The sequence below is a fragment of the Dufourea novaeangliae genome, unplaced genomic scaffold (genome assembly GCF_001272555.1).
Source record: "Dufourea novaeangliae isolate 0120121106 unplaced genomic scaffold, ASM127255v1 scaffold144, whole genome shotgun sequence".
NCBI classification, from domain to species: domain Eukaryota; kingdom Metazoa; phylum Arthropoda; class Insecta; order Hymenoptera; family Halictidae; genus Dufourea; species Dufourea novaeangliae.
Genome location: NW_015374021.1, coordinates 817,762 through 878,709, shown reverse-complemented (window position 1 = coordinate 878,709; position 60,948 = coordinate 817,762). Strand labels below are relative to the sequence as shown.

The following is a 60,948-nucleotide window of genomic DNA, read 5'->3' as shown; positions in this document are numbered from 1 at the left end:
TCCAGTGCCTTATTGTGGCTGCTATTTTTCTATATTTTTGGATTACTTGCCAAGTGTTTGCGTACTGAAGAGAATATTTATATTACAAAAAGGAACGTTCCATTTGGTTACAATAATAGTTATTCTTTTCTGATTTCTTGAATTATTAATGTCGAATGAAGATTTGATTAATTACTTACATGTGACGCGATAATAATGAAAACTAAAGTGAACTTGCGACTAAAGTTTAATCATGGTCTTTGAAAGTAGGTATGACTATTTGTTGTTAAAGTTGTTAGTGGATTGATTGTTATATCGTAATACGCTACGTGCATAAAACATTCATATCAAAATAGTGCAAAGGTTTGTACATTATTGGAATGTCTCTGCAACTTCTGTTTCGAGAATCGCTGTCTCATCAAATTTCAAATGTATCAAATCAAAGTATCCATAAAAATGTGACATTATAATTTCTATTCACAGTACATGTATATTATTATTGCGTTCCTTTGACTGTCTGTTTCAAAAATCAAGATTCTTATGTGAGTTTTTGTTTCAGGGATCATCGTGGATTCAAACTTCAGTACGAAGTATCCACAAACAATAATAATGTCTCGTTCCAATCCTTCCAGGTTCTGTCTCAGAAATCATCATACGAAGACATCTCTTCATCTAATGATAACACATGTTGAGTTCACACTTCACGTGAACTTCATACAAAGATTTTTTGATGTAATTGTGAAGTTCATGTGAAATGTTTTCTTCATATGAAGATCATCATGGAGGCTGCTTCGATTAAAACAACAACTAGATTCGTTAGGGAAAATGTTGCAAAAAGCACAGATGGAGGGCCAGTGTAGGCGGAAAGCAGGGTGGGTCTACGTTCGCAACAACCTCTACGTCGTGAGACCTGGGCAATCATTATTAGTTGGTATATAATTGACAATCGTGATCACCTTCAAGTCCACGAATTATATAACATCACAAATAATATGAGCTACATAATTGGCTGCGACTCTGTTGATTTTGATCAATTGATTCTTGTTGTTAGCTTCTTTACTGGCTAGCTGTAAGCGGGTAGAATCTCTTGTTCACTATACAGGGTGTAACAAAAATGTTGTCCCACCCGGAAATGGGGCACTCGGGGGGTGAATTGGAACAAGTTTTTCCTTAGCAACAATATTCTCTGAGGCTTTGTTAACGAGATATTAACGAAAAAACCCAACCAATCAGAGCGCGAGTCTGCCAGCCGAATTCTCGCGGTAACGCTGCCTACCAGTCGCAGCGCGTGGCCACCGCTGGCGCGGGAACTCGGCTGGCAAACTCCCGCTCTGATTGGTCGGAGTTTTTCATTAATATCTCGGTAACGAAGCCCCGGATTACATTGTTGCTAAGGAAAAACTTGTTCCAATTCACCCCCCGAGTACCCCATTTCCGAGTCGGACAACATTTTTGTTACACTCTGTATAATCTCTTCGTACCACCACAGACGAGGTATAATAGATAAAAAAAATCATGTTCGAAGATCTGTATTTTGTAGAGGAAATAGGAAACTTTAAGGATTTTTAACCGACAGACCTCGATATTTAGTTTTCAGAATATAAATATCTTCCTGTTTAGTCTCAGATCCTTAGAAACAACCAATTATGTATAGTTTACGTTCGAAGCAAACCGTCACTTTGTGGTATTTTTAACAACGCTATGACTCTAGAAGTGAATTTCTTGAAAATTTGTGCACAATTTTCAAAGATAAAAGTTTTAAAGGAACCAGCAACAAGGTAGCACAACGAGTCGATTTGTGTAAATACTAAATGCACAAATACGTAAATCTAAACTTTATTTCGTTGAGCTCTGAAAATTAACACAAATGACAAATATTGTCACTTTTGTAAGTACAATTTGACTCTTTGTCTTATGAAAATAATGCAACATTAATTCTACACCAGTGTATAAAAATTGAATAAGTCAGTGCAACAAATTTAGTAATTTTGTTGCTTATGAGCATGTCTCCTTTTTTCTTGTAATTATCGTCGATATAAAAGAAAATGTTTCTTTTGGTTCGTTTAAGGATCAAAATAATATGGTAGATCGCTTTGTTGTTCCATTAAGGTTTCCAGAGCTTCTTCTATGCTTTCCGGCAGATGATCCAACAGCATCCGTGGCATTACAATCAATTCCGAAAATTCTTCCGGTTGTGCCCATCGCATTTCGTATTTCGTGTCCTTTCCGCGTTCTTTTTTGCTGGGGGAAGAATGGGCGATATATACAATTTGTTTAATGCTCGGTAATTACAAAATAATTGACAACAAGTTCACAAGAATTTCAAGGCAGCTGGTCTATTCAGTTATTATTAGACTGCCGATTTTTGTTGAAAATGACATTTGCTAAGGTAATTCATGAAGACAAGAGAGAATGTAGGAATTGATCACTTCTCTTAAGCATCTTATTGGGTTCAACATCATGCAAAAAATCCATTACAACCGATGGAAGTTTTGTCTTTTCCTGTATTTCACAGAGCCCAATAGGCTACAAATGACTAAAATCGGCAGTTTAGTCATTATTAAGCGAAAAGTAAATGAACGAAATTTAGAAAAATATTACGATGACGAACCTTTTTACTTCAGTCTGTTTTCCATCAGGTTTGATTCTTGTTATGTGAAGTATCTTTCCTCCTGTATACAATTTCACTTTCGAGTACCGTCTTTTCGTAATGTCTCGCTCGTATTTATTATTTTCCTGCGGTACAATAAAAGTATTGGTTTCACTATTGCGCATACAAGGGTTTCTCGGGTGGGGTAATACAACCGGGCAGGAGGTGATTCAATAAGAAAATTTAAGTCGAAGGGAAGGAATAACATTTTTTTGGGTGATGCTTCGTTTTTGAGATAATCGAATTTGAAAACTTGTTGGACATACGGGCAATAGAATCGATCTTGGCTAATGCGTCTGCAGGCCGTTTCTACTTATTGCCAGCATAAATACATATACTGGATTTAGATGAATATTCATACTTAATTTTCTCGAAAACGAAACTGTAAACGAAAGAAATTATAATCCTTTTTCGATTTATTTTTTCTTATAGAATCACCTTCTGTCCGGTTGAACTAGCCGACGTGAAACTTTCTATACATATAACATACAAATGACATATTTTACACCCGATTTATGATTTCATGCTACTAGGTGTACTAACTAGTTAGATTCAACAATTTCTGGAAATAGTGTAAGTCCATTTTTTTTGTTTGTTTATTTCTAATTTATTCGTTTTCATTTATAATCACAGCAACCACATTACCATTTTTTACAAATTTCGACCTACACCATTTTCAAAATAAACAGCATTACAATATTGACATTAAAGTATCTGCTAAATTAATGTATTCTTGATAAAAAATACTTTTTTTATAGGGAATGATTTGACCTTTATATGTCATCCTCACGACTACCAAAACAAAACTACTTGCACCAAATTTTTTTCTTCTCTGAAATCATTCAACTGTTTTCTGAAGTATTTTGCGATCGATCAATTTAAAGGACTCACCCTGTACATTCAATGTCATCAATAACTTTATAGTGGTGCTACAAGTTTGTTTCACATTCGATAACTGTCCTAATACTTATGGTAGGGAGTGTACATGCAGATAATGGCACCTTATTCTTTTTACTCGAAAGTAGGAGACGTTAAATATTCTCTCGTTACATAGTCACCTCTAATCTCACGGCGTCTCGTTCGCTGAGCAATGGAGATTGTCCTGATGATGTGGTTATTACATTGCATGTACTCCAAGTCTTGCTGAGATCCCTTTCAGGGATACCGAACAACATATAGCCCAAACCGTTTAAAACCACTCTGTACTGGAAAAGTATAAAATTTCTCTGTTACATATCAATCGTCAGAATTTTGTATTGATTATGATGTTTAGTGCAGTCGAAGTTCAACTCTTAACTGCAGACAAGATCGTCTCAGAAACGAGACCGAATTTTTATTTCACTGTCACAACATATTGAAGAATTTTATCGTATCTGAGACAAATTTCTAATTTATCGTTTCAACATTAAACAAAATGTCCTTTTTTCCTTTATGAAAACAATAAATTGAATAATACGTTATTCGAACAAATAGGTTATCGACACGGTCACGAATAAAAATATAGTATGTAGTTTCCTTGATTCAATGCTCTTTTGGTTCTAACAAAATTTCTAAAAAATTGCAACAAAGCATAAGATTTAGTAGTTTTTTGGGGTTCAATGGTGAAACTGTGATCCTCCCCCATTACTGTCTTTATACATTTAAATTATCATCCTTTATAATTCCAAAAAATATTATGACTCGTTAAGGAGAGACAAAATGGATGTGGCCATCTGTTTAATCAAAGTTCTGGAGAGCCATTAGTTATTTCTTTTGGATTTTCTATGAAGGTATTTCTATACGTATATACGAAAGAATTTGTTTTTCACTATTACCGATCATCATTAACGTAGAAAGAGATTTCTGTTATAATCCGTGTCATCCCTTGCTATGCCCTATATTAGAAGAGTTATTACTATATAGACTGCGGATCTTTATGCAAATATAGATTTTTATTATCTATTTTACAAAAACTTGTATCAATCTTACCTTATTAAGGATATTATTAGGTTCCAAATAAAACAAGTATCTCATCAAAGTACATTAAATAGTTTTGTATATTAAGATTTAAATAATTATATTCGCTATAAATGCATAAAATCCGCAGTCTAGTTATTACAGTGGAGTCCGTTTATAGCGACATTCAAGGGACAAAGAAATTACATCGGTGTGAACGAATGTTGTTATAAGCAGAATGAATATATATACAGGGTGTAACAAAAATGTTGCCCGACTCGGAAATGGAGCACTCGGGGGGTGAATTGGAACAAGTTTTTCCTTAGCAACAATGTAATCTGAGACTGCGTTACCGAGATATTAACGAAAAACCGCGACCAATCAGAGCGCGAGTTTGCCAGCCGAGTTCCCGCGCTAGCGGTAGCTACGCGCTGCGACTGGTAGGCAGCGTTACCGCGAAAATTCGGCTGGCAGACTCGCGCTCTGATTGGTTGGGTTTTTTCGTTAATATCTCGTTAACAAAGCCTCAGAGAACATTGTTGCTAAGGAAAAACTTGTTCCAATTCACCCCCCCGAGTGCCCCATTTCCGGGTCGGACTACATTTGTGTTACACCCTGTATAAAGTAATGTACCTATATGGGAACCGAAGTTAGAGAGCAAATCGGATGCAATATGCGGTCGGCTGTTATAAGCGGTGTCGCAATAACCGGACTTCACTGTACATATCCTATGTCTGAATATTTAATTAAATTTGAAACGAATAACGCTGATAGACGAATCAGACTCTTGGGTCTTACCTTGGGCAATCGACAGGCTTGAAGCGCAATGAGTAAAGCTGTCCTTAAATTTTCTATACTGTCAACGCCGAGTCTCATCACAAAGTCATCACCTACCCCGATTGTTAAGACGAACTCTTCCGTTATTCTGGCAACGTTCCGGGAGAGGAGGCCCGCTGATTGGAAAGCATTTTTTTTCAAATGAATAATGTCTTGAAAACTATAAGAAATTTACCACGATAATTCAATTAAAGATTGTTATTGCGATAATGTTTACCTGGAGTAGCGAATGCGTAAACCTTCAGATTTGGGTATGTAGGCCGTAATAAGAACGCTAAGAGAATGCCTACACCAGCACCCAGGCTGTGACCTGCTCAGTTTGTTTATTACATAAAATATAAGAATTTATATAATAATCACGTTTAATGTTATCGGATTACTTGCAGTCGATTAAAATTCACCAATTCATTGAACTTTAACGAAAAATTTGAAGGGTACTTGTTAGTTGTGCTTAAATCTTGACGATTAGAAGCGCGAGATCGCTAATAATTACACTGTCAAGATATTTAAACTTTTTTTCGTTTGTGTAACCTCTAATAAGCGTTTCTGTTAGATCTTTATGAGCTGAATACGAATTTGCAAACCGTTTCTTTCCAGCACGTCCAGTTTTTGAAAAAATAAATTTAAAAAAAAATTGAAAACTTTCAACGTTGGAGCTGTGTTGTGGTTTCACAGTAACAGTTATTCAGTTTCTTTTGACACGAAATAGTTCTCTAGACTCTTCCGAACAAAATTATACAAATTTGTTATTGTGTTATAGTTATAGGCACCTAAATATGTTTAAATAATGTTCAAAGTGAAAAGGACAGAGAAAACGCATCACTTTTTGCTGATATTCTTTAATTTATTTCAAAAACTACAGGTCTAGGAGAAACACTGACCATAGCGCCCGATAGAGCAGACCTTGCTGCCCAGGAAAGTGTCAAGGAAAGTTACCAAATCTGTAGTGTTTTAAATAGGGAAGCGAAATAGTTCAGCAAAACACGCGACGCCGACAATGGTGGCCGTGCGCGCCTAGCGCTTCCGCTTGTTGAGCTGCAGGCAAGACAAAGGTCTGTGAAGTTAGCACCTCCAAATGTAAAATTTTATGAAAAAAAAAACAGTATTCATTTGTCCACGATTTGTCCACATTTGTCCACCCCAAATTTTCGGTTGTCGCAGTTAATATTGAATCTTATTTTTTGGGTTTTTTTTTGTTAATAATAATTCGATTCTGCTGGGTGGACAAACGAATATTTGGGGTGGACAAACATGGACATATCATGTATAATCATATCTCAGTGAGAAATGAAGGAAAAATGTTCGTGGGAGTATTTATATCATATTCTTAATTTGTTTATAACTTTTTTTTGAAGGGTGGACGAACGAAAATTTTGGGTGGATATACATGAACAAATCGCGGACAAACATATCCAACTTGAGCATTAAGGAAAAATGTTTATGGGGCTGCTGGTGATAAATTTCTTTATTTGTTTATAACTTTTTTTTGAAGGGTGGGCAAACGAACATTTTGTTTGGACAAATGTGCACAAATCGCGGACAAACGATACTGTTTGATTTTAATAAAATTTTGCATTTGAGGGTGCTAACTTCACAGGCCTTCGTCTTGCCTGCAGCTCAACGTAACGGAAGCGCTAGGCGCGCACGGCCACCATTGTCGGCGTCGCGTGTTTTGCTGAACTATTTCGCTTCCCTATTTAAAACACTACAGATTTGGTAACTTTCCTTGACACTTTCCTAGGCAGCAAGGTCTGCTCTATCGAGCGCTATGGTCAGTTTTTCTCCTAGACCTTTACTTTTTGAAATAAATTGAAGAATATCAGCAAAAAGACGTGCGTTTTCGGTGTCCTTCTCACTTTGAACATTATTTAAACATATTTAGATGTCTTAATATAATAAAATTTTATACCATTTTGTTCAGGCGGGTTCAGAGAACTATGTCATTTCAAAAGAAACTAACTAACTATTACTGTAAAATCACAATACATTTCCAAAGTTGAAAATTTGGAAATTTTTTAAAACTTGATTTTTACACGGTTTGTAGATTCGTATTCAGCTACATACAGATCTATCAGAGACGCTTATTAAAAGTGCCAAAAATTTTTTACGTGTTGAACAATGTTGTCTGTGTGTAATATAAGATTAGAAGAGAAATATTATATAAAAATAAACAAGAGTTTATTCAAATCCATAGTATGATACTTTAAATAGATAGCACTACTATTAATTAAGAGGAGAATGGTCATAGTTTAACTGGTTTCTAGTAAATGCTGATGTTTCCATGAAATAGAGAACAATGATATTAAGTGTGACAAACTTTCGAGTCGACATTGAAAATACTAGTTATTAAACGGATTTAGTGTGATGTGTTATGAAGTGTTATGTAAATTGTTACAACAAACTACGCAATTATAATTCTTCATATACTTGTTCATTGATAAAACAGCTGACTAGTTGTGTATGAATTTATGGCATGACGAAAGTATATGATGTAAATTGCATTTGTCTGTCTAATGTAGTTGACAAATTAGCAATGTAGAAAAGCATTTTGCATAAACTTAATCTGTACTTTTTCATGAATCGTTGCTGCAGGGGTCATGGTATTACAACTTGAATCCAGACAGAATAAATTTCAAATTTATAAATATGGGAATACTAAGGTACAAAAACACTATTTAAATTCATTAAATATATTGCATGATTTTTTTAAAATAAAATAAAATATTGAAATACGTCTACATAAAAATAAAATTTAATGTCTTGTATTACAATTTGTAAAGCCTTTGCATAAAGGAATCCTACAGGATTCGCATAAAAGATACGTCATTTGTACTTTGAAAATAAGAGGAGAGCAATTGATGAACATAAAAGCAATCAATAATTATATAACTGCTGCAATCATAAACACGGATTATAAAGTTATTTGGCTTCTTATAAATATAAAATGACAACCGGTTATAAATTAAGATGCTAACCAGCTATGGACTTTTAATTTCAAATGATGTCAATTGTGATCAGTTATAGATTTTAAAATTATGTCAAACAACGTGAGCGGTTGTGGAATTGTTAATAACATGTGTTATGGAATTATTAAACTTACCAGTAATTACTAAATTATACTGAGGATACGTATTGAACGCTTGTTCTAAAATCTTATTTTCCTTTAACTGTCCCAAAATTACTCTTGCCCCTATTATCATGCTTCTGTGAGCCTGTATGTAAGAAAATTTATTGACATGAGTAATAATACATATAAAAGATCGATAGAGTAGCACACAAAATTTTTTCATGGAATTAGATAATTAATTATATCATGCGTACCAATCAAACAATCCACTGTTCTTTCAGTAAGGTGACAACGTAAGTTCAAATTCTAAATATCCTTAGTGTATTAACGTGGATTTTCATCCCTTACACTGTTTAATAATCTTTTCTTGTAACAATTTTGAATCTTTTAATGATGCTAAAAGATTAACATTTTTTCTGGAATCTTTCAAGTAAAGAAAGTAGTGGATTACACATTGGTGAACCTAATACTATTATGTTTGTGACATATCTTCCTCTTTTTATGCATTGTAAGGCGTTAATGTAATTTACGGAAGAATTTCAAGAAAAGTCTTAAAATTTCGTGGCGGCACTTACGCGGGACAACATGTATATGTATAATGTGGTGCTTATTTAATAAAAAATTATTTTGTATTTTTTCGTGGGGTACCCTATCACCCTATCTAGTAATAATTATTGTTGGCATTTTGATAGGCCTTTGGTGCAGTATTGGTTGGCCAACAGTTAGAATTGTCACCCTTTTTTGCAACTGGGCCAACGATCATATCCAACGTAGGGCCACGTCACTATAATACAAAGGACCAATTTTTTTTCTGTAAGGCCAATTGTTGAGTATCTACAATAAACAAATAATATGAAGACAGTTGGCTATACTACACTTCCATAAAATTCTTTAAAAATATTTGAAGGATTATAAGACTGGAAATAATATTTATAATAATTGCTTGTTATAATAATTATATACTTGTATAAATTGTATACTTATATTAAACAAGTAAACAAGTGTTTTACCAACAAAGTTACCTTTACAATTTATTATGTACAATTTATACATTTAGCTAGTTATTACAAATAATTATTATAAGTTATTTCCAATCTTCTGTCCCCTGATACTATTTTCACAAAATTTCAAATGTCAAATGTGTTGCGCGACAGTCACAAAGTGCGAGTATATTCATAAATAAGAAAACAAAATAATCAATTTGAAATATAATAACAAGTTTTTGGTTGTAGCAACTTTTCTGATGTCTTGAAGGTTATATTTATATGTTGGCAAACTTTGGGTGGGCCAATGTTGTTTATTAACCAACTATAATAATTGTAGGCCAAACATTGGATATTCGTTGACAAATTATCCTAACTTTTTCATCGTGAGCCCTATTTTGGGAATTTGTAGGCAAAAACACTAACTATATCCCAACTAACTCCCAACTGTTGAATACCGTTGGCCAACCATTAATGCTACTAAGGCCATGTGTTTACCCTTACGAGTAAGTAACATGGTATTTTAAAAATTTTCTTTCAGTTAAATTATAGGGGTTGATACCAGCCATTGAATTTTGCGTTCCTTAAGAGAAAGAATGCAGTTTTGTTTTCGATGTATTATGACTTTTTAACCCATTTAGTTAACATTGGAATATTATTACAAAGGAAAGTTATGAACTAACAATTTTTAGGAATAGTTAATTCACATTTATAAAAATCTATTTCAAAAATAATACCATTAGGCTAATAAGATCGACTTCTTAATTTGAGGATAATTGTGTTGGAATTGCTTGACTAAAAGCAATAGATACTGTTATAAATACTCTCTGAATCCAACTCTCAGATTTACAGGGAGCCTGTTGTATGGACACTCGTCAATCAAAATATTGATAAGCGGGTAGCAACCTATAAAATATTATGAAATGTGATAAAACGTTACCCGGGCCCGTTTCTCAGCATACAGAACAAAATGGTAACAAATGGTGCTGAATCAATATTTTAAAAGTTGAATTTCAAGTACTAACCTAATATATATGTTACTAATATATTAAATACAATATTTACATTAAATGTATGTTAAAAAGATTCTATGTACTAGAACAGATAAATTAAACTCGCATATAGGGGAAAGGTGTCTAAAACGATCCCCCGGGGTAAAATAATTCCTAGCTACCCTGTGGTTATTAGTGGTGCTATATCACAATGTCGTTCTACAATAGTTCTCCCCGCACGTCACTAGTCGTTGCTCGAAATGCCATGTGAATATCAATGCTCTGTGTGTTGTCCACTAGAAAAATTAAAAATTACTGCAATTTATCTAAGATAAGGTCTTTTTCAATGTTGTGTAACTTTTGTCGTAAACGGTTTAATGTGACAGGTACTTCTTGCGCGGATTTAACCACAATTCCATAATAAGTTAATTAATGTTTCGTTACCGCATGTATTAAGTTGATGTTATGAGTTGCGTGTTTGGGGTCACATGATCCCTCTAGTAGGATAAAATGATCCCAGGAATCATTTTACCCATATGCTATATTATTGTTTGTTGTTTTAGTTACAACAATGCGCCAGCAGTATAAAAGAAAAGCAACGCGTCAAAGCTGTTATTATTTAAATAAAATATAATAACTGAAATGCTTTTTAATGTTCGTCGTATTTACTATCAGTAGGTAAATGATCCTCGAGGATCATTTTATACATATACATTACAAAATGATCCTTAAGTATGCCTTCAAAGAAATGTGAATAAAAAATATAATTGATCAAGTAGCTAAATTTTATTTAAGCCAATGATAAGATAGATAGACTAAATGACAAAGACTACTTTACTTTAATTTAAGTAATGAGCATTTGTATTTTTTATATAAATCTCGCCTTAAAGGGATCGTTTTAGACACCTTTCCCCTAATTTGTTTATATCAGTTCTTACCATTGATCCCGGTGGGAGGCCTTCGCATTCAAAAATGTCGGAATCCGCGGCAAAGTCCGTGAATATATCACGTAACGATAGAGAGCCCCTTGCAATAATGACGATACTGCTAGTTTTGTGGTCGACGACGACACAGAAAGGGATCTGGAAATCGGAAAGATTCCGTGAGGATAGACGATGTCGTTCGGAAATCATTAATTACCAAGAATTGAACTCACGAACCTCGCATAGATGATTCTTAAATGACGCGTATAAAATATCGTCCACGGATACATCTGACAGAAATTTCACGCCGGCCAAATAGCAGTAACAACAATTGTCGCCATTAATTGCGGTCCTTTTTCTCCTGTAATTCAAACGCTTTAATTAATACAGGAACTTTCTAGTACTGGGAAACCTTTAATTCAGGTTACACTATTTGCTTTTCATCGAGTACGCGTAACGTACTTCGTGTATAATATTCCAATGACCACATTTAATTCTGTTCTTATAGGTAATTGTTTAAATGTTTACAGAAAGTTGTTAGTCAAGTTTATGACATTTTTAGTACTGCAAAAATCGTGTTTTCGAAAAATGGCTACTTGACGCAGTGATTCGTAACTTTAATCTAAATTGTACAGAATCTTATAGAAAAGGAGTTCGTAGTAAAAAAAGGCTATTTAAAGACCAGTACTTAATTCGAAGAGATGAATATCCATGTAATATGAATATTTTGTTAACATACATAGTGTTAAAAATGTGGGACACTTTTACACAGTGGATTCTACATGTCGAAGTAAGACGAAAATGAAGAATAACGACATTGTGTTCCAAGCTGTGTTTTCGAGTTATCAATTGTTGAAAATATGGCCGAAATATACGTAATATACGTCTCACACGACGGGATATTCTATTTGAGAGGCGCCCTCTTCACCTGTTTCACGAGTTGGTTTCATTCATTTCATTTTATTTCACTGGGAATTTTCACGCGTATTGTGCATATATATTCAACAATAAATAACCCAGAAACGAAGTCTCCAACGCAAATTTGTCATTATTAATTTGGCACTCTATGGAAGTGTCTAAAATTTTTATTAACACCCTGTCGAATGTAAGCACAAGTGTATTCAAGACAATTGTCAATTGCATCAGACACTGTGACAGGATAGTCTGGGGCTGTGAGAAATCTAATTTCTTATATTTACCGAAAACAGGAACAACAGGTTAAGTTCTGGATAATATGAAAACATCCTGTGCACAGGTGCTTGTAAAGGACGAACAACCATCCGTAACAAGCTGTTGAAAGTTTTATGTAATGAAACGCAGTTTCCAAGGTCATCCAACTCGGTGTATCAGAGAATATGACGGACGCATCTAAAATAATAATAAAATATATATATACATATCAAGTACGATCATTACTCCATACAAAATTCACATATTGTACTACAACTTTCTGAAAAATAGTCCCTTTTTTCGTGCTATTTCATTTTACTTCTCCATATTAGAGTTTAGTTTAAATTTATTTTCATAGGATGATGGCATAATTTAAATTCAATATGTACATCTCTCAGCGTGATATTTGATAGAGATGGCGCAGAATATTAGAGAGCAATCATAAACATTACAATGGGATCGTGTGTCTACAATTTTTTTTCGGGACCCAGTATTGAATTTGGAAAAATATAGCGAATCACTCGTCGAATACATCGCACGAAGGATAGGATATTTAACGATTGTTAGTGGTTTTTAATATCTAACATACCTGTTGTACATGCTGGACGAACAAGGAGATTGAGACGACGTAATTCATGAGTTTCACGTTTCTGTCGTATCCTTAACAAGATGCAGCCAGCGACCACGTCAGAGGGAACCAAGTCCGTTCCTCGGAACAGGGAGCTGATTAATCCTAGAAGAATGAAAAATAAACGTTGAAGCTCTAAACGTCATTCATTTTCCCAACGAGACACAAATTCTAAGGTGGAAGCATAAACAGTATTCAAGCTCCCAGTCTACACTTTTATTTCGCTTAAATGCTAAAGAAACTACAATGATGTAATGACAGGACATCATACGCCTTTGTACATCGAGAAAAGAATTCTATTAGTGCTCTACTAATGAATGTGTTAAATGGTACAAGGTGGATTTTACTACGAATTTACCCGGTAAAAGAAGTCCTGCCTACCACGGCTATTCGAACACAGATAAAGAAAGAGCGGCACGAGTTGGACGGTTGACATAAAATCTCGATGAAGTCTCTGTTAGGTAGTGTATCTGTTACTATACATTGCATTGTAAATGGAAAGTATTAAGTATAATCTCATATAATTATCAAGGAGAAACGCGTTTCACGACGATAAATACTGTATTCAAAAATCAAAAAGACAGGGTGCAACAGTCTGTAGGAGACCACATAAATATGTAAATTTTAAAAGGACTTATCACCAAGCAACATTTCTGGAAAATTTCATTTATGGTGGTGGCTCTTCATGCTCTATAAAACTATACAATGAAATTGTTAAGAACTTCTTTATTTATCTATTCATTTATCCCTCAGAAATCACACCCCACCCCAGTATACGTAAACACCACACTATTGCGAATTGGGATGTTTAATTTTTTACGATTAAGAAGTTGAGGTGAATAAAGGCAAATTGTATTCGTAACATAATTTCTTAGCGGTAAAATTTCCTAAGAAATTCAATGGTAATAATTGTGAAAGTGACAATAATTTTTAAATTATAAAAACTTATTATAAAGTGATGGTAAATTTCAAAACGAACAGACGAAACAATGTTTTGCTGGTGCAAATTCGTACTAGTCTGAGGGTTGAACAATAAATACTTAATAACTTTATTGCACAGTTTTATAGTGCATACTTATGGGTGAGTGTACGCATAAATGATTTCAACTCAACCAAGGGTGTATGCGACTAATGCAGCGTGAACGCAGTACAGTAAAGCTTCGATGAGTGTTCGAAGGCTCCTCGGCACTGAACATTAAATATTTAATAAACTAATGGGTTTCAACATTCCAAGTACTAATACTGTGCTAAACCTCATTAAAAAGTCAGCGTTACACCTGGGAACTTTTGCTTGTCAGTGCCGAGGAGCCTTCGAACACTCATCGAGGATTTACTGTAAAGTTACCAAAAACTTGACTAACGTTTCGTGGTGGGTAACGAAACCGTTCGAACCATTTGTTTCGCGGACCCACTACTAACCAACGACACCCTGAACCACACGAGCTCGGAGGCATTTCTCCTAGAGAGTCTACGAAGCGACATTGTTTATATTCCAATGCGGCAGGACTCTTTCCAGGCCAGCCGTACCTATGTCTCACCAGCGAAATGTTGAAAAGTCTCATTAGCGCTCTCGTCTTTTCGCATCCACCAGAGAAATTTAAATCTACGTAGCCAAATGTGGGACGCTTTGCTGTGCTCGGCCAGGCTGTCGAGATTTTTGTCGCCCATCGAGCCTAACGGGTCGAACATTAATGCCAGCCCGAAAATCGTCAGCCCAATCAGGATCCAGTCGAACAGCACCAGAGCTTGCACCACGGTGATGGTGTAATGGTCGTAACTGCATTCAACCCTACCGCCGAACATCCATATGCTTCCTAAAATGTTCCATGATATCTCGGGAAGGAGCAGCAGTATCCTGTGGAATCGTCGGAAAATAAATATCAGTGGAAGTGCGTGTCGTCTCCACCAGACGCATCGAAGCTTTTACTTATGAAGCCTTCTTTGCATAAAATTTTTAAAAAGCTAGATTATACCTATCAGAGAGACAGGCAAATGCATTATCTATAAGGTGTTTAGGAAAAATGTGAGACACTTTTACAGGATGGATGCCAAGCTACAATAATACGAAAATCTGGAATGACGAAATTTGTTGTTTAAATACAGGCGAAATAGATATGCGTGAAAAATATGTCTGACGCGATGGATTATACTACTTGAGAGTCAATTCCCTGGTTTGATGGACGAAATCGATCGGTATCGTATACAGAATCCGATACTGTGCAGCCAATTTCGTGCTAGGTGACGAATTTGTCGTACAAATGTGGCAATAGTGCGTAGACAGTACGCATATGGACTTCTTTTTTAACCCCCGACGCAAAAAAGAGCTTGTCATAAGTTTGATGCCTATGTTGTGTGATCCGATTTTGATGCGGCTTTTTTTTTGTTTTAAAGTGTATAATTCTGGGTAGGTTAATAGCCATGTTTAGTAAAAATCGGTTCAATACTTTCCAGGGTTTTTAATTTTCTACATGATTTTTGAAGGGATCTCTGCTATGGTTGTTAACCCCCGTAGCAAAACGTGTGAAATAAAATTAAATTAAAACTTTTAAAAACCCCCGACACAAAGAGAACGGTTCATTAACTGAAAAAATAAGGTACGAAAACTTTAAAAAGTATGAAAAAATAACTTATTGTATCATGTTATTTATTTCTCTGTTATAGGTAGTATAATCTCAATATATTATATTCAGTTTTCTGATCTGATATAGTAATAAATTCCTATAATTGAAACTCATCTATTTTATAATCTGTACTTTGAATTCTTATAGTATTTAAGAATGCCTCGCGGACTGCTGTAAAATGTTATAAAAAAGAATTAAGAAGATACATACGAGTACAGTAAACCACCCCTACGTTGATACTATTACTTCTTTCTTTTTCATTTTTTTCGTGTTAACATTTCACTACAGTTCCCGACGCATTCTTCAATATTGTAAGAATTCAAAATAAATATTATAGAACTCTTTGTAAATTTCATCTTCGAAAATCATGTTTCACAAACATATGTGGATCCAAAAAAACTCGGTGTGCAAAATATTTTAAGTTGGAATATCTCTCGGCTGTAATATAAGTATTGTCATTATTCAATTCTCCTACATTACTAAGTGTAAAACCGATTCTTTCAGTAACATTTGGCGTTCGTGGATATCAAACATAGAACTGGAGTTCGTAGTGGAATTTGCGCATTATAACAATGACACATGCAAATTTTCATTTATTTAATATTTTTTGTATATATACAACGAGAAACAACAGTTTCAATAGAAATATAAAATCGCCTGGCAGGCCGCACAATTTAACATGGCGGGCCGCGTGTTTGCCAGGCCTGGACTATACTATACCGGGGGAACCACGAATCGTGATCAGTAGAGATTACTCTGTTATTAGCAGTCCGATCGAAAATGTTTTTATCAGGTATAGCATGGTTTCAAGTGCAGCTATCAGTGCCGAAGTCATAGAAAGTGCTAAACACTTTTTTATTCGTCGTCCACGCGAGTGCATTGCAGCTGACGGGTACCATTTTGAACATCGCTTAAATTAAGGTAAAAGTTAGGTTATGATACTTATTGAATTCGTCTTGAAATCCTCTAACAGATAGGCATAAAAAAATTATAGTTGCATTTGCAAAAAATTGAAGGTGACCTTGAAAAATCATGAAAAACAAAGAGTTGACAAAAAATTTGCTATAATCACGTTAAAGCTCTCTTGAAACTATGATACACCTGATAAAAACATTGTCGATCGGACTGCTAATAACAGAGTAATCTCGACTGATCACAATTTGTGGTTCACCCTGTATATGAATAAAGGTGAAATAAATACTATTATATAATAAGTAATTTTTTCATACTTTTTAACGTTTCGTAACTTACTTTTTCAGTTAATAAACTGTTCTTTTTGTGTCGGGTTTTTTCCTAAATTTTTAATTTAATCTTTTTAGATTTGATGACTATTTAGAACCATTCCAAACCACAAAATTTAGTAACTGTATGCAATTATATACTTAGGTGACTTTCCTCTATCTTTTACGACTAAACTGAACAGAACAGAACAACGACTAACTTTAAAGAAACTCGTGTTTCTAAAAACTGAGAGTGATAGGGCAGTTGTGTTTCCAGATTCGTGTTTGGGACGAGGAATTCGCTAAAGATCGCTCAATGGATAATGCAGATCTAGCGGTTCATTAGGTTGCTCACGCCTCTAAAGATTTTCACCTGTATTTGGAATTTTCATTAATAAGAACAAAGGTTACAGGAACTGGGACCTACGAAGTAGAGAGACAGAGCTTACCACTGAAATCTTCTTGTCGGCATTTACACCCACCGCAATATGATAGAAGTTATTCATGCGAGAGCGTGACTGACTACCGTTGTGTATTATGCAGTTTTTCGACGTTCTACTTCCGTTAACTTTTTTTTTGTATAGCATAGAAATAAAACTGCTTACAGAACGGTGTGAGGAATGCATAGATGACAACGAAGCGTATTTTGATAATTGAAATGATGTTTTATTAAGCTTGAGATTTAAGAAATTAATTACTTGGAATATTTATAGTAGCACATTAACGTTTATTCCTCTACAAACTCGTGACACGTAAATGGGATATGTAAAATCTCATATTCAATTTAATTTTAAAACAGTAAACTGTAATCAATTACGTCAATTTTTGTTCTAAACAATAGTTTACCGTGTTACAATTGACATCGATACATAATACATTAATAGAGACTTGTATTGTTTCAACAAAACCGTGGTGATCATATCATCTACATAATATTCAACAAAATCTTTGCGCTGGCCAATACATGACAATAAAGACTATGTTCAATCCGGAAATCTGTTAAAGTCATTTTAAGGGAAAGTATAAAGTATAGTTTGAAATGAACACTAGATGGCTGGTGTTAACCAATCACCAGTGAACATCGCATTTCACATTTTCTTAGAAGCTTGACACATGTGAATGTTTGAAAGTAGACTTCTAATAAGTAGTCGCTACTGCCAATTTTTTGCTCTAAATTGGACATTGTGTACTATATGTATGCAATTTTCATAGGTAAGTGTTGCTCTACATAACGTTGAACTGCAGTTTTTACGAAACATGTTTGTTTTTCTTACACAACGAATCCAGATGAGAAGAAATGAACAATTATACACTTTGTATTTGAATTTCAAAGTATTTCCGACGCACATCAATCATTTTACGCTGTACATTACGCACGTCTAAAATGATACTTTTTTGTTCCTTTGGGTTTGCTGATTAGAAGTGAATGATGTTATTCTTATAGTGAATGATGAAATCTTACAATTTAACGTTAGAAGTGCATTTAAAAAAATATGTTTACGCTATGATATCCTTACTGGTTGAATAACAGTAAAAGAATATTTGACAACCGTTCTTTACAAGAAAATATTAATACAGTAGAATCTCGATTATCGGAGGAATAGATAATGCTGGTGTAAAACGAAAATTTAACATTAATTTTCAATTTCATAAACAATTTTGTAGCATGTTTTTCTTTACAAATGTCCACCGATCGAGGGAGTGGAGATTCACTCCCTGAAGCCATGACTATTAATTTTTCTACAACGTGTACATACTAGGTTAGCGGGTAGATATTTTCACGCGGAAAGATATTTCTTCGGGAAATTTGAATATTCCATCGTTTTTTCTTATGAATTTTCATTTGCATTATGAGCGGGTACAACAGTGGAAAAATCGATGCATTTTCATTTACATTTCCGCGATAGTGTTCACTTGTTGTCTGGAGTATTAATAATGTGCCGTGAAGATGAACATGCGTCACTAAGCGAGCAAAAACAGTTATGTGAAAAAAGTTTGATTCGAGTACGTCTTGTCGGTTACGTTGCACCGACATGAAATATTAACGATTTGCCTAAGGCTAATTAATGGACGCCTCTATTTCAAATGTATTCAGATACTCGTAGACTCGTGTATTAACGTATCCGTACTTTCAATCCGTGTAATTTATAACATACAGGCACCCGTCTATACATATAGGGGGTATCTATTTCACCTTAATTTATAAGGTTTAAATACCTTGTATTTAAACCTTAACTTGGCGAGATGAATATCTTACTACTTAACTGGACAGGTGGGCTCTAACATACCCAGTTTATTGTTTTATTTAAACGTTAAATTTTTTGTTATCCTTATTGGAAATAAAGGATTACATTTTTTAATGGGTAGGTACACATGTATTAATACAGTAGGGTGGCTCTTATTTACTCTTGATGATAATTATTGTTTAAGACTTTTTTCGTGCCATCATCAGGCTTTCTTTTATTTTTCTCGAAAAAAGTAGTGGAACATAAAAAAGGCTCTTTGTCTGGATCTGCAACTTTTGTCTGAATGTTTTTTGATAAAATCAATAACTTAGAGGATAATCCAGTAAAATCGGGTTTGTGTGCGTATAAGTAATTATTTAAATGTTTAAGGGGCCAGGGGCTCCTTTTGTCCTCATCCAGTCGAGCTGAAATTTCACACAGATTATTTTTTTATTAATTGGAACTATTTTTGGGGACACCGAAAAGAATTCGAAAGTCGACAATAAGAACCACCCTAATATATGTATAAGGTGTTAATAAAAATGTTGGACACTTTCACAAGGTGGATTCTACTACTAAACTCAACTATATATTAATACTTACAAACACTTCTAAAATCAAGATGGACAAAATGGCGTTCGAGGATTCGATTCCCAGTTATTAATTTGAGAATACAGGAAAAATATGCTTAAAATACAGTCTAACGGGATGGAGTACACTACTCGAACAGCCAATTCCCAGCTGATACACGGTCTCGATTGATGACTTACAAAGGAAGGACCCGATCTGTCCGACTCTGATTTTGACACTTTGATGTTGGATGACGTTGTAGTACGTTTTTTAAAAAACAAAAGCAGGGAGTAGTAGACGTGATAGTACGTCTATTAAAAAACAAAAAGTTAAGGGCGATTGTCATAGTAGTACATCCTTCTTAAATATGAACTAGAACATTATATGTATGTAATGTTTGACAAATAAAAGTTAAGTAGTAGTTTCTAAATATTTTTAGAACACCTGAAATGTATATTTTCAAACACGAAAACCCTCTCGCAAGCAAAGTGTTAATGGGGTTTTGTAAGATGATAGTATACAAATACTGAATGATACATGTGAAATATTAGGTGTAGATGCTCGATAAATTTAAAAATGTAAACAATCAAATTTACGTATCTCTAAGATGTACTATGAATATAGGGTAAATTGATCGAAGTATGAGGTTGTTTGGCTGGTAAATCGGAGGTCTTGGGTTCGATTCCCGCATAACGAAATATTTTTGTTTGGTTACTTTGCCAACGCAATTTTGACAACATTAACTTATATTCATAATACAGGTTGTCCCACCTAATGTGAGCACCTCCAATATCTCATCTGTTTTTGAATATACAAAAAAATGTGAGGAGGAAGTATTATTTCGTTATACTTACGAAGGAGTAAATACTATAATAAGCAACAATTTTCCGAAGGCCATATTTTTAGAAATTGTCTCGTTGGTCATCGATGTTTTCTTAAATGGGACTACATATTTTTATCAGCGTGTCATTGTAGCTGAGATGAAGAGTAAACAAATGACTTAAAATAGTGTGACTTTCATGTGACCTTAAGTACGAAAAATTCACAAATATATGAGTAGATTTAAATAATAAAATAGCTACCATAGGGGGATTAGTGCATTTATTAAAATACATTTTCTACAAATCAAAAGCAAGTGAGATACTAAAGGTGCTCACGTTAGGTGGGTCACCGTGTATATCTTGAAGGTTCCTATATATCTTTAAAATTATGAAATGTCTACACTAAATATTTCATATGCATCATTAGGAATCTGTATATTATCATCTTATAAAATCCTATTAAAATCGAAGTCTGCCAGTTGGATTCGTTCCCTTGTTAGCGGATGAATGAAACAAAATGAAATTAATGAAACCAATGCGTAAAATATCTGAATGGCGCGCCTGAAGTAGAATAATCCGTCGCGTTTCGCTTGCGTATGGTGCTATATCGTGACGAGGTTTATACAGGGTGTTCCACAATAGTTGTATTCCTTGAATGGGTGAATCCGGCGGTGATTTCCAAGGTAATTTGAAACCATTTTTTCCTTAGTGAAAAAGTTGTCAGAGGCTTTGTTAACGAGATAGTAACGAAAATATCCCGACCAATCTGAGCACGAGTCTGCCGATTGAGCTCATGCGGTAATGATGACTACGCCCTACCGCGGGAGCTCAACTGGCAGACTCGTGCTCTGATTGGTCGGGATATTTTTGTTAATATCAAGATATTAACAAAGCCTCTGACAACTTTTTTGCTAAGGAAAAAGTTGTTTCAAATCACCTCAGAAATCGCCTCTTTCAAGGACTTACACCTATTTTGGGGCACCCTGTATACATCCATTCGATCATCAAAAACGTCCGCCTTTCGAGGGTTAATAACGACGGATGGTGTGTATCTGAACATTCCAAGCGTATGTTGAAATCAATCTGAGCCGCACAATATATTTCTAGCGCGCGAAAGCCTGTATTTTGTTTAATGGAATAAGCTGCCTGTGCAATTTTCGAACGTTCACTCACTTAACTGTCAAGAGCGGCTCCACGTATTTACGAGCTTGGGTTTCCATAATAGACCCTTTTGCGCTCTGTCTGACGATGATTAGCATGAGAAGCATGGTCAGCACAAGAAACGCCACTTGTCCGAGAAGATACACGCGAACCAAATCGCCTCCTAACCGACAGTTCCATGTGTACTGATAGTATCTAACGCTGGCGGTTCCAATGAGAAGTAACCTGTGAACAGATTCGAATAGAAAATAAAAAAAGACGAAAATCCATGTATTCTGGAGTTACATCAGTATTATCTCTTATAGTATATTATGTCAGTATTATATCACTCTTCAGGGGGAAACGATATACAGGGTGTCCCATGATGGAACTGACAATTCCTTCTGGTACATTTAACCGTTTGAGGTCTCATTAAAATAACCAAATGTGTGGTTAAATAAAATATGTCGAACTTTTTTTGTGACTTAACGTTGCTCCCAATTGTAAATAATATGGAAATATACCGTTCACGAGTGTATTTTATTGTTCTAATAATTACTCCTTGTACGTTACACTTTAAAACACTCGTCGTATTAAACAATAACTACAGAATGGACTATTCGTTTTGGTAATAAAGGATACGACTCTAGTTTTCTATAAACGTAGAACATAGAATATCCGAAGGAAATAAAACTACACTTTCAATTCGTTTTACGGTCAAAGACGTACCGAATACGTGAACAGAATGCAACGAGCCGAGAATGCATTTGTTTTCAGACCTTTTGATGTGTTTATTCGTTGTGTGTCACGATGTGTAATTCTATTAAAACCTTTTGTAAAGTAAACTTGTTTATTTCAAGCGTTACGGATTGCATCCTGCATGAAATTAAAATGAATTAACAATTGCCTCGGGGAACTGTACTCTGATTCGAATTTCATTTTCTTTAAAGCAAACGAGTCGTCGAAATGTAAATATACGGGAATGTGTTTACAGATAGCGATGGTCGTTTGAATGTCAATTTCGAAGGGACTCGAAGTGCTTCAGAGCCCATCACTAAGTGCAGGTTTTCTTAAATTCGTCATACTTAAAAAGAAATCAAAACAAACTGACGTTGTGCACATGATAGTTTTGGCTCCGAATAACCTGTCAAATAAGGTGAAGAAGTTTGTCGGATTCATCGCGGATCACTCTGTAGTGTAGTTACACAACCTTGGCCAAAAGTATTAGGCACCTGTATTATTACATCTTGCTGCGAAAATTATTCCTTTGATGCCTTTCTATTGTTCATCATCCTTTGGCGGACAGTTCAATGGAATTTTAAAACAGTAGATAAGGTCTATAGTGGACCAAAAAAAGTAACTGAGCGGTCTATAGTCTATATTTTGTGTTTCTTCATAACAGTAAGAGTCTGCTGTTACTATTCACTGATAACACACATAAATTTGACTCTAGCTTTTCTGTTAATATTTATAACGTTACAAAGTTTTCCTTGAAATATGCCAAAAAAGACTGAAGTAAGTGACGATCAGCGCAAATTAATTCGTTTTTTAAAAGAACAAGGTAAAAGTCAGAAAGCGATTGTTGTGATGGGCGAAGGGTGCGCAAGGGGCCTTTGCGCAAAGGGTGGACGAACAATATCCTCCTAATAAAAAAATGTTTATAAAAGTCCATATTTTTGGGGTGCTTTACTAATATTTTTGGCAAAAGGTGTAAAGACTCATTGGTAAACAGATCCTATTGTATTTTGTACGCAACAATTCGTAAATTTTTATTTTTTTGTAATAATGTACGTAACGAGAATTTTGTCTCTATAGTACGAAAACTAATATTTGCAGTATTGAAGTTCACGTTCGCGTTTTACACAACTGAATTGAGACCCTGGTCACAACACTTTCCATATCCCATATTTCTGTAAACTTTTTTCTTCTAGTCTCCGAAACATGGGCTTTTTATTTAGTTTCTGGTCGATTTCACTATCTACACTATATTTCTTTCATCGAAAGTAATTTAATACGTACACAATTTGCATTCGACGATACACACACTTAAATAAATCCTGGCAGGATTCTCATTTGAGTAATAGTCTCTGAGACAAGTGAGCCCTAAAGCAAACAAATCAGAGTACAATGTAGTCAGATCGACAGAACAAGACTGCTTATCTGATCCTGTTCGAGACATTAAATTCTTTCTATACTTCGTTGTATCGAAATTAGGATTATTTTTAACCCTTATGGGGGAACACCACTGTGATGGCCAGGAAAATAGGCCTTTTTTAAGAATTTTTTCAGGAATAATTTACAGTTTCCACATAAAACTTTTATTACCTAGTTTTAGTATAATGTCTTAAGGGATTAAAAAAAATAGAAAGACATGCAAAAGTTTTAATATACGATTCATTAAAATGTTTTCATAAACTATGGGAGATTAGTTTCCGTTTCACGTACAGAATTTAAAAAAAAATTATTTTTGTCAAAATGGCCCGCTTTAGATAATAAAGTTTCGAAAATCCGCAAAAAAATGGACAGTTTTTCGAGTGTACTTTAAAAAATTCACTTTTGGTCACAAAATCCGTATGTGCAGGTGAAGGTAATATTGTTTTAAGAATCCTGTCAAAATTTCAAGTCGATTGAATAAAAACTGACAGCGTTAATGTCATCGCCAATTAGAAAAATATTGTTTCGAGAAAAACGCGTTTAAAGTTTGACTTGAAAGTATTTATGTAATCTAGATGCACTGCACCTTTGTCAATTCCTCGAATACCGATATGAAATTTTCAGATAGTGTTTTCGAAGAATTAAATTTTAAGGAAATGCATTTTAAGAACATCGATATTTTTTAAGTTTCACAGTGGTCTTCCCCCTTAACTGGTGAGACGGCGACCGAGAAACCCCATGAATATTTTTAGAACATTTCATTTTTATTCAACAGTTATTTAAAGAACTGCTTGTTTACTTCGACGTTTTGTTATATGAGAATGCAAGACAACTGGTGTAAAAACATCATCCGATTTGTCTAATAAGTACTAAGTAACAAGATTTCCACCTCACCAGTTAAGAGTTAATGACCTTATAAGATTTCTATGGTAAAAATTTGTTCAAATGCGACCTCAATTATGACATTATTTTGCATTCTTTTTACGTATTTCTTACGTATAGTGGATTATTTTAGGAGATTATAATTGCATAATTTCGTCTTATGATATTTTCCTGTATTTACAATAACTTTTAAGGCGTTCCTGTCCAATAGTCCAACCTGTATAGAATGTTTTTTGTTACAATAGAAATCAGTTACAGTTTCTATTAGTAAGGATACACATTCAGTATGAGGTGTCACAGTTTAAGTGTTCCGTCATTGCATTATTTCTATCTAAGTGTACACAAGAACGTCACAATTAATTCTGTCGAAATTCTGTCACAAGTCCTCTGACGTAGTTACATATGCTTGCTACTTAATTATTTACAAAAAAAGTACACAGATTACGGTATGAATATTGGGAATTATTTATTCCTGGTCTCTCGCTGAACATGATGTTTCGCAAAATTACTTAAAGATACAATCTGCACTCTGTATTAGGAGGAAAATTTATCAGCCATGTGTTCACAATTCATTTAAGATTGAGAGTGTAAATTGCTAACAAATTCCAGTAAAAAAGTTGTCAAGTAAAAACAGTTTACACAGTATATTCATCTTGTTATATAACATTACCAATTGTTCCAGGTATACTGCTTACAGATCTTCTAAATGTTAACTCAGTTAAGAGAAATACACGATGTATATTTAATGTAGGTATATATCTATATGTATAAATGATGGAAATATTTGTTTCGAAAACTGTTTACGTTTCACTTGTTCTAGTAACTACTGAAAACTAGAAGTTAACTTAGAAGTATAAAATCACTTAGAGATACATATTTCCTTTTACATCAATTACATTCCTTTCTGCCGACTTTTCAATTGGCTTCTTTCCTAATACAACTCATTCATTTTTCCTCAGAATTGCAATTTTTGGTATCTCATAATTTCACAAAACCTTATACAAAACATATGTTATTAAGTATACCAATAAGAAATCCACACGAACTCTTAAATTCAATATTTATTATTAAAGAGAACGAAACCCTGACCCACATCAGTAATATCCGTTTTCGTTCATCCATATTTATATAGAATATTAAACTAAGTTTTCGGTTTACTAAAACAACAAAATATGGCGAATACTCGTTGCTGTACCTTATTTTTATGTTTCCTAGTTTTTGGATAGTTTTACGAGCATGTTCAAACAAGAAATATTGAGATGCTGAATCATTTTATCCTTCTTTCTGACAGACGTTTCACCGATATTGTACATATTTTAATATGAGTATTATATTATATATATATATTGCTACTGTATTGTTTGGGAAGTTTCATGAACGCGTACAAAACGCAAAAGAAAAGGAAACATTGAAATATTAACAAAGGGCATCTCCATCGTTCTCGACAGACGAGAAACGGAATAAAACGTATGGTTATTCCGTTCACGTCCTTTTTCTTTTATCTTTCCGTTCTCTTTTCGGCGAAAATATTGCCGAACCGCATCGTTCATGCAAACACACACGGATATACCGCTATGATGAGTCGAAATTGTTAACGGAAGTAATAGAGAAGCTACTTACCATACGGTTCGTATGAAAATCTCGAACAAGCCCGGGTACACGAGATCATCGGTTGCGGCTAGCCATTTTCGTCCGAAAAGTTTTATCGCAGGCATTTCCCTGAAAAGCATACACCGTCAGTCAGATTCCTATAATACGTTCTCCCTGCCAATGCTGACTAAGAATAACTCGACAATATTATGAAACGCGCTGTAAAAAGGAATAAGTGTAGAAAAAAACGATACGTATTTAATAACGTTCGGAGGTAATAATCATATAACGCTGTACAGGTGAACGACTCAAACGATTTCTTTGACGTTATGTTGCAATCGTTTTCTTATATCTCGCGATATTCGATGGAAAGAATAACATTCAATGAACCAACGTGATTATTATTACATAATTCGACATTACGATAAGTTCGAAAACTCAACGATTGGATTGTGAAACGTTCATGCGAATTCCAATTTTTTGAAGATTCTTCTATGAGAATAAGAATGAAAATGAATGTATTTTCTCTATTAATGGTTTTATTGGTTAAGCAAGGAACAGAAAATTGTTTAAGTTTTGTCAAAATTCCCTTTTTATCAAGATTTAAATAATTTGCGATCTAGTAATGATAAGCAATTTATCGTAAAAATATTCGTATTACGGTATACTGAGAATAATAAGTAATAATCTTTTAAATCCAATAAATAATAATCTTTTCTCTGTATAATAAGCTAAACAGATATAAGATTCATTACAAACTGCAGTTATTGTAATTTCTGTATTTGGTATTACAGTCTGCGGTCTCTAGGGTACACCCGCAAGTATAACTATATGAATGGTCTTAATATATTAATTTGTAATATTATTGGCAATACTAAATACTTAAACTGTATTTTCCACTTTTACGAGTAATTCACCAATAAATATCCGGCATAGAGAGTAAACAGATTCTTAAAAGATAATCGATTATACGGATATAACGATTATAGTAATTATACTATTATACACGTATGTACACAAGTATGTACATATAATATGTATTCATATAAAACTGTCAATTATAAATTGTTTTTTAAAACAGAGGTAGATATATTACTATTATACAATAATAGATATTTCAATTTTTTAGAAACAGAGGCGTGCAATATTTTCACTTAGATAATAAATTCTAGAAATTATATGAAAGATAAAAAGCCTTTACCTTTATTTAGTTTCTTTTTTCAACAAAACAGGATTATATATTATTTCGAGTGATTAAAATCTTGTTTAAATAACTGCTCAACAGATTTAGTCGGTCTCCTCTTATATGGTAAATGTCAATAGCAGCAGAGACAATTATGTTGCATCGAAAGATTGTACAACAATTCTATCCTCAACGATCGAACGTTTTATTTAACACTAGAACTACCAAACCCCTCAAAATGTGGAATTACAGATTACTAATTATTTTACCATTACTGAAATTATAATGGTGCTTTTGACGGAATTTATGTTGGTTTCTAATTTGCTACAAATTTTATTTTATGGTATATTATGCTAGATTGTCTTATATATTCTGTATATTATTGTATTATACAATTTAATTTAGTATTCATTCAATGGTGGTAGTTCTAGTGTTGAACACTATTGTACACATTAACGTCACTTACCGAGTAACATTCGAATATTCATTGAAGCGTCTACGATATAGTTAACTTCCATTCCACTTCTGTCATTAATAGGAATAAATATGTTTTCGCGCGTAACGCATGTATAATGGCTGTCGTGGTGACGTCATTTCAGGATAGTCGAGGCTCTGACAGAATACGCGAATTGACTGTTCCTCTTTCTTCTGCTGTTTTCTTTTTGCGACCGCGAGATTTCCATAAGATACGAATGCCTCAGTCTCTCTGCTAATCTGCAGTTCACGTATGAGTATGTGTGTCTCTTTGATCGTGAACCACGGACCAGAGAAAGCGCCGAGAGAAAGTCTTTGTCTATCCTACATATCTCGGACTTATTGACATAACGTTCCGTCTCTCGTAACTGGACCTCAACGTTCTGAATATTCGTTTCTGCTCCGAACGTCGACAATTTCATGCGCGTGGTTGCATCAGCCATTAGCCTTAGTTACATGACAATTGCAAAAAACAAAGGACTAAAAAAATTCTTGTAGTATGTTCATCTATATCAAACTATAGAAATGATTCGAAATAACATTGTAACATATTAAAAGCTGATCCCTCTTGAAATATTCGAAAGAAATTAAGGCCTTAATAAGTAGACTAAGGATATTTATACGCAAAGATCAATTTTAATGGACTAATTAATGGAGAATAGAATCAGACAGAAGTTTCTACATTTCATCGTGACTTTTATCGGGATCTAAATTGAATAAAAAATTTGACCACACTTTATTATTACATTGCAATATATCCAGTTTCAGACAATCGTGTGTGCTATAGACGCATGAAATCCGTAGTCTGTTTACAAGTTTTTCGTATTGTATTGCTAACAATGCTGGACACTTTAGTTCCAGCAAACGAAAGGAACAAAGGACAATAATGTCTGATTTTTACCGATAAGTTCATACGATGCATATAGAAATTTTCGTCACGCTATCTGTATAAGACTAGAGGAAACGTGTTACATACTCGTGGATATGAAAAAAAAAACAATAGGATACCAATATTTTATTTCCTAATTTATAATGCGCATCCGTATGGCCATAGTGGGAACGAAAGGGTTAAGGGTATCGACATCCAATCATAGTTTACTTTTCCCGTTCCTGATTCTCCACGCTATCCGTTCCCCCGAGTCTCCTTCGTGAAACCGCCTGAACAGAGGAGTGATCATGTATCAATCATCATTACCGGTACGCCAACAATATTCCCCATTTAATCTTACGTTAGCGTTACCAGCGATTTGAATCGATTCAATTCTTACGTGGCTCGCGAACAGTGTTTTACACGGTTAACTGCATTCCCCGCGAGAAACCTTAAACCGCCGCCGTGCACAAGATCGCCTCATCAATGATTTCACAGTAGCACTTTGCCACCGTTTGCTAAGAAACACGCGCGTCGATTACTTACGCGTTTGCCTCGTTCTAGACGTTGATCGACAAAATATTAAGGGGGCATGGTAAAGAATACTGGTAAAAAATTATTGAAAAAACAATCCAACTGTAAATAAATTTTTTTCTAGAACCGCTCAATGGAATTGCAACTTCTTTTTCATTGTCTTATTCGTCAGTTTTTCCTTTACAAACTAATCGATAGTAAGTAGGAAAGTGTCTGAAAACAAAGGAAAAAACGTGTTTCTAAAATTTATACAAAAAATTGGCGAATTAATTGTACTCTTCCACGGACGATTGGAACGTTCTCAGCAACATGGCAAACACTTAAAAAATATTGTTTCGAAATATACATATGTATGTGTCCAAACCGGAGAAAAGTGTACCTAGAGTTGGGTTGTCTTTCTGATAATTTCTTGCCAGGAGTATTTTTTATCCTGCCGCCTTAAGGTTGTCTAAAAGTACGGATTTTATTCCATGATGAATTTCTTCCAATAAAAATTGCTTGTACGCGATGCCACTACATACCATTGAATAGCTTCTCCTTCCTGTACCAGAGTTGTTAAGCAATTTTTGGTATTGCGATGGTAGCAATGAAGCTTTAGTTAAAAAACTGATGGAGTCCCAAGTGAATAAAATCGAGCATCTCCAACACGTGTTGAAGGCTGTTGAGCTACTGAAGTCCAGTGAAATTTTTTGTCGTTTTGTTCGAATGTTCGATCGTCTAACGTTCAGTTATAGTAAAAAATTTCAGAAAATTTATTCAGGTTTCAATTTCGAGAATTATATCGCGATTGTTAATTTATGAATTTACTTGCTGGCAAAAAGGGGTCTTATTGAATTGATCGGTGAAAGCTTGGAGCTTTATGAAACTAGAGTCATGTACGAGTACATTTTAATGGAAGAGTTATAATACACTTAATAATTCATGAAGTGTACTCGATCTCATTAATTTGAAAGTTTATATCTGATTTTGAAGTTTAGTCCAATTTAAATTGTCTATAGGGGTAGTCAGGAGTAATTAAGTTTTTAATATATGACAAATTCTCAATTTGGTGAGTTTGAAACAGCTGTAGAAGGCTTTCCTCCTTGTACCTAAAACCGAAAACAATGTGCACGCGGCTCCATTATTGTTATTAGACATCTTATGGATTTTTGCAACAGGTATTCCACCTGTACACTGTACTTCCACGTCAGTCTCTCTTCTAATACAAAGTATTTTAAGGTTCTCTCATCAAGTGTTCCAGAAACTATGAACCGTGATCAATTTTATAAACAAGAAACACGAATAAACTTAAAAGAAACTTTAATCCAACATTTTACTCGATCAAAGTCTTAACAGAGAACAACTGTCTAATAATCTCTTGCAAACATCCCATTTAACATTAGAACTACGAAAGTAATCAAAATTTAGGTTAGCAGATTTTTTACGATATTAAATGTTAATATAATTGTAAACGATATTAATGACAAACGATGTTTAAATGTTATAACAATGGATTTTCTCAAATCTTTCATAACTTTCATTGCAGTATAAAAATGAAGATATTACTTTATTTGTAAATTTGTATAACCTCAAAAGTTTGTCATGTTTACCGATCCGATAGAAATAGATGTAACGTTTATCGTCGGAACTTCTAGTGTTAATCCCCGTCTCTCCAAATTAGTGTCTAAAAACGCGATCATTTGGTCGATCGCTTGAGACAGTTGACGCGACCAAACGAAACGATTAACCGAAATGATTTACGAAAAACAGATTCGTTATTCCTGTATACATATACAGAAAATCAGACTGCCACTATTGAGACGCGTGTGACGAAGGCTATCCTCATTGTCAATGTTTCTTTTTGTTCCAACATCAATTAAGCGAGCGTAGTGGGGATGGTCGTGTAACTACGTACATAATACTTATGAACTTTTTTCAGATGATATCGCTGATAATATCGCACCAGACTTTTTGCAATCCAGAAAGAAAATCGTAAAGTACAAGAATAATTCTTTTCGGTTTAAATTCTTCCAATTGATTATTTGATATTATGAAAGTCTCGTAGTACTCTTCGACGATGTAACTATTGGTGGCGTGCAGTGTAGCATCAGTCACTCTCATCAGAATGCAAAAGCTAAGAAATTTTCATAAAGTTACACACAGATAGTTTACGCTGCGATTACGCTTATATTGTGAAATTAGGCAAGTTATAGCGTTCAGAAGAAAAATATACTTTTCCCGGCACATAAATCGAGTTTATATTATTTAAAAAATTATAACAAATCAAAAATAAAATAAATTTCACGCACAATTCATACAGAAATTTGTAACACAGTGAATGAGCCTCGTTCGAAATCGATTAATCAATTACTTTTTCAGTTATCGTTACCTAACGCCAGTTTAAAAACGCATAGTTTCGAAGAAACACGCGTGTACAGCTTCCTCGCTTGCTGTTTCGAACTCTGGCGCGTCTCACGACACAGTCTATAATACTTCCTTATTCCTTGGAATTCGACTTTCAAATTTCGTGAGCATATTTTTGAAATGTTGCACCTTCGATTCGCACGATCAAAAATTTGTCGAACCTGTTACACGAAAATTATAATCCCCTCCTTAAGGGGTCATGCTCAGTCAGAAATTTTCAAAAAATCGATTTTTCACTTTATACATTTTCTTTAAGTACAACATCTCGAAAATATTCTGTGCAAGTTTCAAGGTAATCCAGTTAAAAATGACAGAGTGACAGGCGTTAAAAAATGAACATTTTATATAAGTGTAAGCTTGACTTGAAACTTTAAACGCGTTTTTCTCGAAACTACATTTTTCAAATCGGTGATCAATATTTCTCGAAAACTACTGTGTCCATTTACATGAAGCCTTTTGCGCCTTATTTCAAAGCAGAAAAGCTTATCTTTGAACGAAGAATTCTTTTGTTCGTTCCATACTTTTTTTTTAATTGACTAAAAACGATTGATTTTTTTAGGTGAAAATCGCACTTTTTCAGGAAAACGTTTGCAATTTTGTTCCTAATCAATATTTCGAAAAACCCCACATTCAAAGACAAGATTGGTTCTTCCATTACATAAATCTTACTGAATTTTTAATTTCAGATGAACCGTTACGAAGTTACAGTGATCACGGCAGACCACTTTTTGTGAAGAGACATCCGGAAGATCGCTCACCATTTATTTACTAATAAATATTTTCAAATAAAAAAATTACCTTATAATCTAGAAACTACAATCTTTGAAACACAAACAGATTTTTTGAAAAAGGTCTTATAGTTTTCGAGAAAAAAATTCCCAAGGAACACTCTTTTTTCGGCCTTCTGACTGAGCATGACCGCTTAATGAATGATTATTCCACGCGGCGAAATTGTCCGGTTCCGTGGCCTATTTACCTGATCGTGAGATGTGTGTCTCGGTGTGTGTACCTGATGGAACTCCGAACCATTCACCAGAGATATCCCACTTTTCAACACGCGGGCACGGATGCACCGGTGTCCAGACGATCTGGTCGCCGGGTCTGGTCAACAGCCGATGCCTCTGGGCCGCCCCTGCCCCCTCCGCCAGCCGGATACGATTCACCACTTTTGTGTGGTGGTCAGAAACCGGGGAACTCACGTTCGTTCGTCCACTGCGAGAACGTGGCGCGAATCTTCTGTATCACGGGCACACCAGAAAACACACACTCATGATCGCGTTACGATACATCGATATACGGTGGAAACACGACGTTAGAGGTAAGGTAGCACGGAGCGTAACTGTTGCCGTGGACTCGTCGTCGCGTCGGATGCGGCCAGTCTCCGCGGCCGGTTCTCTCTCTGTGTGCACACGAGGTTGCCCCGTGTCAGCACTGAAAACCGCTGAAGCAGGTTCCGCGGTGGAATGCGGCGAGTACCGGCCGATTTTTCGCGTCCACCTAGCCGTCGAGCCAACGGAGGCAGACCAGGTAGAGGAAGGCGGCGGCGGCGTCCTGCGAACGGTGGGACGGACGAAAAATTGCATCGGCTCGTGAACACAACGCGACGACGACGACAACGACGACGAGGAGGAGCACACGACACAAATGGGATCGGCAGAAATCGCGGCAGCATACGATGAATCGCGTAAAACCCGTTCACCTTGTTTCCTCGGAGGCACCCTGCGTTGTATCTTATAAGCTGGTACGCGGAGACTGTCCAGCGACACCGGCCCCGGCAGGCCAGAACTTTCCCTTCGTCGTTCCTCTCGATAACACGTTCCTACACCACTTTATGAAAGGAGAGAAAAAAGAAACAGAGAAGAAAACAGAACCAATGACTCCTCTCGCGGGGATAAAAACCTCTGATGGTAGGAGCACGGACAGGTGGCCCCCAGTGTACACGAGTGGAGTATGGAGGATGGTAGGAGTCCGGAATATTTTCGGAGTTTGAATTGTAACGTCACGCGTGGAACCATTGGTTTTGTTGTCATTGAGACAGTATTATGATATATTGTATTATTAAGCAATTGCGCTGCAAGTATTCTTCCTAGGCTCAGACAATAGTTGGCGATCTGGTATAAGCCGAGAAAAGGCTGAAGTGCAAAGTAGTGTTGTTAAAATGAGCCTCGAGTCTTGAGCTTTAACAGCTCGAGTCGCGCTTCAAACTCTAAAGGATCGAACCCTCAAAGTTCGAAGCTTGAGTCGTATAAATTGTATGTATTAGTGAAGTGATGTACAGGGCTTGAGTTTTCGAAGCCTTAAAACTTAACCTATAAGTTTCCAATTTTTAACCTAATATTATACGAATCTCAAGCTTTTAAGGCTTCAAGGGGGAATAATCCAAAAATGTGCAGAAAAGCGTGGTTTTTGTAAATTAGTTCTGCAACATCCAAACCTCATTAAACTATTACTGATAGGGTGATCAAATATATATATTTTGGACAATACGTTAAATTTTCTTTTATTACAAAATACGTATATTTGAGCAAGATATACGGAGTCATAGGATCTTACGCGTCGAACAAAATAGTTTCTCAATTTGTTCACGGTTCATTGATCTGAGAGACAAACTTGGGACATTTTTTTCGTTATTCGCGTGAATTTCGACTTAATATTTTAGTAGAATATTTTCGAAAGATTATACTTTGAAAGTATATATAAAACACTGAATTTTTTCCAATCGTCACTGTGTCATTCCACATTAAGTCTGAAGTTTTAAGGCTCAACCCTCTAGAACCCTTAAGTGTTAAATAATGGAATTAACACTAAATCTATAATATTATACTGTATACAGTTTTGAAAAAATACAGCCATGACTGCAAACACATGAGAGATTGATACCAAGAAAGGGAAATGAAAAATGAAACAAAATAATCATTGAATATTAATTGAATATTAAAAATTTGTCTGTAATGTTCAAAACATAGTATTATTGACTGAAAACATACTCGTACGCTGTAGGAGTCATAGATGACCGGCAGCAAGATTAATGTACTACGCATGATAAGTTTGCACAATACATATAATCATATTGTGTAATATATTATTATATGATTCTAATGGGCAATCACTATTTGGCGCTGAAGACAAAACCAGCAGAAATACGCTTGGCAGTGAACGTGTTAGTCTCGAGCTTCGACGACTCGAGCCTTGAGCTTCATAAAGACTGAGCCTTTAAGGCTAAGCTTTGTAGCTTCAAAGACTCGAGCTTTATACAACACTAGTGCAAAGGGTTAATATCCTGGACTCTAGAGCCTAGAGTGTATTGAGTCACGATTCTCAAACTTTAGAGGGGAGAAAATCCAACAGGTGGAAAAACCTTGTAACTTTGGGACCTTTCGGTAGGAATTCAACGAGAAAGAATCCCTAGCGTGGCACTGTTGAATGGACTTTTAAGGGGTCTTGTCATTGTGAAACCCGAAAAAATTTTCTTTTCAGTGAACGAAATGTTTAACATGAACGAAGTGCTGTCTATGTATTAATACACTTATTGAGAGTACAATTTTTTTTTAAACTTTAATAGTTTTTAAAGTTTTATATACTGGGTGGTCCACGCAATTTGTTCACCCTGAATAACTTCTAAAGTATGCATTATATGAAAAAACGTTTACAGAAATGTTGTATGGTTTGGAGGGATACATTATGTAATGTATATATTTTTTTTGTATGTGGAGGAGTTTCGGAGATTTGAAGGTCAATTTCGTTTTTTTAAATGGATTGCTATGCTTTTTATGCCAACGTATCAAAGAGCATTAAATTTTGAGTAAAAAAGTACTGACCTTTATTAACCGTAAACCTAATAATTAACGAATAATTTCACTTTGTTTCTTGAAAATGGTCTGTGCGTAATATTAAGTTAGAGATTCAATACCAGCAAAGTGACCAGCGTCAAGACGATTCCAAACTAGGTTTAGCAGATACAGTGTGTTAAGAAATGATAGATTCAGTCATAGTTGTGGTCGTAACTCATGAACAAATGTATCAATCGATCTGAAATTTTCAGCGTATTAGGCGCTTATACTAACACATTTCTATGTTAAACATTATTTAAAAATATCGCGACGAAACAAAATTAGACATTTTTTTCTGTTAAAAAAATGGTTAAGTGATGTATTAATGTGCAAAAACTTGGTATGTGTGTCATGGGAATTAGTATTATAGGCTCATTATTTTAACAGAACTATTTTCTGTGCGCCTGCTAAAAATTTGTAAATACTATTTATTGAGTTGCTGACATGTCAGCAATTTTTAAAAAAGGGGAAAAATTGAATACAAATTTTTTCCAGACTTTTATTGAGACAATTTTGAAAATTAACATAGAATTTTATAAAGGTGTACTCATAACTTGTCATAAACTATGTCCTATAAAAATCAATAATAATTATTTATTAATGAGATTTTTGCTGTTGTACATTGGATGCCAATATTTTATAATGTTTATATCCGGTTCATATTTCGTCGCCTTCAATAATACACACACTGAACTAGATTCATTAGTCATTCTAGTTCTTAAACTATATTTTATAAAATTCATTTCGGAAAATAATGACACACAAGTATACACACGGAGAGGAGAAAACTGATAATATTGCTCTCGCTAGTTTTTTTAATCAACTACAGGTTTCGGAAATTTATGTGTATATATTATAACAATTTTAAATATCACAGGTAAATGGTTCACGTGCCTGCAAGATTTTCTGGCACGCGTGCCATAGGTTTGCTATGCCTGCCTTATGTGATGGTCTTCATACTGTTTGACTCAGAACGAGATATGTACGGGACACATGTAAAATGTCATGTCTTTAAAAAATGTGGACATAATACACTCTGGTTCTAAAGTCCAGATATAAAATTAATGTTCCTAAAGGTGAGTATTCTTTCTTTTTCTCTGTGGATATTATATTAGAAAAAGGTCTATTCAGAAGTGTTTTCCGGAAATGAAGTTTAGACGTAAATAACTATTGAAGCCCGCCAATCCCCCACTTGATTTCTGATTGAATGGTATACTATGCTCTAATTAGTTGAATTGCGATCACTTCTAAATGTCCCGTTTTGCACCTGTGCGAAAATATTTATGTTCTCAGATTCTATCTGTCTAAAGAAACGAGACATGTTTGAGGATTTGATATGATAATATTTCGAACGACGACATGTGTACCTACAATGATTTGTTCTTATACAGATGAAATGTTGCAGAACAAATTGTTTGGCATCGATGAAAATCGTTTCGTTATCCAAATTCACATGCCATAGTATTGCAACAAAAGTGGTTGAAAAATGGAAAAATTCTGATCGATTTTACTTTGAATTTTTACGAAAGGAGAAAACTCGGCTAAAGACATTGAAATTCGTTTGGAAGCAAATTCGAATGCTTCAAATCAAGCTCTTGAACGCCTAACACAGCGTCCTGAACCATTCGTCGCTCTAGTTCTTAATTGTTCTATCTCCACTAGTTTCTAAACTGAGGAAATTCAGTTTAAGGTTTACGAAGTTCAATACTATAGAAGCAGAAAAGTAGTGAAATAATGGAACACGCTATAATACCATCTACAGAATAGATATTTTTTACAATATATAACAAAATTTTATTTTGCCATCAACATCAATTTTTTATTGTGGTTAGTATTTAAAGGTATAACCGTTAAGAAAAAAAGATACTTTCAAAGTTTCGCACTTAGGACTTAAAAGAATATTTGTTGTTTTCTAGGTTGAATTATCTTTACATTATGGTGAATTTGTATTCTTTGGACCAATGAGACGCACGTAGTTTAACTAAATTTTGTTGAAAAATGGAGTTAGAACAGTTAAGAACTCGGGCGACGCATTGTGTAGCGGTTGGAATCGTCGATTTAGACAAAACATTTCGGGTATACCGATTGTTCGAATATCGGGATGCGAGTCACCAGTACCTTCTAAGAAAAATCGGTTAAGTAGATTCTATTTATGCGCTGGGTGAAGCACGGGAAGACGTAGCGTCTCCGCGGTGCTCTTTAGCGAGATCCAAGTGAATTATGTAGCCTTGTAATTAAGGATAATGCGATGATGTTCGCGATGGGTTGAAAATATAGATATGTAACACCTGGATATACAGGTTATTGTCATTTAAATCGATCCTTGAGAATATCTTCCAAAAGTGTTGATGATAACCAAAAAATGTTTGAGATAAAAATCGAATGGTTTCAGGAGCGCAATTATTAATGTAGACGAGTACGGGACATACGAAGGTCAAATTTGTTTTTTCTTTTAAATGGAATCGTATATTTTAATTTTAAAATTGCGAAATGGCACTTTACTTAATGATGTATTTACTTCATTTTCTGCGCATATTTCGATAAATCTGTTGCTTTTTATTACTGCTGGTAACAGGTTCATTATAAATCCAGTTTTTTTAGGAATTTTACGATTTTATATTATAAGTTATGAACAAAGTCTGTGGCTATTTTACTGGTAGAACTATACATATTGCAACGATACATCTACCCAAACATAGTGGCGCGACACGTGGATCACTGATCTGATAGAATTTCAATCTTTATGCGACCGCTATACTTTAAACTAGTGATTTTCTAAAATATTTGGTAATAGACTTTATTCAAATCTGCTTTTGGTAAATAATAATTTGACCATTTCATACACACGTATAAACCTCTACAGTTATATGAACCGTCAGAAGGACACTGGATTCGAGTACATATTTGGTCACACAACCTTTCTTCATTTTCAAGGTGAGCGGAATGTACTTATACCGAAGGTTCGAAGACTCACAGTGGCGTGCAAAAGTTTCTGGGCGGATAAATTTTTCACTTTATTTTCTAAAAGCGATATATGAAAGAAGTTTAATAAATATTGGGTGCAAGTGCATAAGTATTTATGTGTGGTACTGTTTTCTTTCACTTGTCATGCCCATGTATTCAATATTAGTTAATATCGTTTTAGATGTCGCTTTTGAAAAATAACGTGAAAAGTCTGTCTGTCTGGAAGCTTTTGTACACCACTGTACATTCTTCTGAACCAGTCTGTCTCAAAGCTAGAAGTTCCATTCATATTTTTTGCATTCAAAAACGACAACCATACTTTTCGTCGAATAAGATACCCTGAACTTTTAAACGAAAGTACAAATATTTGTAACGTTTTGTAGCAATCTGAATTTGGATTCCTTGAATCACTGCGTTCAAATATTGCCTCCATTTATCGGTTTCCTTGACTTGTTCGCTACAGACTTAATTTTGTGGCGAAATGCAGCAAGACACAAATGTATTCGTACTACCCCTCAATCGTTGATTTCGAACAATCGACATTTCTTTACGAATTTTACATATTTTAAAGTCCTTTTTCATGGTTAATATATAATGTTTTAATTAAGCTTAGAATTACTATAAAATTTATCGAAATTGAAAATAATAGATCGCTGTAAGAGAAATAAAAATGTAAGCAAAGTATCGTAGAATTAATGTCACAAAAGTGTTCAATTATTCTGTGAAAGTATTAGTCTAATGTAAAGTAGAAAGTATTAGTAGAAAGCATTAGTAGAAAGTATTTATAAAGACTGAATAAGGTTAAAATACAGGGCATACTAAATTTTTGAATATGTTTATTATGTAAATACGGAATTTCTATAGTACCTACAAATATTTTGGCGACGACGATACTGTAAAACTTTATTTAAATTTCTGTTTTTGTTACACCGAATCTTTCTTCTTCAATAAACTTCGTATAAATGGAAAACTTAATCGGTATGGTATACATTCCCTTCGATAAAGATTTTAACACCTGCGTTCTAAAAAACTAATACTCGTTGAAAATCAACGTTGCTGGGTGTACGAATGCCTATGTGTCTCACTGTATATTTTATGAGTTTTAATAAATACGGTGTTCAAAACAATTAGAGTACTGCTATTGTAGCTGGTCCCGTTATGCGAATCCACCGAAAAGGAAGATGAAAAGAATGCAAATATTATACAACGACAATTTTTCAATACCACACTAACGCCTAGTTTCGTTTAACAAACATTTTTCCAGGAATTATATCCCACATACACGGACACAGTGGCCACAACAGAATATGGTTTTCCAATTGTTTTGAGCATTGTCCAACAACGACTGTAATTAATTTATTATTACTAGCTCTGAGTCGATACGTATCGATTGCCGATTTTATGAAAATTTGCATTAAGAAAAGTTAGATATATCCTGGTTATTCAGGCTTGAGTGACACATACCAAAATCAATTTTATTTCTAATATATTCAGATGTCCTTCGATCGGTCGGGAACAAAAACACAGAGCCGATGTTTTATGCAAATTTTGTTAATATATACATGTTCACTTTGCTGGTTTTTCAAACACAACGAGAAGATCTAAGCAAATTTTCTGAACTATCCGCACCGCGTAACTGTATATACTTATATCGACGCGTACGCGTATTTTTAAAATGAATATCCTATTTGTCCAAGAAATATGTTGTACATATGTATGTATGTTAACATTCAAGTACAAAGACGTGAAATGAAGTGATGGACACAATCTTGCATCCGTATTTAAAGGTTTCTTATATAGATAGACTCTGTAAAAAAAATGAAGCATACGTCTGGGATCCTTGTTATGTTCAATAAATTTTACACGTTTTAAACAAAAATTCGCGGTATCTCTCCGTCATATTATCGTTGAATAATGAATTTCGAGAACCTTATTATGCGTTTCAATGAAAAAATGTATAGTGTACAAACATTGATTTAGTGTTCACTGAATGATATCCGGCGTCGACAAAAACCTTTACAAAGAAATTCAGTATCGACGAGACTAAAAAAGTTTAAAGTCGAAAATATATTTCATAAAAGTATGGACAGTTAGGGGTTTTTTTAGGACATATTTTTATTTATCGCGTAAAAAAAAGAGATTAGTTTAAGAGATACTTTTATTTCAAAGTTACGACGTGTTACTAGTAATATGATATTTACCTTTTTAAAGCCCATTTTCAAAAATAGCATAATGCAGAGATTTACTCGGTCTCTAAACGATCTATCTATCCTTTCTAGAATTTTTTTCGAAATTTGTTGACATTTCATCCATACAAGCATACGACGTTCAATGTCACGCCTACTAGCTATACCGAAATTGAGTATCACTCCGCAATATTGAAATTGAAATATCTTCTAAACTAAAGGTTTGTTGGCATAAATAGTTTCATATAATACATTTTGTTATAGAGAATGACGAACTGCACAGATGGATTCATGAAGAACTGTATGACTTCGTTTGAAAGAAAAAATTTGACATTAATGTGTCTTCTAAGCAATCACCTACAGAAAGTTACTTCCATCGGATTATTTTCCCATGGAACGATTCAATTTTCATCTGAAGCAATTTTCGGTATCATTAACTGTTTCGAAGATATTCGCGGAGATTCGATTTAAATGACTGATCTTGTATAGACAATCAGTATAGGTACTCAAAGTGATGCCTGTTATACTAACGAAGGGTCGTAATGTAAGTAGTAAGACTATGAACAAACGTTCTTGCAAATATCTCGCTAATTATTATATTAACTTTCTTATAAAAAATTCACTGCTCTTTTTAATTTTGATACAGAAATTGAGTAAAAGCTATGCATTCCATTTAACAAAGTCAAGGACTTTTCGATATCTTGTAAACAAACAAGATATTAAAGAAGAACATTGCAGTATCACACGTTTCCTTCGATACCGTGTAATTTTTATATAAAACACTTTTTTCTAGAACACATACTGTAAAAATTATTCGGGGTGGACAAGTTATGTGGCTCATCCAATACTAAAGTATAAACATATTATAAATACATTAATATTTGTGGAAACATAAAAATCTCTCTAATATTCTATGTTCTGGATAAAAATATGAATCATGGAAATGAGAACAAATGAAAAGCAAATAAAACTAGAAACATAAATTCTTCGGTACTTCGTCTCCAATATATTCAGACGCTAGGAGATAATAGTAATTGCGAGAGTGCCTGTCATGAACTTAACTATGATAATACAGTAATAAGTATTATAGCAAACTATGATAATACAGTAATACACTTTTTTTCTAACAACGTAATGCTCGTAATAAAATAATGAATACTTAGAACTCTGTTGTAATTACACCATCAATACTGGCGTCGGTACATATTGACGGGAAATAGTCTGCGTCTCTTCACATTTATCTTTCGTGCGAAAGCGTATATGTACAGCTCGATGAATAATCAATTCGTTTATATTCCATTAGCATAATTTAGCGGTGCGCGAACGCGAATGAAAATATATTTCACAATACGGCATAGACTGAAATCAAAAGGAAGAAAGAAAAGATATTGTTATTGAATTATATATCGCGGGGAGAACCTTCTAACAAACTTTTCATTCGGGTTTTTTGTCCCGTAGACGACAGGGCGTCGTTATAAAATTTCCATAATTATGCATTATCATCCTGTCCCATCAGTTTGGGGGGATTGATTTACGACGTTTTGATAGTTCGAAACATGATTTGACAAAAGAAGGTATTCTTTTCTTTTTTTTCAACTTTCTCAAAACATATTTATGCTACTCTTAAGTGAATTCATCTATAATACCGAATCACTAAAAATTGGCACATGACACAAAAGGAATATAGTTATTCTTTGTCGAATCACTGTCCAATTAAACGTATTGTAACCTTCTAGTACTCGAGCTGGATTTTCAGAAATTCTATTGAATCTATTTTTCTTATTCTCCTATTCTCTGTAGTAAGAAATAAGTTCAACGTGCCTCGCTACCCTGTAATATTTATCAAGAAAATAAAAATAACGTAGTAAAAAGAGTTACCTAGAATCTTGTATATTTGTGTATAAGTAACTTATAAGTTCAGGAGCAATTTTAATTATGTTTAGCATAATGATAGAGTTTGGAATTCCGAACCCAATAATATTTTTTTCAGCTGGACATGGTCATTAGTTTATGAAATATTTAATGCCGAGGAGCCTTCGAACACTCATCGATGATTTACTATAACGTTAGACCAGTAACATTTTCCTCTACCAGCAGATTTTTTTTCAAAGTATTCTATTATTACAATATGTTTTATGTCCGTTTCGCGTACGAAAGATCTGGCAAAATAGGCGATCGCGTGCAAAGAAAAGTTAGCATTATTACGTTTTACTAAAAATTGCCTTTTGAGTCAAATGTCACGCGATCGGTATAAGTTCTTGTTTACTTTACTACATGCGTACCAGTAAGTGATTCCAATATAGTTCCAATACACTGAAAGTACAACTTAAATTCAGAATACCTTTCTGATCTTGTGTTTAGTTAAAATGGCGGAGAATGATCGAAACACACAACGAATACAGCTACGAAAAAACTAACGAATGTTCCGAAATGGACTCAAGTACGTCACACTCATCGAGACATTACTGTGCTGTTGAAATAACATAGGGTTTTTAATTGTCTCAGAAACAAGTACAAAGTATCACAAGAAATAGTGGATTACTTATCGGTACACCTAATATTTCGAAAGAAAATCATTGACCTTTAAATTCTACTAATGAATAACTTTATGTAGATACAGCACATTTTGAATTTAAACATCTTTTAAGAGGACTCACAACCGAGTGCTCTACTAATAGTTCTACATGAATTGAATACATGTTTTTTCTTTTTTTTTATGTACTTCTTAGGAAAAAGTTACATCATCTTTAATGAATCGTTCGAATGTAGAAGAATGACAATTTTTTTCTCCGAATGCAGGCATTATTTTCCAAATTCCTTCTTTCAATATGTTCATTACTTTCTTAAGAAACACTACAAAAGTGTGATTATATTTCCTTTTTTAGATTTGGAGAAAATGGATTAAATGGTTGAAAAATACAATTTTACAGGAGTACCGTTTTTCCGACAAGCGACGATAATTCATTTGTTATCGATTTTTCTTTTCGATTTATCACATATTAATATATTGTAGGTGGATAACACTGTTAACAGGCAAGCAATTGAACGCATTTCTTTTGTTTACGTGTTTTGACAAGTTTATTTATGATCTACTTTTTGCACTTTGACGTATAAAGTAGAACTTTCTGTGTAGTATGACTTTTAATTGTAGTGTGTAATTATCGGTAGTATGTAGTATAATTGTAGTATTATAATATTAATTTACAGCAATGGCGAAGCCTAAAGGTATTTTTGAGAAAAGATAAGGCTATCATGGTATAAGACAGAACAGGAGAAATGTGACAGACTCAACTTCTTCGTCACGATCTAACTTGCCACCGAACCACGATTCCTAGAGGTTTTTGTAGAAAAAGTAAATTAGAACATTCGTTTCAAGGACAGGAGAAAGGTGACCCTGTTCATGAAACAGAAGTTCATTAAAAAAATGTAGAACTTTTTTGAAAAAAATAAGTTATTTCTAATGCTCAAAATTGCTCTATATTTTAACGTAACCTGCAAAAGGTACGATATATTCAGAATTTAGATAAAAAATAATCTTTCTTACATTTTTTGGTTATGAGTCCCTTTAATACATTTAAACGTAATGGGAATATCAAACAAAGAAATTTGGTCCATATTATAGTACATAATTAAATAAGATTTTACAAAAAATTTTACCATTTTCGCCAGCTTGATTACTATTATCTCTTCTATTTCATACTAACAATGAGATTGGTTATATTTGGTCTGTGTATCTCGTATAAGTGTTATCAGTAGTTTGAAAATGAAAATGTCACACATCATTTCTATTTTCTTTAGAGAATATCGGTTATTTTCTTATTCGAAAAACGATACTTTAAGCGTTTGAGTACAAAACTATTCATCAGCTTCGACAGTTTCTTTTTTTATATTAAAATCGTAACTGTCAGTTCTAAAAATGGGCGAGTACCTATCATAAACATAATTTTAATATAGACGGTTCGGAATGTGTACGGATTTAGATATGACGAATTCAACCGAATAAATAAGATAACTGTTAAATACAAATTGTAAAAGTTCTACCATCGCGAATTTCATCGAAGAAATGAAAAAGAAGCTTCTCATGAGGTTAGATTTTACATAAATACACTTTTTCATCATCACCATTGCCACCTGATGTATGAAGTAATACTTGCAGTAAATTCAACTTGTCAGTGTTAAAATTCATACATCTTTCCATTAAAAAAAACAAAATGAAGACGATTCATGATGTCTCAGATTCTCAGCGCCGATACTCGGTATAAAACACTCAATTATAAAATCCAGACAAAAATGCTGTCGTTATGTCTAACAGTCTTGTGAAAAAGAATATATTTCACACACGTCGTAAAAAAAATATGTACGTACACTAGTCCGGCTGGTACAGAGTATTTACACGGTTGACATATTTCGCGAGGATAGTAATTTTAAATTTCCATTTAAAACAGTGAAAGGAGATCTCGCAATGCAATGTCAATAAACATTGAGCCATATATAATTAGATATAGAAGCTATAAAGGAGACGTAATACAGTAACCGTAATTGCAGGAAACTGCACAACGTCCTATGAAAGTGGACTTTAGAATCAGTTTTGTCATTGACATCTATACCATCCAAGATTGTCATCGATATTCGTCAGACACGATCGATCTGTTTCTAGTAAAGACAGATTAATATCCTGCAAAGGAGATTTTCTTTTCAGATCACATTGTTTTACACTCTAATTCATAATATTATTTGTTATTTAATTTTATATTGTACATTGTTTAACACGACTGTGTTGGAGTAACTCGTTAAAATCCACGAGTGTTTCTCTATTCGTACCAAAGTTCATTACCTGTTTCCAAGAAAGTGAATAAGTGTTTAACGTAGTCCTTCGGTATCTCACGTCATAATATACAGCAGTAAATTTAAACTATCAGGTCGTTGCATATGAGACATCGCTGTATTCATTCATTGATACATTCACTGTAGTAAATCAAAATGATTTAACTATAGTCACCATTTACATATTAAGTAATGAACCGGGCCTCTATTTGTTAGGAGGCATTGTTTGCTGTATCAGTAATATTATTTAAAAGTATCTTAAATTAATTAAAATCAATGCGGGACGCCGATCAAATTCGACTGAAATCTCCTTTGCATATCTACACTTCAGAATTTTGAATGAAAAATGAACCCCACGAGATATTATTTATAGTTTTACTACAGATTGTTTTATAACGACGAAGGGTTCAGCACAAGGACTAGACTTAATAACCTTTTCGAAACACTTGTTTCCAATTTTAGACTGTACTTCTAAGTTTTCAGGCTTTCAATAACAATCTTACGAACATAGATACGTATATTTCATTGTGGAACTTAAATAATCATACTTTGACTAACAACATTTGTCGAAAGGAAATCATATATAAAGTGCTGTTAAAAAAGCCAACATTTCAGATGTAACGATCTCATATATCTTGTCTGTTTGTTATAGAAGCAGTAAATTGCTAATTGATATACCCTATGAATCAGAAATGCAATGTATTTCAAACCTCTAAGTACCAAGCTTAGTATGTAACTCGACGAACATACGGAAAAAAACACAAAATTTTGAATTTATACGAGTCCTCAGATTTCTGCCCGCAGTCATATCAATTTCCTAAAACTCAAGATTATTAGTCCTGTCGTCGTAACAGTCAATAAATAACGCAATGACGTGATGCGTATGGAATATTTAGTCTCGACTTAAGTGGTCAAGTCCATTCGACGTTAGGTCCAGGTATCCCCAATGATTTTTTTATAATAAACAACTTTGTAGGGGACCAGCGAGGATGGAAAAAAGAAATAACGGTTTACTTGGTAGGAGTTTCCAGAGGTATCCGGGTCATACTCACCTTTCTAAATTCTCACGATGAAACAACTGACGAATCAAGGTCATTCAAGGTCAACGGTGATCACGGAAGTTGAAAAACAATCTCTTCGTACTGTCCTTAGGCTATACAAAGTCCGTTCCAGCAGATGCTGGATGGCGATGACAGCATTGACCATATGAAAAACTGCTTTCAGACATTATTTGAACAACTGTAAGCAGAGTTAGGTAAAACATATATAGGGTGATTCAATAAGAACTACTACATAAAATAACTTGTTACTTATTGATTGTATGAAAAAACGTTTTAATCAGTTATGTAGCATTTTAAGGGATACATCGAATGGATATATGTAATTTGGGATTTTTATACCTTATATTTTTTTTGAGATAGCAAGGTAATCTTGAGCTTTGTTAAAGTCAATGCATCTTTTTCTTAATACCATGTTGTTGATGGAAGGACAAATGCAACGACCTATAACATGATGGTACTAAAAAAAAGATGCATTGACCTTGAACAAACTCAAGGTCACCTTGAGGTCAAAATAAATAGGATATAAAAGAATCACATTGTATCCGTTCGATGCGTCCCTTCAAATGTTATATAATTCATTACAACGTTTTTTGATACAATTAATAGGTAATAGTCCTTATTCACTCACCCTGTATATAAGATGCCCCCCGAATCGTGATGTATAACCAGTCGAGTAATGATTCTACATGCAAAAATAAGTATAAAAAAATAACATTTTTTCATTTAAGTCGTCGTTCTTAATAGAATAGGACTTGTGTAACGCGTCTGTTGATTGTATTCCGTTTCTACTTACTACCGTGACGATACACGCGGTTTAAATTAATTTTCAAATTCGATTATTTCGAAAACGGAGTGACAAATGAGAAAAGTTTAATCTTTCTTTTCGACTTATATTTTTTTATAGAACCACCACTCGGCTGGTTGTATCACGATTCTGGAGACACCCTGCATGTATATTCGAAATAGTAAATAGTCTATTTAATTTATTAATCTATTTTATATTATCTTACTTTAAATCCTGTTAAAAATATTTTTTCTTATTCCATGTTACGTGACATTTTATGGCTTCTTTTCATCGGTTTTAATGTCAAATCTATTTTTATTATCAAGAAATATTTGAACTACATATTTAAAATGCAAAAAGTATTTCATTTTACGCTTCAGGTTATTGATATTCAAGTATTTTATTCGCAGTTTCGTTTCCTATTTAAAATATTATTTTATTTGAACCGTCCAGCATCTATTGCTTGAAATAGTACCTCAAATATTGTTTCCCTGAATTGTACGCAGTTCTGACTGTAAGTCCGTTACAAATGAAGTTTTCTGAATATACTACACATTTCCGAGGTGTTACAAGCTTCATATGATACACTTGATTAATCGACAATAGAGAATTTTGCATCTGTTAATGTGTGAAATAAGATTTCTATTCGAACATTATTATTTAAGTGGTGTTTTTAATAATAACACATTAATATTTCAGTAATATTTCAGTAAATTGTGTAAGTGATATAATAAAAAATTCGTCAATTAAAAAAAAATGATGTAGTAATTCGCAAATTTATTTGCAAATATATATTAAACAATTAATATCGGTATCGTGTCTTCTGTTATATAGAAACTAAATTAGGTGATAGAACAGTAACAAAGTCGATGTTAACAAGGTACAAGGTAGTAGTAAACAACGTTACTAACTAATTATTATTCTAATAGTGTATGGATAAATCTATGGGGTATCACACGAACAAAGATACATTTTTATGGATCCTCATTAAATTGAAGTCGCTTTCACTTTCTATTTACATGGAGGGTTCAGCAAACCTTGAACCGCTTTTATTAAGTCAGTTTGTGGCGTTCCCTTCCCAGAAAACAAGTTTTCATTTTCAAGGTCAGTTGAAGGTCGTGTTGTTCCATGTAAAATTCAAATCGCAGTGCACGACTTAGACCGTAATGCCAAAAATAGAAGTTTCTTTTCTAGATACATTCTTCGTACGGCAAGAAATTAAGGTGAAACAACGTACCTAGGCAACCAAGAATAGTGCAATCGTACATAGGCACCAGGTCAGTGCAGAAGTTTTGACGGGTTTTCTGTCATATACAGGATGTTAATGTGAACCACAAAAATCAGGAATGACGAAATTGTGCCCAGGGGTTCGTTTGCGATTTATTAATTGCTGAAAATACTGGCAAAATACGCGTGATATACGTCTGGCGTGTTGGGTTATACTACTTGAACAATCGATTCCCAACTGGTACACGGAATCGATTGATGACGTAGTTAAATTTATGAGTGAAATGCAATGAAATGAGCGAAACCAACTCGTGAAACAGTTGCAGAGCGCGCCTATGAAGTAAAATAGCATACCGTCGTGACAGACGTATCTTCGACAATTAAGGGGTCATGCTCAGTCAGAAATTTTCAAAAAATCGATTTTTCACTTTATACATTTTCTTTAAGTACAACATCGCGAGAATATTCCGTGCAAGTTTCAAGGTAATCCAATTAAAAATGACAGAGTTACAGGCGTTAAAAAATGAACATTTTATATAAGTGTAAGCTTCACTTGAAACTTTAAACGCGTCTTTCTCGAAACTACATTTTTCAAATCGGTGATCAATATTTTTCGAAAACTACTGTGTCGATTTACATGAAGCCTTTTGCGCCTTATTTGAAATCAGAAAAACTTGTCCTTGAACGAAGGATTCTTTTGTTCGTTCTAAACTTTTTTTTTAATTGACTAAAAACGAGTGATTTTTTAGGTGAAAATCGCACTTTTTCATGAAAACGTGCGCTATTTTGTTCCTAATCAATATTTCGAAAAACCCCAAGTTCAAGGACAAGATTGGTTCTTTCATTACATAAATATTACTGAATTTTTAATTTCAGAAGTACCGTTACGAAGTTACAGTGACCACGGCAGACCACTTTTTGTGAAGAGATATTCGGGAGATTGCTCATCATTTATTTACTAATAAATATTTTTAAATAAAAAAATTACCTTATAATCTATAAACTGTAATCTTTGAAACACAAACACATTTTTTGAAAAAGGTCTTATAGTTTTTGCGAAAACAATTCCCAAAAAACACTCTTTTTTCGGCCTCCTGACTGAGCATGACCCCTTAATAACTCGGAAACGGAGTCTCGAACGCAATTTCGTCATTCTACATATTCATCTTAGAGTTGCATATAGAATCTATCCTGTGAAACTGTCCCACATGTTCATTAACACCCTGTATATTAGTACCTAAAATCATGAATTTGCACAAGCATCCGTAATTTAATAATTTAGTAGAGTGTACAAGTAAATATTCTTAATAGCAGAAACTTAGACAAACGTATCTTGTTATAATATTGATCTATTTGTAAAATATCGTGGCAGTCAACGTGTTGAGAGAAATTCAGTTATGTCGATTATAAAATAATATATAATTCAGTTCCAACTAACCGGAAATACCTTGTGTAAAAATGACTTATTCGGGGAATCTTCGGTTTCTTCGTTCACGAGTATTTCTGTTTTTTATACACATATTGCATTATTCGCTTCAACAGATGCAGTGATGACGTCCAGTTATCTACATAGTAGGTCAAAGTATCGGTTGCTCCCAGATAGATGGGTATGTGTGTACTCTCGTACACGGAAACCAGGAAGTTATTACGCTGTAGAAGTGATTGGCGGAGAACCATGGCATTGCAAAATGGTCGTAAGAAACCTTTTTTTTTTCAAGACGTTCGCTATGCTATCGAATACTCGACAGTTTATCGTCGACCGTTTCGTGTGTAGATGCAGCGAAGAATCGCAGTCATTTTACAGAAATCTTAGGTATTATTAATTATTACTCGATAATTCTCTTTTTCTTTTTCAATATTTCTTTTATTTTGTCTACTGCTTGAACTCTTTAGCTTTGTATAAACGAATGTTGTTCAAATGTCCGACACTGAGTGTTCATTCTTTGAAATATTGTTAGTAAGCGTGATAATCTAAGGAATTTTAGGAATTGAAATGGATATTTTACGTTCAAATATTAAAGAACTGAGCAATTGAGACATCACACTTGACCGATAAAATTAGCAAATTGTTGGATTATGTTTCGTAGAAATTATTTTTAACAGTTTCTGTTAGCATAGTATCCTTTGTTTGCGATGGATGGTGAGCAGGTGAGACACTCGAGATTAAAATTTAGTGTTTCTCTGTTATTTTTGGGGACTTAACTGTTCGTGGAAAGAAATACTTGGTTTCGAAGGATATGTAATTAGATGAATCACAGTGTTTTTCAGGGACGCAAATCTTTCGATTTTTTTGAAGTTACTACAACTCTTTTTTTTCACAGGAAGTTATTTACGTGTTTAAGTAACGTGATGACGAATTTACTGATACGCATTCGTTCTAACTGCAACGAACTTTGATTAAATATTTACTGCGTAAGGTAATACAAAGTTCTGAAAATATTTCTTGACGTTCCAAAAATGACTGAGGAAATCCAATTGTAGTTATGTATTTTGTACACCAGAAACATTAGCGTATCTATTTATGCTTTTAGTTTGGGTTTCTTCATAATCATTCATGCGATTCGTTATTATAGTTCGTTAAGTTGAACATTAACTGTTTTTTCACAATATTGAAACTGTCTGTTATATTATATCTCTGAAACACGATTACCGTAGAAGACCATCGCGTAACACCTAATTATTGAGAATTCTTATTATCCGTATAATACCTACGTAACGACTGGACACCGGATGTTTACGCATTTATATCAAATTTTAATATACAAAATGCAGTAAAGTAAACATTTTCATAAAACTCAATGTTATTTATATCTTACTATAAACATAATAATACACTTAATATATAGGGACTTAATTTCTACCTGAATTTTATATTTGTAAGTAAATGTTTAAAATTCTGAGTTTGCATAAACATCTGCAGTCTAGTAATGATTATGTAATGACAAGCATTTGAAGTTATCGTCAATATTGTTACGTGAAATGCGAAATAATTATATGACATTAAGTTTTAAATTTCCTGCTAAAAACTGTTAAAGTAAGTGGAAAATACACAATGAGGAAAACTCAATTATGCCTGATGCATTCATTGGAAAGCTTGGCAGATATACTGGGTGATTCTCTCGCTGCGCAAACCAACGGCCGTGCCGCTCCAAACAACCTCGACCTTTGATTTGGCGCAGCGAGAGGATCACCCCAGATAAATACGTAGTAAGGTCCAAAAGTTGTCGGCCTCTCCTATTTTGCTTATACGTGGAAAAATATGAAGTTTAATATTACAGATACCAACGTCATCCGTTTCATTCTTATGCGTTCAGTCTTGTATTTGTAAATGCAGTGTAAACGCAATTTAAAATTCTTGACAAAGGAAGTAGTAAGGAAATGGCTAACGAGGTCAGAAGGTTCACCATCAACGCCTTAAATTCAGCAAAAACTCCCAAGTCCAACTTAACCAAAGCTGAAAGGATGGCACTGTTGGAAATCAAAAAACGTAAAGACATCCTAATTTTACCTGCAGACAAGGGCAACACGACAGTAATGATCAGCAAGGACGAATATATAAGTAAAGCATAAAGTTTACTCAACAACGAGACGTGTTAAAAAAAAAAACTCAAAACGACTGTGATAAAACAGGTCAAACTATCCGACCACATACACAAGACGATCCTGCTCAAAGAACCAAAGGCACCTAGACTGTACGGACTGTCCAAAATACACAAACCTGACATTCCACTAAGACCCATAGTCAGCACCATCGGATCTCCTACTTACAACCTGGCAAAATACCTCACATCTATCCTCAAACAGCCACATTCTAAACTCAACTCATTTTATCCAACAAATACGGAATATCCAAACCCAACCAGGAGACATCCTCGTCAGCTTTGACGTTAAATCCTTATTTACAAACGTTCCCCTCGACGTCAGTATAAACATCCTCAAGGACAAAATACCTGATAACCTTATACTTCTTGTCTATCACCTATCTCCCCTATCATAGCTGATATCTACATGGAACATCTACAGGATCGAATCCTCAAAGAAGCTCCATTAAAATCATCACAATGGTTCAGATATGTAGATGATACAATCGTAGTATGGAGTCATGGCAAAAATACTCTTAATGATTTCCTCAACTACATTAACTCCCTACACCCTAAGATAGAATTCACCATGCAAACTGAAACTGAAGAACATACTGTACCTTTCCTCGACGTACTAGTAACACGGAAACCGGATGGATCCCTAGGATATCAAGTATATTGAAAACCCACTCATACCAATAGATATTTACACGCCTTATCTCATCATCACCCGGCGCAAAGGAACTCAGTGATCAGTTCCTTAACCCTCCGAGCACGGTCCCTGGGTCACGCGTTCGCGAGAGCGACACGCACGCAGTGACGGAGCTGCGTGTAAATCGCATAGCGACCGATGTTTGTTTACATGCGAACGACCGGGCCAAGACGTCGCAGAAGTATTGACTAATAAATATAATTTGTTTTATAATTCACGAGATTTTTATTCCAGTTAGTGTAATAAGAACCACGAAAATCCAACTGCAATGTGGAACCAGCTAATCATTACATTGTATACAACCGCGACTACGTAGTAATATCGGTGAGGGTCTCGAGCTCGAGGCATACTGGCACTGTGTTAGTACAGCCTCGAGCTCGAGCCTCGCCGTCGCCGTGTAGTATAATAGTAGAATATCGGTGTGGGGTCAGAAATGACATAGGGACCGGTGATCATGTTTCTGTGCTCGGAGGGTTAATACATCGAACCATCAGCATTAGTGAAAAAGTACACCTACCTCAGGAACTTAACCATATTAGAAACACCTTGCAACAGAACGGTTTCTCCATGAGTAAAATAAATCGCACAATAGACAGAATCATGCATCCAAAAGATAGACAGTTCATCTCCAACAATAACGACAAACAGAACATCACCTTCCTGCCATATATACAAGGCACTACCGACCGCATAAGCAAAATACTTAGGAAACACAACATTAAAACCATTTTTACGACCCATACCAAAATCAAGCAGATGCTCACCTCTCCCAAAAATCCGCAACCGCAGTTTTCATCGGCGGGGGGTTTACAAAATACCTTGCTCATGCGGTAAAGTATACATTGGCGAAATCGCGAAGAGTGTGAGCACACGACTCAAGGAACACGAGCGATGCACCAGATTGGGCTACATTCAATCAGCTGGTGCAGAACACCAGTAGACAACAGGACACAAAATACTTTTCAACGAAACTAAAGTAATAGCAAAGACCAAAGGATACTTTTCCAGAAAATACCGGGAAACGTTGGAAATACAAAAACACCCTAATAACATCAACAGGGGTACAGGACACCACCTGAACCCAATCTGGAGCTCCCTCCTCCCGGTTTTTTAATTGTTCAGCTGACCAATTAAAATTCGATTTTGATTGGTAAGCAATGAACCGGAACGTGACCAAGCTCCAGTATATTAGAGGAGCACCACAAGACACACACCAGTATCAGTGTGTCTTCGACCTCCTGACGAAGCTAGCTCCAATGCTTGCGAAACGTTGGGAAAACATTTCCACAAGAACACGGCTTACACCCGAAAGCCTCAACAGTAAGAACTGTATGATGCAGGGCTATGAAAGCCTCAATTCTCCAAATCCAAACCTCGGCTATGAATGCCTACTAAAGTTAAGCCATACGTTTAGTGACAGTATAACAGGCTTTTACTGTACGTTGAGTTCATTAATGACATAATGCTGTGATATGAACAGTTAATTCCCGGAAATTTTATATACGCTACGACGCGACGCACAGTGGGGTATTTGACTCGAAAAGCTGGCCAAAACTATTTCAAAATTTACTGAATCTTCAAACTCTCATAACTTTGTTACTATTCATCCAAAGTTGATGAAACAACAACCATTTTAAAGTTTGAAGTTTCTAGTCTTTGGTTCGTTAAATCGATTTTATCAAAATGTTTGTCTAGAGGATAAAATTCACCCTTAAATAGAAGTGTGCCAAACTGTACTTTTCCTTGATGTTCGTCAAGTGCTACAGAGTGCAAACAATACTTTTTTGCAATTTTGATACATATCACCGGAAACTATGATCGTTTGTCTTTAAAATAAAGCAAACCTCATCGAAGAACGATCTTGCTTACTAAAGATACAGCCCTTTAAAGGAAACCTATATTTTTCAAATGTTTTGTGTACGGTAAGATATATGGTATAATATATATAATAGAAGGTCATCAACGAACCCTTGTCCTAATAAAGTTAATAACATTTTAAAAACTTCAATCGTCAGGAATTGACAGACGAAATTTACAATAGGTTAACAATCAACTGACAGCGATGGATGCACGCAGGTCGATTGTATCTACGATCATAAACATTCGGATTTATGGTATATAAGATATAAAATAATATATATTTTAAGAATATTTTTTATTTGCAATATATAATAGAATTAATTTTCGTCAGGAAATGGTTTGCAAGATTCTTCATCAGACAGTATTTCTTGCTTATGATATATCTAGTCTTCATCGATTTATCCACACCTAAATTACCCCATCATCAGATCAACCATACGATATACGCCTATCGTATGATCCTTTGCCTTCATAACAAGTTAAACTGCATCTAAAACGGATGTTTTCTAACGAAGTTATAATCATTTACAGAAACGCATACCATTGAACGTTGCCATGCACGAAAGACATGAAACCATAAAGAGGCAGGCGTTTCTATAAATGGCCATAACTTCGTTAAAAAACATCTGTTTTGGATGCAGTTTGGCTTGTTTTAAAGGCAAAGAATCATTATTTCTGAAATAGGTGCAAAATTCCGAAATTTTAGAATTTGAAGGCCCTCTTTATAAGGGAAGATTTTACCTCTTGGACACCGAGTTACATAAAATCGAATGAAAGAGTCAAAAAGTAGAAGGTTCAAGCTTTAATCTTCTTTTCATTTAAGCAAATTCTGGCGAATATTAACAAAGTTCAATCTCAATAATTTTTCACTAGTGCACAAGTGAGGCGATACTTTTGAAAAAAACTGTAGTTTTAGCACCTCTTAGCACCTAATTTTTCGAGAAATATATAAAGCAATGTCCAAGAATAAAAATATATCAAAAGTAAGGGGGTGCTTTGATGTGCAAAAAAGTAATTCAATGTTTTATACTTGATTTTACAAAGAAAAAACACTATCTTCAAATTGTTATTTTATCAAAACCACACAAAAAAGTAAAGGAAACAAGGTGCCAAATTACTCTACATACCTTCCTCTATATCCTACATATGTTGTTATTGCACTTCCTTAACACTAGACTTGTAATAAATCACTTTCTTAATATAGGTTTCTTGGCATTTTCTTCGAGTACAAAAATTGTTGTTTTTCAAGCCTCAATTTGTTGCTAAATACTGCTGTTTTCGAAAAACAAAATAGCAGTTTACTTTTATTCATTCTTAGGAACATAGACACAAAGTTTCATTCATGTTGAACAAAGATAAAATTTGGGGTTTTGGCCAGCTTTTCGGGTCAAATACCCTACTGTGCGACGGTAGCAATGAACAGCTGTAGAAAGACGTAGTAGAAAACCTGAATTCACTATAACTTTTTGTCATACTTTTTTTCACATTCAGCAATTTGTCAAAAGTATGGAGTATTCTGACGGACTTGTATAATTTCATTATAAAATTTATTAAAAATATTGATCTTACTATTACTCGATTGTAATTCAACGAACATTGCAATATTATGTAGCCGTTATTAGTGTTGAGTGTTGGGTATAATTTGAATAAAAAAAGCGAAGACATAATTGTTACTTGAGTTATTTATTAAATTCATTATACATTTCTTGTTCCCCTTTATGCCTTGAAAAACGAATTAGTCGTCCCGTATTTAAATTATTGTACAAATTACTGTTTGCAAAAATATTCCGACATAAACAGAACTATTTTCATTCTTTTGTCCTTCGATTTCATGTTGACATTTGATTTCTTTACTTTTTTTTCTGTCGAAATGACAAGCGTTTAAAAAACACACTGACTTTTCGATGAGTTTCTATGATTTGTTATTATTTCAATCATGTATACAGAATATAACGAACGTTATGTATTATGTAAAGTCGGTATCAAATGCAGGAAGTCTACTATTTTCGTTATTTAAACATTGAAAATGTATTCCAATAAATTGATCGAATAAAGCGACATTCGTACGAGGATATTCATTCACTAACAAAGTAAATAATCTATTATCCGCGATTAATTAATAAATGGATATCAATTGTTATTCGTTATTCGTCGATTAGATTGAAATTTGCCCAACCACTGGTCGTCGTAGAGGTTAAAGGGCTATAAAATCCAAAGAATACACCAATGAGAAGGATGAGGTATTAATAAAGAAAAGGTTTCGGGTCCATAGCTCTAGGGAATCAAGCAATAATAAGGGGAAGTATCAGGGTTAAATGGGCCTAGGACATAGCGGTCGAAGTGACCTAAATGATGACAAGGGGAAAACACTAGCAGGATGCAGATGGTAGGGACTATGAAACCAATAAGAAAGTGGGAGTAATAATGGAATAGAGATGGTAGGGACTATGAAACCAAGTTCCCAGTCAGTGAGAAGGAGAAAGTATTGATGGAACAGAAATACTGGATATTACGGATTGAAATGACCAGTCAATGAGAAAGAGGAGTATTGTTGGTACAAATGTCCATGCAACTTGGTTTTGACAAGGGTTAGAGCGAATAGAGGTAGGTTAGAGAGAGATTAAATGACATTAATTAATGATAAATCGCTAAATAGGAGCGTTGAGAATTAAATATTTAATATAATAATAAAAAAATTGAATGGTTTCAGAGTAGAATTAAAAAGAGACGATACATTGACTTGAACTTCTATGATGAATTAACTCGTCCTACCCGCCAGAGAGGCGTTTTCTAATGACGAGTTGAGTCACCTTATCTAGTTAACAGGTTAAACAGGTTCGAGAGGACTAGAGCGGAACGGAACGGCCTAGGGCGAATGGATTTAAGCTGAACCGTGAAAATCCATTGAAAGTTCATATTCCCTATAATCTTAATTTATTACTAAGAATGAACTTTTTAGTTAATTCTGAACGGTGAATTGGGCAACCTTTTGCGACTCCATACCTGTCGATAACATTAAACGATCCTACCAAAAAGATGTAATCATACGATACCGATGGTGATCGAAAACATTCGAAAGTTCATCAACTTCCACGAAACAACAAATAGTGGAATTACACCGAAGTACAGTTGGCACAGAATATTAGTGTTTCTTAACAATTTTTATCTTGAAAAGTTGCTCTCAATTTGCTACCTCGGAATATAAAATTGCTCCCATCGCTCTCATCCATTATATTTAATGAGATATTCGCAAATAAAAAATCAGAAATTTGTTATCTGTAAAATAGATAGTGAATGGTTTTTTTACAAAAATATTATGGTACAAAAACATTTCTCCTGATCTGTTTTATAATATTCAATGGTCAGATATCTTCCGGGTGACCCAATTTTTAACAGGGCATCAGGGCATGGATGCTTGGAGCAATTCTTACATAAGATCGGAGAAAGTGACTCCCCGGCATGCAAAGATTGCCTCAGTCAGGAAGACACCCCTGCTCATTCCATTTTGGAATGCCCGTGTCATACTTTAAAGGGAACTCTTTTTTTCCAAAATTAAAAAAACTTTGAATTTAGAAAATTTCGTCAATACGATGATCTCAAACGAAAATAAGTGGGCTCTTATCACTGCCTTCATTACCAATGTTATTAAAGACAAGGAAGACAAGGAAGACAAGGAGAGAATTAGACAGATGTATTCACCTCACAGCTAATCCCCTTGTATTTTTGCTTTTTTATTATACACCAGCCTCTCTAGGATCACTGGCTGTCTATCAAGTCGACTTTTACATTGCGATTTTATACGTATTAGGAAACCATACCCGGGAAGGGATTTGAAATACATTTTATTTCAGCTCCTAACTACGCGAGGATTATCGGGAAACTGCATGTCGGGTACCGGTTACCTTTCCTTGTAGTAATGCTTTAATGGTGGATTCAGGGGAGGTGTTGTGGGTGGAGGAGAGGTTGTGCAACCCCAACAGGAGGTACCCCCCCCCCACCCACCTGTTGGGCTTGCACAATCTCGCGAGATAAAAAATAAATGGTCAAATAACGTAATAACAACTTATTAATAAGAAGCAATTGAAATAATGTTGTTGCATACATGACAGTTGTGTTGGTTCCACAATCCATCTATAGGCCCTATAGGCAGAGGTGGGTAAATACGCGAATTTTTTATTTTATACATGACACCTGTCTTAAATGTCGTAAATGTCGTATATCTGGAATGAAAATATCTGTAACGTGTTTCTAACCTATAAAACGGTTTTCGTATAGGTTATAAAGAAGTGTCAATTTATTAACAATTATAATTCTGATTAAAAACAATTAAAATAAATTTGGTTATATTGATGAACAATGGGTGTTAAAAGGTTCCAAAAAATTGGAATAGAATAATAAATATAATTTGTTTAGATTGAAAATTATGTTCATAAGAAGTTTATTTTTATTTAGGATGAAGTTCTGGGTGAAGTTGCAAAATAATTAATTTCTTTACAACTGATAGCTTTACATTATGTATAATAAAAGTTAATTTGAGGTTATATTTCGTGCTTAATATTACGTGTTTACTATTTCACCTACAATATTACATTTTTAACATTACATTCGAAAAGGCGATATGTATTGTTTTTATTTATTTTTCAAAAGTTTTCTTACTTTAATTATTTTAATTTTTACACATTATACCCGCCGCCTAGCACATGTTTTAATAATTATATATAACGTAGGAGCGGTTTTTTTTAAATTGGTAAATAACAATCTTGTAATACATTACATTATATTCATTGTACTTACTATATTGTATTATAATTTCTATATAAATGTATATACAAAGCTATGTACCTATGGGTGGAACCAACAAAACTGTCATGTATGAGGTAATAGACTACCTACATGTAATGCAGCAACATTATTTCAATGGCTCCTTGTTAATAAGTCGTTATTAAGATATCTGGCATTGAATATTATACAACAGATCAGGAGCAATTTTTTGGTACTATAAAATTTTTGTAAAAAGACCATTTATTATCTATTTTGCGGAGAACGAACTTCTGATTTTTTATTTGCGAATATCTCATTAAATATTATATTTCCGATGGGAGCAATTTTAAATTCCGAGGGAACAAATGGGAAGCAATTTTTTAAGATAAAAATTGTTGAGAAATACTAATATTCCGCGCCAACTATACATATATACTTAGGTTTCAATTACGTATATTTTTGGAGTTCACTGCTCTTGTGGTCTAGAGATTGTTAAAATCATCGCGTTCACCAGTGGTCGCTACTGCAGGTTCCTTTCCGATTTTGCACCCGCATAAGGTAACGGTCTTCATAAATATGATTACATAAACAATGGAAATAAATTTCTTTTCGTTATAGTTTCTTTCCTTTAGACATTCCAGCTGTATGTCATTTCTTGTTTATAAAAAATTATTTACTCGTAAAATGGCATAAAAAAGTGTTTATATGCAAAATGTGAGTTTCATTTATTCCTTTAGTTAAGAATATAAAATGCACAGTATTTAATCACAGGGATTGCAAAATTTGTGTTTGTAATAATTGCGCGATTCAAATTGAATTCGTTTTTGTGAACCTCTAACAGATGTCGCCACGTGTACGATACATGTAAATTACTTATTTCTATTGCAATAGGAATAGGAATTGTAACGTGTCGTGAACCAGTATGAAACAAATGCAGAAAGCGATAGTAAACTAAAATGATATAACAATCAATCCATTTTATTCGTCTACAATATATAATAACTGGTTGAAAAAAGAAAGTAGTAAGTTTACATTAACATTTAAAAGAGGGAATCGATAAATTTGAATAAAAGTCGAAGGTCCAATTTATTTTGAAATAACATTGTATTACATTGTTAATTTACTTTGAAATAACATTGTATTATATTGTTGATTTACTTTAAGACAACAGTGTATAATATAAATTTATTTGTTTATTATGTAGTTGTATTACATAATATAACATTAGAATATTGAATATACGAATAAATCGTTTTAATTCATGCATTCATTATAAAACAAAAGATTTCACTTTTTTAAAACGGAACTT

General features: G+C 34.2%; 1 protein-coding gene across 1 annotated transcript; it reads right to left on the bottom strand.

Moving 5' to 3' along the window:
* Positions 1 to 1,833: 1,833 nt before the first annotated feature.
* On the bottom strand, positions 1,834 to 26,555 carry LOC107189137 (sn1-specific diacylglycerol lipase beta-like). Its single transcript, XM_015577610.1, has 13 exons — positions 26,418 to 26,555; positions 21,795 to 22,007; positions 14,703 to 15,019; positions 13,126 to 13,269; positions 12,566 to 12,734; positions 11,604 to 11,727; positions 11,382 to 11,525; positions 8,502 to 8,613; positions 5,619 to 5,711; positions 5,363 to 5,517; positions 3,688 to 3,834; positions 2,591 to 2,715; positions 1,834 to 2,220 (listed from the first exon to the last, which is right to left on the bottom strand). The coding sequence occupies exons 1-13, from the start codon at positions 26,525 to 26,527 to the stop codon at positions 2,043 to 2,045; spliced, it is 2,031 nt and encodes a 676-aa protein (XP_015433096.1). The 5' UTR covers positions 26,528 to 26,555; the 3' UTR covers positions 1,834 to 2,042.
* Positions 26,556 to 60,948: the final 34,393 nt, after the last annotated feature.

Excerpts from the sequence above, each read along its gene's own strand:
- LOC107189137 (XM_015577610.1), bottom strand. The coding sequence starts at position 26,527 with ATGCTTTTCAGGGAAATGCCTGCGATAAAACTTTTCGGACGAAAATGG. Across the intron at positions 5,712-8,501 it reads GTATAATTTAGTAATTACTG|GTCACAGCCTGGGTGCTGGT; the intron begins GTAAGTTTAATA and ends CAAACTGAGCAG. Across the intron at positions 2,221-2,590 it reads AAACAGACTGAAGTAAAAAG|CAAAAAAGAACGCGGAAAGG; the intron begins GTTCGTCATCGT and ends TTCTTCCCCCAG.